Source organism: Sinohyriopsis cumingii, chromosome 9, assembly GCF_028554795.1.
Source record: "Sinohyriopsis cumingii isolate HCF-2022 chromosome 9, ASM2855479v2, whole genome shotgun sequence".
In the NCBI taxonomy this organism is placed as follows: Eukaryota; Metazoa; Mollusca; class Bivalvia; order Unionida; family Unionidae; genus Sinohyriopsis; species Sinohyriopsis cumingii.
This window is the reverse complement of record NC_142969.1, coordinates 49,578,714-49,639,761: the sequence shown is the minus strand read 5'-3', so window position 1 is coordinate 49,639,761 and position 61,048 is coordinate 49,578,714. Positions and strand designations below refer to the sequence as shown.

The following is a 61,048-nucleotide window of genomic DNA, read 5'->3' as shown; positions in this document are numbered from 1 at the left end:
ACAGTTAATTCAAATTAGGCCATATAGGGTTATGCAAGCTGTGTTTTGGCAACAAACAGTTTATACCACGTTAAACGGAGAAGAAAAAGAGGAAATCTCTTTCACTTGCCGTCTTTGTATAGTATTGTCTTTGATTCCAGCGTAATTACACATTTCAGTGTATTTCTACTCTCATCTTCAAAACTCTTTTATGAAAGAATACCCTCTCAACATCGTAGAAATTACGCAAATCGATTTTAGAGAATAAAAATATAATCATCCTTGCAATCGTCTAGTTCCCAAGTGGCATAATATTGACAAAGTTAAAAGAAAACATGTTTGTTTATGTATCTTTCCTTATGAAACCATAAAACGATTAACGCTGCCAGTTGCTCTTTGCAAATCCTGCATGCGATAGTTTCATTTTATATGCCTTTATTGAGAAAAAACAGAGCCTTCCATTTCTATATTTAAAACCGCGTCCATGGTACAGCATGTTTCTCAAGCAATAGTAAAGTAGATTCTGCCCTCAGAGCAAGTTTGATAATATTTATTGATTTAGGTCGGGATTGAAGACTTATAATTTTGATCGCAATGTTTTAAAGCATTTTCAAAACGACGAAAATACGCATATAGATCACAACCACAGTTGCTGCCATTCTAAAAGTTGTTGAAGCGTGACTCAAATTTAAGCACTATGATAGCTTATTGACCAGTTTGTTCCTAATTTTAACACGAGAAATTCTTGTGAATTACGATATAAGAGGGTGAAAGAGAGATGAGGTTGAGGAACTGAGTCATTGATTAGCCTCTTTTTCTATTAAGGACTCCAATATGTACGAACCTGTAAAAGTAGGCCCATATTTTCACGATCTTTATTGAAGTTTAATATAGTCCTGGAATAGTCATATACACGATGTAACAGCAAAATGTGTATGTATGTATGTATGTGTGTATGTATGTATGTATGTATGTATGTATGTATGTATGTATGTATGTATGTATGTATGTATGTATGTATGTATGTATGTATGTATGTACTTTCTCAGTGCACTGAGTAATATTCAAATTCAAGTTCTATGTACCCGACCTTTAATACAGCTCACCGCTTTCGCAGGATGTACTGTAATTGAGACAACAATAAATGATAATATTTGTTAAATTTACACGTAATCAGCCCAGTCAATCAAATAACATGTACTTGTTGTACGTGTTTAATTCATCTTGTTTTATCGCGTGCATAAGCGATGGGCATAGATGTGTAAATTTTTAATGTGCAGAGATTTTCATAGAAAAATGTTTCTAATGTTTTCACTGGCAGACATATCCAAATTTAATGACATACGAAACCCATAAACCCAGATTCGTTCTCAAGTGATTCTAATGAAATTTGTGTTGATATCAAAATCTGTTATGATTCAGATTAGAAGTTGATATTGAATAATGTTTAAACGTGATTCATATTTCACAATTTCATTGTTAGCAGTTTGTGCATTACTTTTACAGAATCAGCATTTTTCGGGAGTTGAAGTTCATATGAGTTATAATTTCTCTCTGATTCGAGTACAGTCCCTATCCAGGGATAAAAACTGGTCAACATTGAACAGCTTCGACCCATATCTGCAGTCGAATTTGGCTGGAGACACCTTACTTCTTAATGCAAATCTTTCATCTCTTAATATGGAGGTTTGGCTGTGGCCATAGAGCTCATTACTTTACAAAAGCTTCCAGAGTACACAGATCACTCCGGCATGATGTGTCCGATAATATAGAAACGTGCAAATAGTACGTGTCACCATGAAACTTCAAAGCTATGTTCTTCACCTTTTTGCAGACAAATTATCGATTGGTATACGCCAGTAGGATTGGAAAGTTTCGTACGGTATGTGAAATCAGCCCTTACGACTTCTTTTTGAGACAAAGTCCAAAGAATTAATTGGAGGACATGATAATGGAATATTGAGATAAAACACAACACATACACTTTGCTTTCCGTTATTGTACAATTGTATGTCGTTATGGGCCATAACTCTGAACTTCCACAACTACAGTCGATTGGCAGGGTCCACCATGCAACAACATATCTATGCCTACGCTCTTGGTAGTCCCGCAGAGAGAATAGTAATCAATATGTCGTACGGATATTTACTTATATTACTTGTTTAGTGGTTCAATTATCTGTGTGTGTGTGTGTGTGTGTGTGTGCAAAAACCTGACTGCATAGTTTCCACAATTAAAACTAGTACATATTTTTCATTCCCCGTTCCTGAAAGCAACAATTGTAAACAATATTATTGACACCAAAATCGGTTAAAGGATTATGAATATCTGGCATAAACAAAATACATCCTTTACTGCTGCAAGGGTATTAAACACAGTCATGCAATATCCATTTGTGAATTGCTATTTATTCAGTATGTCAAGCTGTTGCACTGATATGTGGTTAATGTTTCTACATACAAATACATTTACACGAGATGATAACGATGATCTGAATAGCGTCATAATCCATAATACGTTAAGTAAGCCATTTTTGTCCACAACAGGTGTGGCAAGTCGGATGACTTTTAGTAAAGGTTTTATTTTAAGTGTATCTTACACAGCACCATCACCCACTATGTGAGCGCCTCTGCAGGCTAAAAGTCTAACCAAATAGTTCCATACAGAAGAGTCATTTACTATATCTGCTGTGATGACTTGCTCTTTTAATTCTGTTTTATGCCTTTATTGCAATTTGAACTAAGGAAACGTCATTGTAAATATGTTTTAACATAAACTTTGCACACAATTAAATTGAAAATGCTTATTGGAACACTTCTGTTGATAAACCTTCAGTTCCCGAGGTAAGTAATCCCTACACGACGTCCGCAAACATATTATGTCGTTTTGAAAACGGCGAATATTGCAGATGTTCTCCAATGTGAATGCACTTGTGTGCAATCTTGACCTAAAAAACATGCGTCGCTGCATACAACGTTGTACCCATACCTACCCTGTGTGTGTGTGTGTGTGTGTACGTTGTGTTACAAAATGTTTGCCTTTTAGGACAAAGTTCGGCTGCAATGCAAAAGGCATAAATGGCCTTTGTATATAGGTGACCTCTGAAGGAAGTCATTGCTCTCAAGTTTCCATTATGACAAAATTAGGGATTATGAACCGAACAGCATTATCGTTAGCATTATCATTGGTAGTATTATCATCATGATTATTTCACATGTATTATTATTATTATTATTATTATTATTATTGTTATTATTTTGTAGTAGAAGTAGTACTTGACAACCAAGTTACATGATTTAGTCCAGCTATTTAGCAAAAGGAAAAATAAAAAAATTGAATAAAATAAGTTCCACAAAAGGATACTGTATTCTCACTCCTTTTGCTTTTTACTTGCCAATGACAAGAGGTATTATCAAATTTTCTGTAGAGAAATAACAGTGTGTTAATTTACTTGCATATGACTCTGCAAATTTAAATATATAACAATTACATTAACGACACCGTATTACATATATATATATATATATATATATATATATATATATATATATATATATATATATATATATATATATATATATATATATATATTTGGTGGTTTAATTCGCAAAACCGTAAGTTCTTTTTACATTTTTCAACTGTATTCTAAGGAACTAAATTATTTGTTAATTTTACACAGAGAATTTTTTATTATTATGTATGTTAGGTGATTTTAATGTGTCCCCGACTGAAAATAATCTGCAAACCATCTTGACAACACTCACATACCCAACAGAGGAATGAACCAAGTCGGGGATATAATATACACACACACAGACGCACTCCATAATAAAATAATATAATGCCAGTCTTTCTCAGATAGTTTTATTGAGAAGATCTGAATATTTTGTACACATAAGTAGTAGGCAGATAATGTTTCTTAGGATTTTTAAAGTTACGGATATATTCAGAATCAGATATTATCGTATTGACATTCCAATATCGACCCGGTTGAAGCTCTCGTAAAGATTTGTGTTCTCTGTGTCCAAAACAATCGTGCTGTCTCTTTCATTATTATGCATCGACATGTATTTTTGAGGGTCAAGAGTTTCTCTAGCGGGAAACAAGCTTTTCTCATTTTTTGCTGGACTTTGCTTCATTGCAAAGAGCGGCATGCTTTGCCAATAGCTCGTGTCCTTGGATATGAAAGCGTGTTGTGGAATTGTTAGTGTTAATGGGATTTTCGTACAACCCAAGTTGCGGATCGATATAATCGTAACGCTCGTTACAAAGAGGGGCATGCTTTCTCAATAGTGCGTGTCCTTGAATATGACAGCGAGATGTAGAATTGTTAGCGGCAATAGGATTCTCATACAACCCAAGTTGCGGATCGAAATTATCGTAACGGTCGTCATCACTGACGTCTCTTGGATTATTCCCTTGACCTTCTGTGCTGTCCTCGATCTTGTAGCCGTTACAAGGCGTCGATTTGCTCTCTGATTCATTATTCCACCGCAGAAAATGGTCTCGGGGTAGCGTTTCTCGATCTTGTTTTCGCCTGAAAGAGTGAACAGAGAAATGAATTTGCTGCTCCAAAATATTGCAATTTTTGAAAAGATCTTAAAAGATAACTACGGCGAAACGTTTCAGTGGTGTATTTTCCATATATCATGTAATGTTATGAATGTACATTAAGCCAAGCCTAGGTTCTAGGCTTCATAACTTTTCGATCCTTTCTAAATTTCTAAAACCAAACTTTAAAATGTGATTTCTGGGAAATCATAAATTATCTAATTACTTAGTATTTCTTTTCTACATTACCGTAAGCGTAATCTTTGCTGTCAAAAGTCATTTGCAAAAATATACAACTTTTATAACATTTTGGTTCTTATAGTACCAGGAACATATAGTTGAACACTTAAATATAAAAACGGCAAGGTAGTCCAAACTACATATAACAGGACACGACAACCGCTCTGGTGGCCTAGTGGTTAGAGCTTCCGCCTTGGATGCGGGAGGTCGTGGGTTTGATCCCCGGCCGAATCATACCAAAGACTTACAAAATTATTACTAACAGCTCGCTTGGCGCTCAGCATTAAGAGGTTAGTGTTAGGACTGGTAGGCCTGGTTTCAGGATGATGTGACTGGGTGGGACATCATGCTACATGTCTGCGGCATGATGCCCCAGAGCTAGACATCATTAGAAACTGCTACACTGCAGACATCGTAGCTATATGACCGAGACATTGTTAAGCTACGTTAAAAATCCAAATCACACACACACACACACACACACACACACACACACACCTATAACAGGACAATAACTTTTTACTACTTCATCCTTTATTGGGTACGTTCATCACATTGGAAATCTATAAAAATGTAAACCCTACTTTGTTGATGGATGTTTGTTATTGCCTCGAGTTAATATTTTACGAATTGCGTATGCAGTCGAATTAGATGCTAGCGCTATTATTATATGCACATGGTACCACTAGGGGTATTTGAAGAGGTCTTAATATTATTGATAGCATTTTGTTTCTTTAAATCCAACACCAATCATTAAGAAAAAATGATGCTCTAAATAATTATATAAAGCGATATGTGAAGCACATTTGATATCTGCTGATCTAATAATTATATAAAGCGATATGTGAAGCACACTTGATATCTGCTGATGTATGCTTGTGACAATGAGAGACTATAAGGAATTTTAATCTTTACTAAACGCATAACCTGTTCACTCTGTCAATCGAGGTAAGCATGATCATGCAATTGAACTGTGGATTGAGTTGTAAATTGCAACATGAGATACTGTGAATAATGCAAAAATTTAGTCATTATAACTTTGAAAATAACCCTACCTTCATTTCTCACTTTCTTTAGCAATATGATCAAATTGGTAATCACGCTGCATGAAGGACTTTATACATTTATATGTTTGTTCTCTCTACCTTAATTTGCAACAAGCATATAAGGTAAACGTAAAAATGACTTGCATAGTTGTCGCGAAATAGTCTGCACTCTCTTTCAGGTAATCTTTACACCAATATAATACATCAAGAATACAAATTCCCGAAACATAATAATTTAGAAAATTAAAATCTTTAAAAGAATTAAAATCATTTAACAAGATTTATAATGATTTGTGTAATGCCACGTCATTTGTACTGTATGTGACTGAATTACAAAACATGAAGGTATGAACCATAATGATTTAAATGGAGATAGCATTATTCCTTGTGTTTCGATTGACATATATGAGACAGAACAGCGATAGTGAAAGCATATTGTTTAAAAAAATGCAAAACTGCCAGCGAAAACCCAAGTAACATAAAACAGGAAAGAGGTGGCATTGTTTGAAATTGTCAATGTTATTACCCAGGAGATTGTGTAAAATAACACAGGAAAGAGCTGGGGTCATTCGAAACTGCCATCATTATTGTTCTTTTGTGTAACATTCATTATCATATAGTCCACTTCTTTTCTTTCTCTTAATGACCTAAATATTAACAATCAAACACTCCAGTTAAACTGCATTTGTTGTAATTAATTGTTTTAAGTAAGAAAACAATCGATTACAAAACATACATGACGATTGTATGTGTTCTTTTTAGCAGGTGATTCAATAAAATGTTTCTTTTTAAGTCTCATCAACCAGGCACTTAGTGCGATATAGGCAATGTTAACTTCCATTAGAAAAGCTACCAATAAGGTGTGAAAAACCTTTAAAGGTTATGTGATATTCTTGTATCACTATCTAAAATTTATTCATATTATCAACTGATATAAATTTACGTTATAATTTCTTTTTAATTCTAAGATAATGACATGGGAAAGAGATTGTTGTTGATACTGCACTGGGGCATTGTTATAGGTTTTCTTGATTTGGTAGCATACTTTTTTGTTAACATTTGAACAGTTATTTTTATGCTCAATTGGTTATAGTAGAATTTTTATTTCTAGTGATATTGTAAAATTCAATTGGGAGATGAGGTTTCTGTTGTCATTCCTTTCCTTTTAGACGTTACGAACTTATTCTTGTTCATGTAAATAGTGAGAGAAACATTGTATTGCAAAGCAAAAGGCAAATGCGAATATTAAAGGAGCATTCCAAATAAAGGTGGAAGTAGCTTAATTAATGTATTACCCTGTACATACTATGGGAGTAAATTCATACATCCAAATGATAAAATCTGGGCATATATTCATAGCACCCTTTTCAACCTACCCTTGCACAAAGATAGCCAATAGTAATTCCTTCTGACATAGTGATGCAAGCAATTAATACAAAGCAATCATGTGTTCAAGAACTACAAGAAACAGGGACATTAGTATATGATTTCAACGAACAGATTCAAGGTGAAAATATTTCATCTGCGGCGCAAAGCTTGTTCAGTTATGGGAAAGAAGAAGAATTAAGAGGCTTTGTGTAAGATTTAATGGTTGTTTAGTCAAACATATGAAACGCCGAAACCTATGACAGCAGAAGGTAGTGGAAACAACTTTATATGGAGTATATTTACAGTCGTAACTTGCAACTGTAATTTAGATAGCATAAACTGTTGGAAAGTGTAGAAAGTTTAGGAGATTGCATAGTTGAAGATTTAGCAGATCCAGAGCATAGCTTTACAACGTGATGCAAGTGACGTAATGAGTAAGAGATAACTTACGATTATGTAAGAGTTTAAATGGTTGTTTAAATAGAGAGGTGCAAAAATTATGACAGTTATTACAGTTATCTGCATGATTCCGAAAACTCACGAACTATTGCTCTGTCTGTGACAAATTTAGCATAAGGTAGTTTTTCCTAAATCTAATCCCGTTCCTCTGTCTTTTGCACATACACTTGCTTCACGTGTTTCTATTCCTGCTACATTTGCTTCATGCTAATCTTTTTTAAACATTAAAAACGATTTAAAATATTACTAATCATTTGTGCTTCGAGCAGTCAAACAAAAACTCAGCATTCTCTGGAATTCATGACATCGTTACATCCTCATCTTTGAAAGGCGATGGACAGCTTGATTTGTTTATAAATCGACACTTTTTTTCACAGTTGGTCATGCCATTTTACTTGAATGATTAGTTGAGTTGTTGTTTGCAGATTTTATTAAAAATTTGGAAATTTGAAAAATAAACATAATGCATAAAATTGTAATTTATAAAATATTTTAAAATTTGAAATGTTTATTTTTAAATCTGCTTTTGTGGATAATAGCATGAATAAAACATTTTCCGTTCGAGATCTTTGTCTTTAACATGATGTTCAGCTGCATTTGCCATGGTGTTGTTGTCCACACAGTTTTACCCAAGTCGTCGTCTTGTGTATGTCTTTGACGACTTCTTACAGGCAGTGTATAATTTGTTGGAATTATATTTTGTTTCCAACGTCCTTTGTTTATAGCAGTGTTAAATCATAGTTTGAAACAATCCCTTGATTTATGAAATTAATTTTTACAGAACAATACTACTCATTTTTATAACTATTTCACAAGGCAGCAATGAAAATGTATCATCATCGTTTGGTCTAACTTCTGAATCAGAAATATTTTGCTGAAATCTTGTGGTGACATTTTAATCTAAATCATAACGTTGCTTACCTAACTAAAGTTTTGGAGTAACATTTGGATCAACTTTTAACATTTTACAAGAGACTGTTTTATTGATGTTCTAAATTTGTAATTAGGAATATGTTGCTAAAGTCTTCTCGTGATGTTTTCATCCGAATCAATACGTTACTTACCTAAACTATAACATTTTGAACAATTTTGGACAATTTTGAATAATTACGAGAGACTGTGTTACTGATGTTTTTTGTGTTTGATGACTTCATACAAAAACATGTTTGGGTGGTTAAATTTAACATTGTATTCCAATGCGAATTGCAGAAGAAAGAAACCCCAATGTATTGCTTCGAATGTTAATTCGCTACAATATATTTCTAAAAATTTGTAATTTTCCGTCATTTTACTAAAACAGGTCCTTAATCGCCAATTTACGTAATTTGTTTCCTCATTAGCCGCATCTGATGCTAATTTGCAATGATTATTATTAAAAATATCTGTTTTATTTGTTACGTTTATGCATCTCCAATTATGAGGAGGAGAAATACTATTACTAATTATGTTAAAATATGTATATCTGTTATCTAACCATTCGAAGTAATTGCTTGTTCAGCGTGATTAGGTCTTTACCATACATATCAGAGCGTGTGTGGTGCTTATTATAAGCATGTGTATTCTTTCATTGTCACTGTAATAAATGAACCGACATGTCATTCACATATATGCGTATTTTTACCTCTTAATCATTTCCATTCGTAACCACAATGACGTCAGTTAGATACCAAATGCACGAGAGAGATATGTGGGGTTGTGGTTTACTATTTTACCGTACTGATTTTGAATGTTATATTATGACGAGGCATGTAAAACAGATATAGTCACAAGTTCAATCCATTAACAGCTGTGCCTGTGAAGCACTTAAGAGAGAGAGAGAGAGAGAGAGAGAGAGAGAGAGAGAGAGAATAAGACAGACAGACGGACAGAGAGACGGTGACAGAAAGACATACTTTGCATCAAAACGACGTGACTTGTATATACTATTTTTCGCAATGCTTTTAGTCAAACGTTTTTTCCGGTACTGCACGATGGCGACGATCGATAGGGCAAAGGGTAAGACCCATAAGGTCGAGTATAATACGATGAATATCAAACCTGAAATGCAGAAATAGAAGTTTGCAAACATTTAGTACATGTAACATATAATACAAAATATCAGATCTCACAGACCTTACTTTACTTGCAGATGTACTTGACTCCAATCATGCGGTTATGTTCATATAACTTCGATCATGTACATGTAACATACATTTATATAACATTCATATAATCATTTGCAAACGTGTTAGCTGTTGTTCTTCAGCATTTTTGCAGGACACATCCAGTTTAGCTCGTTTCAGAATTTGAAAACCTGCAAATCTCAATATCTCAGCCTTTGCGACAACGGAAAACCTCCTTCAAAGTATTACTATGGATTAATATATTATCAATTTGTCCATTTGCCGAAGTTTCCTTCGCCAATAATAACTGAAACATCTCTATCGTTTCTCCCCGACAACTTGATATATATGCCGTCTGTAGATGCATCGCATTCATGTGTAAGTTATATGATTCAAATAGCTTCAATATGACGATACATGAATTATATTCAATTTGAGTTTATTTTCCACTGGCTGAATGACGTGAAATGTTGCTAGCGAAAGACACATGTGTGGCCAACTTAAGTTCAAAAGAGCATGTCCCGTGACGTATGCCTGCTGGATCTCCACGTAACACAGACGTATGACTGTAATCATCTTCAATAATCTTAACAATGTAGTGTATTTTATGCATATCGCACAATCTCTTTATGTACGCATATCTGCAGGTGACGATTCAGGCTATTGTCCTTTGAGCAAAAAAAAAAAAGCAACACGTTTATTGAGTAAATTGTTATAGCACGGTAAATGTATTTTAGAACTCTCATTTATATTTCGACAGTTAAATGATGTATATTTATGAAATAATGTAAAATAGCAGTGTTTTCTCTTATACATATGCCCTTTCTTCAGAACAGTAAACGTGAGCCAAGTGAGTCGAGAATGTACATGAACTAAATGGATTTGTAATAGTTGTTGTTTTCGTTCACAAGAACTTGTAAAATCTAAGGTGAAATAAATTCACGGACATGATGTAAACGGAATATTTTATGTTGTACGAATTTTAACTGCCCATTGAAGTGTCATTTACGTACGATCAGCTTGCGGCTGGTTAGAAGCCTTCAAATCAGCGAGCCGATGCATCATTTCATCTCTGGTTGTTAATGCAAATGCAGTATGGAGGCCACCTGCAAGGGAAGAAAATATAACCGTTTTAGGCTAAAGTGAGTTAACCTATTTTCCTTTTCGCTTTTCCTGCAAGAATCCAACTCGTATTTAGTAGTATTTATGTCTATACCTATGAAAAATGAAAAAACTACGTTAGGTGTTTGCAATATTACATCATCCATGTTAGATATGTGTGTGTCTGTGTTTTGTTTCTCTCCTTAAAACGTCAAGGAAAAACGTGGTTAGAAGCTATTCCAGACTTCGAGTCACCAAGTCTCGGCACCATTTCACCTCTGGTTGCCAATGTTAATGAGGTATTGATACCGGCTGCAAAGGTGGAAAATATATCTTGTGTTTAACACAAATGTGTTAATGTTTTTTTTTATTTTAAATTTGATGTAAGAAACCAACTCATATTAGGTGGTATGGATGTCTGTGCCATGTTTCATCATCCAAGGTTCCAAAGTTGTATGTGTATATGTGTCTGTGTGTATGTGTGTATGTGTGTGCGTGCGTGTTTATCTTCAGATTGAAACCCCAAGAATATTGACCAGTCTCTGAAGGGAGTATTAGATAAAACACAATAGATGTTATTGGTTACTGCCGGATACATACCTTTGTTGGGAATTTCGGCTTTTTCCTGGCATGCTCACAAGAAGGTAATGAATGTAAATTGTCACTTGTCAAGAAAGTATTACATACGTAGTGGCAAACTCTATCTAGCAATTCATCTTTGAAGAGAATACTATAGTATCATGTCTTGAATGTGCGCCTTTGTGATTTATGTTTTGACTTATTCATTTTGGTTTCCAGTAATCGCTGTGTCACTAGTATTCAGTATTTCCACGGTACTCCCTTATAATTCCTAAATCAAACAATATTTTGAAAACATTAAATCTTATTTAAAATATTAAACTTACTCTTATCACATATAACTGTATGATTTTCATCACATGACGTGGTACCGAATTCAAAACTGTCATGGTCCATCTTCACTATACCGATACAAATCTGTGTCACCGTCTGTCCATGACCTGCACAAGATACGGCAAAAATGTTTGTAGAATATCTGAGATGACTTTCTAGGTCCTAAGACACTTAATATCATCTATGCGACAGAGAAATATTTTTTTTATTCTTCTTTATTTTTATATACCGTATGCTGGCATTCTCAGTAATGTGTAATATGAATTCGTCTATTGAAATAAACGCGAGGACCTAATTGTGTATTTAGTCAACGCATCGGAACTCTGCATACAATGAGATAACTTAAACACATGTTCATCTTGTTATACATGACTTATTATAAATGACTTATTATACATGATTCAACTGACACTGATAATAGTTGTATGAGCCACGTTATGCAGTGGATACTGGCTACAGCTGAATGAATCACATAAATCAGTGGATACTGGATACAGCTCAATGAATCACGTTATTCATTGGACACTTGATATAACTGCATGAATCACGTTATTCATTTGATGCTGGAAATAACTGTATGAAGCACGTTATTCATTGGACACTGGCTATAATTGTATTGATAATGCACCTTATCGTCTACAAAAATCACCCAAGAGTGAATATTTAAAACATAAAATATTACTCATAAAATTAATATTGATCTGAGACAGATAAGGTGTTATGGAAGTAATACTACCATATGAAGACTGAATATCTATCTATCTATCTATCTATCTATCTATCTATCTCTCTCTCTCTATGTATAAATGTGTATATATATATATATATATATATATATATATATATATATATATATATATATATATATATATATTCACGCGGATGAAATTTGTATATGTCATTTGGACTAAAAGCCTACTCAAACTGTTGATGATACTGGTATCATTGAAATCCTTGATCCAGTGTGTCCTGTTTACTGGAATTATCATTGGTATTATAAAGGTTGCCACTCCCTGCATGGACGCACTGGACTTGAGACATTCATTTTCGGCATCAGCGTACGGTAGCGTATCCTCATTGTTCTCGAACTGTCCATCTGGTCGAAATTAATAAAATGTTGATACATTTCCGACGATAAAAACAGGATCCAGATCATAATTTTACCATTTATGTCATCCCCAATATTAGCCAATCAGTTGCTTCTATTCGTTCATTCGACTTTGTGATTGACTCGGTATTTGCTCTTGCACATCATATTACTTTGAGAGTATATGCAACCATTAAATTACTCTGTCATTGGTTTGGAAACATTAATCATTTCATAGTGCAAAAGGATCGTTCCTAAATGTTTCGTATATTTATTTCAAATCAAATGTAAATTACTAGAATTTAGGATCGTGGCGATGAACGCCTGAAAAGATTTAACATACCTAATGTTTTCACCGACACAAACCGGATGTGATCCATATTAAAGGTTCCGGATCAAGTATTTTTCTTCTTATTTGTAGTTATATTGTTACATAAAGTTACAAGGTTAACAATTCAAAGAATCAGAAAGATTTTTTTCTTCAAATCATTTGTTAACTTTTGTGATGACAAATGCACTCATGATTCACGAAAAAGTGCATAATAATGAGTTATTCATGTATCATTTTACTGTAGTTCATAATCAGTTAGGTTTTAATCGACAATACAAGAAAGAAAAACAAGTATTATTATTGCTGAATTCAAGGTTGTTACCTTTGTTGCAAATGTAAGTAAGGTTTTCGTTTGTGTCCTCTCTCCTCACTGTGACATATCTGCATATTTTTTTCGTCTCGTTAGCGTCTGTTTTGTATTAAAAAAATACAAAATGAGGCAGCCAGAACTGCGACTGGTGCAACATTCTAGAAAGAAGTACAATTCACTTTAATTCTACGTTTGTTTTGCTCTGTTTCATTTATTTATTTATTTTTGTACCTTCCCTGTCTGTACTCCCAAAATATTCTAATCTAGAGCTACACAATTATGAAATAAAATATGTTTAAACTAAAATCTATCAGAAACAAACACATTATTAGCAAACAAGTTGTGTTAAGAAAACTTGGTTTAGAACGTTCTGTCTTTAAAACTTTTAATCCCTCTTAAATATACGCACATCATAAAGAAATGATTCTGGAAAATTACATGCAATCAATATGGTGGATTTGCCAAGATTTCCATAATTTACAATATTACCCTTCTTTTTAAAAAAGGCATCAAAGTCGTAATGACAGAAAAACGTATGTCCGGAAATCTGGTACGACAATGAAATATATTGCTAATCACTTTGCGTAGAAAATTTAAATTTTTAATTTAAAACACTTATATTGCTATTGAAAATGAATATTTCAGACGTGACAGTATTTGCACTTGTAATCCTCCAAGGTCGGTACGATACCGTGATGCTAAATTATTTATCTGTTAGATTTTCATCATAAAAAAATATTCAGTGCAAACATGTTTTTGGGGTAGGTAAACGGAAATAATATGAATAATTGCTTTATTTGTTTATTGTTCTTTTATTTTAACCATTTTCGGTATTTCAGGTGGTTGGCCTACAAATACAAAGTGCGAAAATGTTGTGTACTTTTTACTTCTTGAAACAAAACGTTTTACGAGATCTGTGATTTGTTTATTTGCACCAGAATCAAGTTTTCCCAGTTTTGTTTTGTGAAAAAGACAGTATCATCTATAATCCCCCTAAGCCAAAAAAAAAATTATGAAAATATGGACAGTGAAAAACTTTTCGTAGTAGACGGAACCTCTAAGTCACTAATCTGATACGTGTGCACATTCCGAATGATTGTTTAATTTGTCTATGAAAAAGATTCAGTCTGGTGAACTTGAAGTTTGTATGACATTAAAAACTGCGGATGAAAAACAATAGATTGCAAAAGGAGACAAAGGCTTTATTCTTGGGTGATTTTATGTAAAACAAGCTTATGGCGTTACGCTACAGACATCTAATGTGACATATTTGCAGACTGTTTCCATGTCGACATGAATACATTGACAAAGGAAAAATGTTTCTTGAAAATGTCAATAATACGCTGTTAATTGTTCAGTTTAAAAATAAAACAATAAAATTTTTATGAATAATTATGCAGAAATAAATAAAAATATAATGTCAACATACACACTACAGACATGCCACAGTTCAGTCTTATAATACATTACATGACATACGGATGATGCAAGGGCTTTCAATATGGTAGATAATTATTTTAACACAATTCTGAATTGCATACAAATGTTTTATACACCTTTCCAGTTTAGTTCTAAATTATGTATATGGTGGATATTTTAAAAATAAAGTAAAATTCATTTTGAGTAAATTAAAAATATCACGAACGCATAATCTACCAAATCTCTTTTTCCACAATTTCATCCTATAGTTAATGTACTCCTCAGACATGTCGTTTATGATAGAGTAACTTTATATATAAAGAACATATTGGATACCAAATATATTTCAAAAATTAAATCTCTTTTGAAACTTTTGTTAGAGCCAGCAATTTTTTAAATTCATTTTTCAGTGCTAAGTTGTAAAAGCTATGCGGTGTTTACAGGGTGTAAAAACCATGTGATCACCTACACCTTGATGTAACTAGACATCATAACATCCCAGTCTGACATCACATACTCGCTGATGTACAAGACCTTACCGATTCCTAGTCTGAGTAGATGATTATTTATATGATTTGGCAAAGCCAGCCTACCCATATTCACCAGGTGCTGTCAGCAGTTGATATAATGCATTTGGCTTTAAAGGACCATCAATGTTTACAACCAAAATTTGTTATGTGTATGTGTGTGATTTGGATTTTTAAAGTAGCTTTAACAATTTTTCAGTCATATCACTACGATGTCTGCAGTTTGACAGTTTATAGTGATGACTAGCACTGGGGCATCATGCCGCAGACATGTAGCATGATGCCCCACCCGGTCGCATTATCCTGACACCAGGCCGACCAGTCCTAACACAAACCTCTTAATGCTGAGAGCCAAGCGAGGTAGCTGTTAGTACTATTTTTGTAAGTCTTTGGTATGACTCGGCCGGGGATCGAACCCACGACCTCCCGCATCCGAGGCGTACGCTCTAACCACTAGGCCACCGGAGCGGAAAAACTTGGTATAAATGATTGTATAAAACATGGTATACGTGGTATACGTGATCGTATGAAACACGGTATACACGATCATATAAAACATGGTATACGTGATCGTATAATTCACTGACGAAAGAGAGGAACGTTTGAAAAATGTTTGTTTAAAAGCTATATTTATACAATAAAATATTTGTATACAATTTAAAGTTTTAATGTAATGAATATACTCACATCCATTATTTCAAATGTATTTAAATAATGCTGATTTACAAAAGTACGATTAAAAACAAACAGCAATATTTTAAAATCAGAACATTTACATATTGCCTGCACATGCTTCAGCAGTGCAGTTTTATTTCCTTTCCTAGGTTAGATAAAATTAATTTCTATTTTAATGTGGTTGAAAATAATAACTACATATTAAAATAAATTCAGCAATGTCCTTACTGTAGCATAACATTTCATCGTTTTTTATGTGCTCCGTTGTCTTAAACTATTATTTATGCTTGAGTCAGATTTCCTTTTATTCCGCAATTTTAGTTTTCATGAAATTTAATTATTTTGTTCAGAGGTTATTTTACTGTCAGCAGTTCTGAGAAATGTCATCGGCATACGTTATAACAAATATGTGGATTGTGTTTGGCTTAATTTGTATGCCTTACAACTATTAATTTTGAACAAATATAAATGTGAAGGTACAAAGAGATTACAAATATATTGATTTAACATACAACCTTATCGAGTACTAAGAGAGCACTGTATGTATTCTGCCACATTATTCTCCTTTAGCTTCAGTAACTACAATTTTGCGACGTTTAGCTTGATCCATGAATAGATGTTGAATGATCTAGGATCTATACCTTGGGAATACAGTGTGACGGACAGACGAGGAAACAAACGGAACAAGTGTATACAAATCCCACCAATTTTTGCTAGGTAGGGTATGACAAAAATACAAAAACAATGTTTAGCTTACTTTTTTCATAGCAGAAAGTGTATTCCTTTCCATCAATCCAGGCGAATTCTCCAACACGCATCTTTCCAAGAGTGCGTGCAGCTCGCATGCCGGGAAGAATGGCGTATGACATGTTGGTACAAGTTTCTCGTGCTGTTATCCATGACAGTTGGTCAGATAATCGGGTGAACAATGTTTCGTTTCCTTCGTGAAAGAGGTACATTAAGATCCAATCAGAAGTTAAAAATCGTATGTCATAATACAGAATAAAATCCGTTAGATTTGATAAGACATTCGAAAGTTCATATCACGTTGTTTACTCATGCGAGAATTCGTATGTACCGTCTGATGCACGTGAAGTGCACACACAGGAAAGGTAATCCGTATTAATGTTACAGACTTTTCTGATTTGGCTTAAAAAAAGGTAAAAAGTTCAATGGTCTGTTAATTTGTATAACCAATGGTTTGTGGATTTGGATTTTTAACGTAGCTTTAACAATTTGTAAGTCACATCGCTACGATGTCTGCAGTATGACAGTTTATAGTGATGTCTAGCACTGGGGTATCATGCCGCAGACATGTAGCATGATGTCCCACCCAGTCACATAATCTTCACACCAGGCCGACCAATCCTAACACTAACCTCTTACTGCTGAGCGCCAAGCGAGGCAGCTGTTAAAACCAGCCAGTTTCGTGCCACCAATGTGGTCGGTAACTAACGGTATACTAATATATGCATTGCATTAAGGTTATTTTAGTACTGCGCAGTTTGCACTTATTTGAAATATTTAAAAGAGAGTTTGTAACTCTCTTATTTAAAGTCAATATGAAACACAAATAATACCATGGTATATGAATTTTTACTGCGATTATTTATATTCTTCCTTTCTAAAACACTATCCACCCCCACCCCACTCATATCACGCTGGTATTATATTGTTAAAAATTGGACTATGTAGGAAATGCCAATGAAACAAGTTTCTTTTAAAGGTGGTATTTTGTGAATAAACCGAAGATTTAACTTTTATTTTATAATACATAATTATGTAAATAACATACATACATACATACATACATACATACATACATACATACATACATACATACGTACGTACATACATACATACATACATACATACATACATACATACATACATACATACATACATACATAGAGATCTTGCTTACCAGTTGTTGTTTCGGAATACACACTAGCCAGTTGAAACTGAAGGAAAACTGTGAATACTGCAATCAACATTGTAGCTTCAACAGCATATCAAACTCCCAGACATATAAAGTGGATATATTACCTAAGAAACCTTACAATACCTTCCAGCATTTGCTTAAAGCAAATAACATGATAAGATGACATGACAGATATGACAATGCACGAAACAAATGTCATGATATCCTTTCAACCTGAAACCTGTCTACATTTGCCCATTAAATGATTGTGATGTGGTCGGTAGGTTGTATTAATGTTCTCTATCGCTTGGAGTGTTTGTTACATATTCAGCATTATGAAACACAAATAATACCATGGTATATGAATTTTTACTGCGATTATTTGTATTCTTCCTTTCTAAAACACTATCCACCCCCACCCCACTCATATCACGCTGGTATTATATTGTTAAAAATTGGACTATGTAGGAAATGCCAATGAAACAAGGTTCTTTTAATAGTGATATTTTGTGAATAAACCGAAGATTCAACTTTTATTTTATAATACATAATTATGTAAATAACATACATACATACATACATACATACATACATACATACATACATACATACATACATACAGATCTTGCTTACCAGTTGTTGTTTCGGAATGCACGCTAGCCAGTTGAAACTGAAGGAAAACTGTGAGTACTGAAATCAACATTGTAGCTTCAACAACTACAAACTCAAACTCCCAGACATATAAAGTGGATATATTACATAAGAAATCTGATAATACCTTCCAGCATATGCTTAAAGCAAATAAGATGATAAGATGACACGACAGATATGACAATGCAAGAAACAAATGTCATGATATCCTTTCAACCCGAAACCTTTCTACATTTGCCGATTAAATAATCGTGCTGTGGTCGGTAGACTGTATTAATGTTCTCTATCACTGTGAATGTTTGATACATATTCAGCACAACTCATTATGGATCAAATACGGACAGCTGTAGGTTGATAGGAAATTATATTGTAAATGATGAAATCTTGAAATTATGTACTTCTAAAAGTGGAATCTAATAGTAATAATGCTCGCTGCTCTGTCGACAACTTAATTATTTTCCTTTATCACTTCTAAACCTCTTGTACTAGGCAACAAACTCAGTAAAAAAAAGTCTATAAGCTGTGTAACACCTTTAGAGCAAGGTTTCTTTTAGAAAACAACCTTTCTGAGTGAGATTACAATTGGTTGTTTGTAAGCTGTGATTTCCCCATAGGGTTCCTCTGCAAACGTACATAAAAGATCAATAACAGTTATCACGAGGGCACTTAGGAAATGGGAATTGTAATACACCACTACAGAACAAATTTGATTTCATTTTATGATCCATTATACATTCGGTGTAAAAATTAGGCCTGGCGGGCTGACCAGAATTTGCGCGTAGGTGCAACAAAGGCCCCTTCATTGGCTGTAGCACAAATTTCTCATTTCAATAATAAAGGAGGTCACACAGGCGCCCCCCATTACATCTATATATATATATATATATACATATATATATATATATATATATATATATATATATATATATATATATATATATATATATATATATATATATATATATATATATATATATATATATATATATATATTCTTAAATTTTCGACATAGACTTGTTTGCTGTTACTTTCATTCTTTGGAATTATGTTTCGCCGAGAGTGATTTAGTCAGCAGAGTCTTAGACTAAGCTGCAATTTTCTTTTCTGCTATTCTAATATTTTGAATTCATGAAATATAATTCATATAGAGGCGTAATGTTCATCAGTGTTGTCATGTACTTGTTCTTATCACCATGCCAACAGGAAACCGAATCACATATTTATTATGCATGCAAGAAGGAAATCCAAGTTATTTAGTATCGCCGAGATATATTTCTTCAAAGCCTACATATGTTTATCAATTTCATTATTGTTGCTGTAAGGATGCCCCTCTCCCATTTCAGTCATCGCATTATTTATTTTGTTTTTTATGCTCGTTCAATTGAAGTAAAAAACGTATTATATATTTAATACCTATTTATGCAATTATTATTATTATTATTATTATTATTATTATTATTATTATTATTATTATTGTCATTAGTAGTAGTAGTAGTAGTAGCTGTTGTTGTTGTTGTTGTAATAGAAAATATGCATAGGCTTCTGCTGCTAAATATTAAAACAGATTTATTTTGGCAAAGACGCCAAAGTCATTATTAATCGTTATACCTATCCTATGGAAAAATGGTAACATCTTGGTCTTCCTCCATTTCCTAAGGTTAGACACTGTAATCTTCACGGCCATTTCTTGAGGTTGGACATTGTAATCCTCACGGCCGTTTCTTGAGGTTGGACATTGTAATCCTCACGGCCACATTGTAATCCTCATGGCCATTTCTTTAGGTTAGACACTGTAATCCTCACGGTCATTTCGTGAGGTTGGACATTGTAATCCTCACGGCCATTTCTTGAGGTTAGACACTGTAATCCTGAAGGCCATTTCTTGAGGTTAGACACTGCAATCCTCACGGCTATTTCTTGAGGTTAGACACTAATCCTCACGGCCCTTGGTCTGTTTAGTGCTACGGCCCATGTTGGACCACATTCATTTCACCTCAAAAATCAAACTAACTGCTCAACATGTCTTTCTGTATGTCTTGCTGATAAGGATAGCATCAAGATACAATGCTAAACGCACAAAGACATCTCCGGTAGCCCAGGTGGTTAAAGCGTCCGCCTCGGATGCAAGAGGTCGCGGGTTCGAATCCCCGCCGAGTCATACCAAAGACTTATTAAAAAATGGTATTAGTAGCTCCCTCGATTGGCGCTCAGCATTAAGAGGTTAGTGTTAAGACTGGTCGGCCAGGTGTCAGTATATATTATGACTGTGTGGGACATGATGCCAGACGTCTGCGGCAGGATTCCTCAGTGCTGGACAGCACTATCAACTGCCACACTGCAGACATCGTAGTGATATGACTGAGAAATTGTTAAAGGTACATTACAAGTCAAAATCACACACACACCATACATACATTATGGGATGCTGACAAGAGGTTCTGTTAATATCAGGGTGAACCAATGAACTGCTGGCAATGAACTAACTTGCTTTAGAACTGTCCATCGATCCAGATTCTATGCAAAATTCTCATGCATGTAATGAAGCAACAACTGCAGCCACTTTTGTAATAATGACGCCTAAGACGGAGTAACTGTTGCTGAAAGTCCACGCAGAGAGAGAGAGAGAGAGAGAGAGAGAGAGAACACAATTTATACTGAACAAGATCGAGAAAGTTGTACTCGTTGGAATTAATCAAAAGCAACAGGTGATTTGAAACTTAGTAAATGCGGCGTAGTAAAGTCTTTATTCGTCATAAATATAGAATAACGATGCCCAATGAAGCAGAATTACGGCCTTGTATTTCTTATAAGATATGGGTGTTGTTAGCTTTCAAATAAATACCTTCTATAGCACAAACGGAAAAAAGCCACAACGACGAATAATCATTCAGTTCTCCTCATTTAAACATTTGTTCCACATGTAGTTTTATCAAGAAATATATATCTGAGAGAAACACTTCATAATGAATTAAAGGCAACTCCCAAATCTATAATCTATTCATGTGGAACAGTAGATGGCTATTGTTCAAACATTTAAAAGCTTCATAGAATGCTTTATTTACTCTACATTCAGAACGTCTGTCATTCCATAAACTATTAAAAAATATGTAATCTAATACATATCGTTTGGCAAGTGTCTACCTGTGACATAGTATCTTAGAGAAATTAATACTTGCATATCGAAATGGAGAATTGTGACAATATTTCTTGGATGCTTCGGCGTGAAAGGTGAAACAATATGTGTGCGCGTTTGCATATGTATATATATGTTTGCATGTATACGTGTGTATATAAAATTTTCTTTATGGTATGTGAACTGGAACTAAACACATATTCTGTAAATCAGCTAGCTTTGGAAAGCGTCACCAAGAGGTTAAGGGGTTGCTCTGACGGAGAACATAGAGAAGGAGTTACAGTGAGGAGAGTTTTAATAAAACTACAACTCTTCGAAAGAAGATTCCTTAAGAAATATAAAACCACGAAAACCAAAAAAACGTCTTACTCCCCTCCCCACCTAAACCCCAATTTACAACAGATCACCCCAAAGCACTGGCAATATATCGAATCCTCCGAACATCTGAAGAGATATATCAAGAAGTTCCTATGGTTGCGTACGGTGGACTTAAAGCTCTGAAGGACCATCTGGTGCGTGCCAAAGTAGCATCCAACAAAAGCACAGATTCAGACACAAACCGCTGCAAAATCAAGTCTTCCTAATGTGCACAAAAACTCAGAAACTAAATCGTTCAGAAATTCGACGACAGGGGTTAGCATCATGATCAATCAGAAACTAGCGAGTCAAACTAGAAGGGAAATCAGTCTTCTAGCAAGTAAAATCTTTGCAACTCTTCATGTTTGGGAAACTGTTGATTCAAAAAAGCAAATGAATAACCACTAGAACGTCATTCGCAACAAAATCTATGCGAAACTCATCCACCGCGACAACTCGAGTATGGATTCATTCGAGTCCATCGAGAAACTACTAATTAAATCTAAGCTCAGGTGGACGGATATAGAACGCATACGAAAGAGGCAATATTGGACGCCACAAGGGAACAAGGGAAAACTGACAGTTAGCTCGGCTTAAATAAAAAGTCTAACTGGCATCAGTTTTATCAAATGGTACACATTTTTTTAATAATATTTCCTCAAATAACTGCTTAGATTTATTATTATTATTATTATTATTATTATTATTATTGCTATTATTATTATTATTATCATTATTATTATTATTATTAGTGGTAGTAGTAGTAGTATATCTCGCAGCACCATTCTCTTAAATCATTTACTTTAGTACCTCCATGCATAATTTTACCAGAATATAATTTCTGTTGTAAATTTTATACATGGCGATGATTATTCGGCACGCATGGTTTCTGTCCTTTATCCCCAAGCTGAAATTAGCTCCTAACACTTAGCTTAACTGTGAGATAAGCACGGTAATCCTTTCTTTGATTTCTGTTATGCAACTTTGTTGGGATGACGACAGTCTAAAATAGACATTTAGATTACCCATTTAAAGACCGCTTTTCTTCCTTCCATCTGTTTATATCATGTTGGAAGATTTCCTCCTTGTCATCCAAACATGTGAGAGACAAAAATATCCCTTTACTTTTGTGCTTTATGTTTGTTTTGTGGATGTAAACTGTTTATTCCCCTTACAAAGAGCTTCATTAGCTTAAAATGTTGACACACACACACACACACACACACACACACACACACATATATATATATATATATATATATATATATATATATATATATATATATATATATATATATATATATATATATATATATATATGCACGCAAATAATACTGTCATACAGCTCTATCTCTCTCTCTCTCTCTGTCTCCTTAGCTTATTTTCTTTCAGCTGACAGTGACACAACCTAATTGTTTTTACAGAATTCACACATTTAATTTGTCTTTTCAAACACGTTTAAAAATTGTAATAAAAGTTAAACTAACCTGAAGTCAATAAACATACTAAAAACAACCGAACTAATTGTTCTCCGTGATACGAATGGTACTTTATGCTCTGTTTTGGAATATCTTTATGCTGATTGTCTTCAAATTTCACGAGTACGTATCTACGGATATACCCCTCTGCCTGTTCCAACCCCATTAACCCAAACCATCAAGCTCCATTAAAATTTTGCGAGAAAAACTACTCATTTAATAGAGTATTTTCTTTTATTGAAATAGTTAAAATGATACGTTTGAAACGCTCAATATACAGGTGCATCTTGGGGCTTTGCAATCAAGGGCCCCATGCCAAGGGTTCCTACTCCGCAGATTTCTGATCCACCTCTTACTGACAAACCCACCTACTCCCCGAAAAAAAATGTGGATCTGAGTCTGGTCTGAACTTCTATCTTCTGTAATATAAAGTGCCTATTATACCCAAGATATTGGACTATTCGATCATATACATTCAGCTTCCTTACTCATTGTCTGATTCACATATGGATTTATGAGTTTTTCTATATAATTCGTCATTTTCTTCTGAGCATGGCACAAATTACAACAAAAGGGTTTTTGAGTCACATTTTGCTATTGGAACATTGTCAACTTTTGTTTAGTTTCGTCTCTATATTTGTTTAATTTCTTTACTGCTCTCTCTATTACGCAACAAAATACGAAGATACGAAAAACGGACATTACTGACGTCATTCTCATCATGTACGTCACGTTTTGACGGATGATGTATGACATTGCTGAAGAGTTTAAAGACAAATCACATTGTATCTGCGCATCCTAACATACTGGTTTCATGGCAGTCTTTTTAATCTTTGCCATAGCCTTGATTATTTTTCAGTGTTTGTATAACTACCTATTTGTCAATATTTTTTACCCTAATTGCATTAAATAAAGGATCTGCTTGAATAAAATAAATATTCTAAGCTGCTAGGAGAGAGATAGGTACTGACGGACATGTAGACGGACAAATGTACAAATTTGAGACTGGAAGATGAATGCATAAAATTTGGAGCTTATAATGCTTGTTATATTACTGAAAACGTTTCTTTCAATACACAATTTATGTGAGTAACGTAACAATATCTTGCCTGTTCACTTGAAAGGACACTACTACTACTACTACTGCTACTACCACTACTGATACAAGTGAGTTGTGGAGTCAAATTAAAATAAAATTTCTACTTTGTATTATAGGCTCAGATAAATTATCAATGACATGATTCAATGTAAGCGTTATGGAATAGAAACAAATAATATTCACTTCCAAAGGCTTTTGGTCTGTACTGAAAACAATACAGATATAGAATTGTCAAATATTCCCGACAATACATGTAAAAATGAACAAATCAAAACAAAAGATTCGTGATTTACGGAAATCCGTGAGTTGGTGATTCGCGTATTTAAAAAGGAACAAACTTAAAAAGAAAACAAATCACGGAAATAATTTGAAAATTTAATAATTATGATTCGATCTAATGGGAGATATTCGTTTGCGTCACAAATGACGGTCGATTTCCTTGTTTTTCTGCGATGTTTCTCTTAAAACATGCAAAGGTTCTTATTCATTTTAATCAATTTTATTTGCATGTCACTATACCGTGCTTTTCAGAAAACTTCCAAGAAAATGTATCGCATTTACTGTGTGTCCGTCTCATAGTCAAAAATCTTCAGAAGGTAATCTGGATTGGTCGTGTAGACATTATACAACAATCCATTTTTTTGCGCTGAAACAAACGTGGTTAGAAACGCTTTAAATTGGGAAAAGAAAACGTAAAAAAGGGAAGCAAAGACTAGCCTTGGCGAATCGTGTTCTGTGCTTGTCGTGGTTAAACTGTTAGCTGCCGAATGACAGCTAAAACAGCTGATTCAAATTAGGCCAGATAGGGTTATGCAAACTGTGTCATTTGGCAAGAAACCGTTTATACCACGTTAAACGGAGAAGAAAAAGAGGAAATCTCTTTCACTTGCCGTCTTTGTATAGTGTTGCCTTTGATTCCAGTGTAATTACACATTTCAGTGTATTTCTACTCTCGTCTTCAAAACCCTCTATGAAAGAATACCCTCTCAGCATCCTAGAAATTACGCAAATCGATTTTAGAGAATAAAAATATAATCATCCTTGCAATCGTCTAGTTCCCAAGTGCTGTAATATTGACAAAGTTAAAAGAAAACATGTTTGTTTATGTATCTTTCCTTATGAAACCATAAAACGATTAACGCTGCCAGTTGCTCTTTGCAAATTTTGCATGCGATAGTTTCTTTTTGTATGCCTTTATTGACAAAAACAGAGCCTTCCATTTCTATATTTAAAACCGCGTCCATGGTACAGCATGTTTCTCAAGCAATAGTAAAGTAGATTCTGCCCTCAGAGAAAGTTTGATAACATTTAATGATTTAGGTCGAGATTGCAGACTTATGATTTTGATCGTAATGTTTTAAAGTATTTTCAAAACGACGACAATACGCGTTTAGATCACAACCACAGTTGCTGCCGTTCTACAAGTTGTTAAAGCGTGACTCAAATTTAAGCACCATGATAGTTATTGAACAGTTCGTTCCTAATTTTAACACGACAAATGCTTGTAAATTACGATATAAGAGAGTGAAAGAGAGAGGGGGTTGGGGAACTGAGTCTTTGCTTAGCCTCTATTCTATTAAGGACTCCAATATGTACGAAACTGTAAAAGTAGGCCCATACTGTCACAATCTTTATTGAAGTTTAATATAGTCCTGGAATAGTCATATACATGATGTAACAGCAAAATATGTATGTATGTATGTATGTATGTACTTTCTCAGTGCACTTAGTAATATTCAAATTGAAGTTCTATGTACCTGACCTTTAATACAGATCATCGCTTTCGCAGGATGTACTGTAATTGAGACAACAATAAATGATAATATTTGTTAAATTTACACGTAATCAGCCCAGTCAATCAAGTAACATGCACTTGTTGTACGTGTTTATTTCATCTTGTTTGAACGCGTGCACAAGCGATGGGCATAGATGTGTAAATTTTTAATGTGCAGAGATTTTCATAGGAAAATGTTTCAAATGTTTTCACTGGCAGACATATCCAAATGCAATGACATACGAAACCCATAAACCCAGATTTGTACTCAAGTGATTCTAATGAAATTTGTGTTGATATCAACATCTGTTATGATTCATATTAGAAGTTGATATTGAATAAGGTTTAAATGTGATTCATATGTCACAAATTCATTTCCAGCAGTTTGTTTTTTACCTTTACAGAATCAGCATTTTTCGGGAGTTGAAGTTCATATCAGTTATAATTTCTCTCTGATTCGAGGACAGTCCCTATCCAACGATAGAAACTAGTCGGCATTGAGCAGCTTCGGCCCATATCTGCAGTCGAATTTGGCTGCAGACACCATACTTCTTAATGCAAATCTTTCATCTCGTAAATGGAGGTTTGGCTGTGGCCATAGAGCTCATTACAAAAGCTTTCAGAGTACACAGATCGCTCAGGCATGCAGTGTCCGATAATATAGAAACGTGCAAATAGTACGTGTCCCCAAGAAACTTCAAAGCTATGTTCTTCACCTTTTCGCAGACAAATTATCGATTGGTATACGCCAGTAGGATTGGAAAGTTTCGTATGGTATGTGAAATCAGCCCTTACGACTTCTTTTTGAGACAAAGTCCAAAGAATTAATAGGAGGATATGATAATGAAATATTGAGATAAAACGCAACACATACACTTTGCTTTCCGTTATTGTACAATTGTATGTCGTTATGGGTCATAACTCTGAACTTCCACAACTACAGTCGATCTGCATGGTCCACCATGGAACAACATATATATGCCTACGCTCTTGCTAGTCCCGCATGGAGCATATTAATCACACTATCGCACAGATCCTTCACCTATATTGCTTGTTTAGTGGTTCAATTATATGTGTGTGTGTGCAAAACCTGATTGTATAGTTTCCACAGTTAAAACTAGTACATGTTTTTCATCCCCGTTCCTGAAAGCAACAATTGTAAACAATATTATTGACACCAAAATCGGTTAAAGGATTATGACCATCTGGCATAAACAAAATACATCCATTACTGCTGCAAGGGTATTAAACACAGTCATGCAATATCCATTTGTGAATTGCTATTTATTCAGTATGTCAAGCTGTTGCACTGATATGTGGTTAAGGTTAAGATTTCTACATACAAATACATTTACACGAGATGATAACGATGATCTGAATAGCGTCATAATCCATAATACGTTAAGTAATCCATTTGTGTCCACAATAAGTGTGGCAAGTGGGATGACTTTTAGGAAAGGTTTTATTTTAAGTGTATCTTACACAGCACCATCACCCGCTATGTGAGCGCCTCTGCAGCCTAAAAGTCTAGCCAAATAGTTCCGTAGAGAAGAGTCATTTACTATATCTGCTGTGATGACTTGTTCTTTTAATTCTGTTTTATGCCTTAATTGCAATTTTTAACTAAGGAAACGTCATTGTAAAAATGTTTTAGCATAAACTTTGCACACCATTAAATTGAAAATGCTCATTGGAACACTTCTGTTGATAAACCTTCAGTTCCCGAGGTAGGTAATTCCTACACGACATCCGCAAACATATTATGTCGTTTTGAAAACGGCGAATATTGCAGATGTTCTCCAATGTGAATGCACTTGTCTGCAATCTTGACCTAAAAAACATGCGTCATTGCATACAACATTGCACCAATACCTACTCTGTGTGTGTGTGTGTGTGTGTGTGTGCGTGGTGTTACAAAATGTTTGCCTTTTAGGACAAAGTTGGGCTGCAATGCAAAAGCCATAAGTAGCCTTTGTATACAGGTAACCTCTGAAGGAAGTAATAGCTCTCAAATTTCCATTATGACAAAATTAGGGATTATGAACCGAACAGCATTATCATTAGCATTATCATTAGTAGCATTATCATCATGATTATTTCACATGTATCATTATCATTAGTAGTAGTAATACTAGTAGCACTAGTAGTAATAGTCCAGCTATTTAGCAAAAGGTAAAATATTGTTTTTGCATAAAATAAGTTCCACAAAAGGATACTGTATTCTCACTCCTTTTGCTTTTTACTTAGCAATGACAAGAGGTATTATCAAATTTTCTGTAGAGAAATAACAGTATGTGAATTTATTTGTATCCGACTCTGCTAATTTCAATATATAACGATTACAATAACGACACCATATATATATATATATATATATATATATATATATATATATATATATATATATATATATATATATATATATATATATATATATATATATATATATATATATATATATATATATGACTATTTTGGGGTTTAATTCGCAAAACCGTAAGTTCTCTTTACATTTTTCAACTGTATTCTATGGAACTAAATTATTTGTTAATTTTACAAATTTTGTTGCTTCTCACTCTTTTCCATTACTTATTTTAAGATATATACAAAGTGAGAAAATATATGGGAAGAGAGAATTTTTTATTATTATGTATGTTAGATGATTTTAATTTGTCCCCGAGTGAAAATAATCTACAAACCATCTTGACAATACGCACATACCCAACAGAGGAATGAACCAAGTCGGGGATATAATATAGACACATACAGACGCACACCATGATCAAATAATATAATGCCAGTCTTTCCCGGATAGTTTTAATCAAAAGATCTGAATATTTTGTACACATAATTAGTAGGGCAGATAATGTTTCTTAGGATTTTTATAGCTGCGGATATACTCAGAATCAGATATTATCGTATTGGCATTCCAATGGCATATCGACCCGATTGAAGTTCTCGTAAAGATTCGTGTTCTCTGTGTCCAAAACTATCGTGCTGTCTCTTTCATTATTATGCATTGACATGTATTTTTGAGGGTCAAGAGTTTCTCTAGCGGGAAACAAGCCTTTCTCAATTTTGCTGGACTTTGTTTCTTTGCAAAGAGCGGCATGCTTTGCCAATAGCTCGTGTCCTTGGACATGAAAGCGTGATGTGGAATTGTTAGTGTTAATGGGATTTTCTTACAAGCCAAGTTGCGGATCGATATAATCGTAACGCTCGTTACAAAGAGGGGCATGCTTTCTCAATAGTGCGTGTCCTTGAATGTGATAGCGAGATGTAGGATTGTTAGCGGTAATGGGATTCTCATACAACCCAAGTTGCGGATCGAAATTATCGTAACCTTCGTCATCACTGACTTCTCTTGGATTATTTCCTTGACCTTCTGTGCTGTCCTCGATCTTGTAGCCGTTACAAGGCGTCGATTTGCTCTCTGATTCATTATTCCACCGCATAAAATGGTCTCGGGGTAACTTTTCTCGATCTTGTTTTGTCCTGAAAGAGTGAACAGAGAAATGTATTTGCTGCTCCAAAATATTGCAATATTTGAAAAGATCTTAAAAGATAACTACGGCGAAACGTTTCATTGATTTATTCTCCATATATCATGTAATGTTATGAATGTACATTAAGCACAGCCTAGGTTCTAGGCTTTATAACTTTTCGATCCTTTCTAAATTTCTAAAACCAAACTTTAAAAAGCGATTTCTGGGAAATCATTAATTACCTATTTACTTAGTATTTCTATTCTATATTGCTGCCAGCGTAATCTTTGCTGTCAAAGTCATTTGCAAAAATATGCAACCTGTAAACCAGGAACATATATTTGAACACGCAAATATATAAACGGCAAGGTAGTCCAAACTACACATAATAGAACACGACAACCGCTTCGGTGACCTAGTGGGTAGAGCTTCCGCCTCGGATGCGGGAGGTCTTGGGTTCGATCCACGGCCGAGTCATACCAAAGACTTACGAAAATGGTACTAACAGCTGCCTCGCTTGGCGCTCAGCATTATGAGGTTAGTGTTAGGACTGGTCGGCCTGGTGTCAGGATAATGAGACTGGGTGGGACATCATGCTACATGTCTGCGGCATGATGCCCCAGTGATAGACATCACTTTAAACTGCCACATTGCAGACATCGTAGTGATATGACTGAAAACTTGTTAAAGCTACGTTAAAAATCCGAATCACACACACACACACACAGAGACATATATATATATATATATATATATATATATATATATATATATATATATATATATATATATATATATATATATATATATATATATATATATATATACATATACATATATATATATATATATAACAGGACAATAAATATTTACTTCTTCATTGTTTATTGGGTACATTCATCATATTGGAAGTCTACAAAAATGTAAATCCCTACTTTGTTGATGGATGCTTGTTATTGACTTGAATTAATATTTTACGAATTGCGTATGAATTCGAATTAGATGCTAGCGCTAATATTATATGCACATGGTACCACTGGGGGTATTTGAAAAGGTCTTAATATTATTGATAACATTTTGTTTCTTTAAAATGTCAATAAATGTAACACCAATCAATAAGAAAAAATGATTCTCTAGATAATTACATAAAGGGATATGTGAAACACACTTGACATCTGCTGATGTAATAATTATATAAAGTGATATGTGAAGCACACTTGATATCTGCTGATGTAATAATTATATAAAGTGATATGTGAAGCACACTTGATATCTGCTGATGTATGCTTGTGACAATGACAGACCCAAATGAATTTTAATCTTTGCTAAACGCATAACCTGTTCACTCAGTCAATTGAGGTAAGCACGATCATGCAATTGAACTGCGTACTGAGTTGTAAATTCCGAGTATAACATCGAACGGAAATTGTGAAACTTTCAGTTCACCATAATTCTCAGACTGGTATATTTACTAATACTAAAAAGTCACTTAATTCCAACGTTCCTTGCTCTTCTGTTCCATTTGGTGCGCTACGGTAAGTAAAATAAAAACCAGACAACCAATTGAAAACAGTTGTAACGAAAAAAAAAAAACCAACAATTTTATTAAAATGATTTTATGAGTATTAATTTTCTCTGTATTTGTAAAACAGATGTACACCATAAACATTGAGATGTACTACAAATATTAAAATAAGAGATAAATGAGGATAATAAATGACGATGATTTGACCATAGTAAGTACGGAAAATGTGAAACAAATCAAATTACCAAAGATAATTAGGATGGAATTATAATGTTAGCGTTCACGAATTATACTAGAATAAGATATTATTGTTAAGCATTCGATTTGAAACGAGAAGACTTTATATAGACATAAAATAGTGCAGTCCACTCCATGACATTAGAAATATTACATTTACAACATACCATGTGTAAGCTAGGAAGTTGTTGAATGACTGAAAGATGAAATGATATCCAACAATTTTGTTTTCTTAGAATAAATGTTTCCAGGAAATGTGTCATCAAGAATATATTTAAGAGTGTGAAGTTGTTTTTCTGAGTTTAAACTGATTATAAACTAGCAGATGCCAAGTCAAACAGCACATAACGCCCCCCACCGTTTTTATTTCGTTTAAAAGGCATGCAGTGTGTATGCCTTCCAAGTTAGTGTTTACGTTAGTTACTTTCCACGTGACTCCATTTATAGAAGTTAGTATAAAGTAGTTCTCCGTACAGTTTATACATAAATAAATGCAATTGGGTCTGATCACATGATTATGTTCGACCAATGGAAATATTCCTTTCATTTATCAACTGGTGCAACTGCAATTATTTAAAAGTTGATAATACAACGATTGCTTGTATAATCAAAATATAACTTTGCCAGAAAATAAATATATTTAGATCCCACCACCATGACGTATATACCATAGCTCTGCTTCTTTGTCTTTGTGGGGCAACATGAGATACTGTGAATAATGCAAACATTTAGCCATTATAACTTTGAAAATAACCCTACCTTCATTTCTCACTTTCTTTAGCAATATGATCAAATGGGTAATAGAGGCTGCATGATGGACTTTGTACATTTATATTGTTGTAGTTGCAATCACACCAGTTGCAAAAACTCAGCCAATTACAAATTTACAACAGTTTTGGAATTGGTTTCGCACATTAGCCGATTTAATTGATTGTCCTTAGGAGATTTTATTAGGTATAGCATGTTTAAAAATATACCAATATTTGTGATTCAATACCAGACCTAAAGCAACAATGAAACCAGCGGTCAAGTAATAAAACCATTAGTTTCAACAAACATTTTTAGGTCTTCAATTGTTGAATTTTCGTCTTCTGTATTTCTTCTCTCTACCTTAATTTGCAACAAGCATATAAGGTTAACGTAAAAATGACTTGAATAATCTCCACTCTCTTTCAGGTAATCTTTACACCAATATAATACATGAAGAATACAAATTCCCGAAAAGTAATAATTTAGAAAATTAAGATCTTAAGAAAAATTAAAATCATTTAACAAGATTTATAATGATTTGTGTAATGCCACGTCATTTGTACTGTCTGTGACTGCATTACAAAACATGAAGGTATGAACCATAATGATTTAAATGGAGATCGCAGTATTCCTTGTATTTCGATTGACATATATGAGACAGAACAGGATAGAAATATTTTCCCTGCAATAATACACTATGCTTGAGCGATAGTGAAAGCATATTGTTTAAAAAATGCAAAACTGACAGCGAAAACCCAAGTAAAATAAAACAGGAAAGAGGTGGCGTTGTTTGAAATTGTCAAAGTTATTACCAAGGAGATTGTGTAAAATAACACAGGAAAGAGCTGGGACCATTCGAAACTGCCATCATTATTGTTCTTTTGTGTAACTTTCATTATCATATAGTCCACTTCTTTTCTTTCTCTTAATGACCTAAATATTAACAATCAAACACTCCAGTTAAACTGCATTTGTTGTAATTAATTGTTATAAGTAAGAAAAAATCGATTACAAAACTTACATGACCATAGTATGTGTTCTTTTCAGGAGGTAATTAAATGAGATGTTTCTGTTTAAGTCTCATCAACTGGGCACTTAGTGCGATATAAGCAATGTTAACTTGCATTAGAAAGCTACCAATAAGGTGTGAAAAACCTTTAAAGGTTAGGTGATATCATCAACTGATAGAAATTTACTTATTAATTTCTTTTTAATTCTAAGATCATGGCATGGGACAAAAGATTGTTGTTGATACTGTACTGGGGCACTGTTATAGGTTGTCTTGATTTGGTAGCATCCGTATATTTCCAACTACTTGTTAGTTAACGTTTGAACAGTTATTTTTATTCTCAATTGGTTATAGTATAATTTTTATTTCTAGTCATATTCTAAAATTCAATTGGGAGATGAGGTTTCTGTTATCATTCTTGTCCTTTTAGACGTTATGAAATTATTCTTGTTCATGTAAGTATTGAGAGAAACATTGCATTGCAAAGCAAAAGGCAAATGCGAATATTAAAGGAGCATTCCAAATAAAGGTGGAAGTAGCTTAATTAAAGTATTGTGCTGTACAAACTATGGGAGTAAATTCCTACATCCAAATGATAAAAATCTGGGCATATATTCATAGCACCCTTTTCAACCTACCGTTGCACAAAGATAGCCAATAGTAACTCCTTCTGACATAGTGATGAAAGCAATTAATACAAAGCAATCATGTGTTCAAGAACTACAAGAAACAGGGACATTAGTATATGATTTCAACGAACAGATTCAAGGTGAAAATATTTCATCTGCGGCGCAAAGCTTGTTGAGTTATGGGAAAAAAGGAGAATTAAGAGGCTTTGTGTAAGATTTAATGGTTGTTTAGTCAAACATATGAAACGCCGAAACTTATGACAGCAGAAGGTAGTGGAAACAACTGTATATGGAGTATATTTACAGTCGTAACTTGCAACTGTAATTTAGATCGCATAAACTGTTGGAAAGTGTAGAAAGTTTAGGAGATTGCATAGTTGAAGATTTAGCAGATCCAGACAGTAGCTTTACAACGTGATGCAAGTGACGTAATGAGTAAGAGATAACTTACGATTATGTAAGAGTTTAAATGGTTGTTTAAATAGAGAGATGCAAAAATTATGACAGTTATTACAGTTATCTGCATGATTCCGAAAACTCAAGAACTATTGATCTGTCTGTGACAAATTTAGTATAAAGTAGTTTTTCCTAAATCTAATCCCGTTCCTCTGTCTTTTGCTCATACACTTGCTTCACGTGTTTCTATTCCTGCTACATTTGCTTTAGGCTAATCTTTTTTTTTAAGATTAAAAACGATTAAAAATATTACTAATCATTTGTGCTTCGAGCAGTCAAACAAAAAGTCAGCATTATCTGGAATTCATGGCAGGGTTACATCCTCATCTTTGAAAGCCGATGGATAGCTTGATTTATTTATAAATCGACAGGTTTTTTCTTCACAGTTGGTCATGCCATTTTACTTGAATGATTAGTTGAGTTGTTGTTTGCAGTAGTTATTAAAAATGTGGAAATTTGAAAAATAAACATAATCCATAAAATTGTAATTTATAAAATATTTTAAAATTTGAAATGTTTATTTTTAAATCTGCTTTTGTGGGTATTAGCATGAATAAAACATTTTCCGTTCGAGGTCATTGTCTTTAAAATGATGTTCAGTTGCACTTGCCATGGTGTTGTTGTCCACACAGTTTTTCCCAAATCATCGTCTCGTGCATGTCTTTGACGACTTCTTCCAGGGAGTGTATAATTTGTTGGAATTATATTTTGTTTCCAACGTCCTTTGTTTATAGCAGTATTAAATCATAGTTTAAAACAATCCGTTGATTTATAAAATTATTTTTACCGAACAATACTACTTATTTTTATAACTATTTCACAAGGCAGCAATAAAAATGTATCATAATACTACTTATTTTTATAACTATTTCACAAGGCAGCAATAAAAATGTATCATCATCGTTTAGTCTAACTTTGGAATCAGAAATATTTTGCTGAAATCTTTTCGTGATATTTTAATCTAAATCATAACGTTTCTTACCTAACTAAAGTTTTGGAGTAACATTTGGATCAACTTTTAATAGTTACAAGAGACTGTTTTATTGATGTTCTAAATTTGTAATTAGGAATATGTTGCTAAAGTCTTCTCGTAATGTTTTCATCCGAATCAATACGTTGCTCACTTGAACTATTATTTTCGAATAACATGTTGAATAATTTTGAATAATTACGAGAGACTGTGTTACTGGTGTTTTTTTGTGTTTGATGACTTCATATAAAAATATGATTGGATGGTTAAATTTAACATTGTATTCCAATGTGAATTGCAGAAGAAAGAAATCCCAATGTATTGCTTTGAATGTTAATTCGCTATAATATATTTCTAAAAATTTTTAATTTTCCGTAATTTTACTAAAACAGGTCGTTAATCACCAATTTACATAATTTGTTTCTTCATTAGCCGGATCTTATGCTAATTTGCAATAATAAATATAATTAGGAATATCTGTTTTATTTGTTAAGTTTATGCATCTCCAATTATGATGAGGAGAAATACTATTACAAATTATGTTAAAATATGTATATCTATTATCTAACAATTCGAAGTTATTGCCTGTTCAGCGTGTTTAGGTCTTTACCATATATGTCCGAGCGTGAGTGATGCTTATTATAAGCATATGTAATCTTTCATTGTCACTGTAATAAACGAACCGACATGTTATTGACATATATGCGTATTTTTACCTCTTAATCATTTCCATTCGTAACCACAATGACGTCAGTTAGATACCAAATGGATGAGAGAGATATGTGGGGTTGTGGTTTACTATTTTACCGTACTGATTTTGAAGGTTATGTCATGACGAGGCATGTAAAACAAATATAGTCACAAGTTCAATACATTAACACCTGAGCCTCCGCAGCACTTAAGAGGGAGCGAGAGAGAGAGAGAGAGAGAGAATAAGACAGACAGACGGACAGAGAGACAGTGACAGAAAGACCTACTTTGCATCAGAACGACGCGACTTGTATATACTATTCTTCGCAATGCTTTTAGTCAAACGTTTTTTCCGGTACTGCACGATGGCGACAATCGATAGAGCGAAGGGTAAGACCCATAAGGTCGAGTATAATACGATGAATATCAAATCTGAAATGCAGAAATAGAAGTTTACAAACATTTAGTGCATGTAACAGATAATACAAAATATCAGATCTCACAGACCTTACTTTACTTGCAGATGTACTTGATTCCAATCATGCGGTTATGTTCATATAACTTCGATCATGTACATGTAACATACATTTATATAACACTCATACAATCATTTGTATGCGTGTTAGCTGTTATTCTTCAGTATTATTGAAGCACACATCCAGATAAACTCGTTTCAGAATTTGAAAAGCTGCAAATCTCGATATCTCAGCCTTTCTGACAACGGAAAACCCCCTTCAAAGTATTATTATGCATTAATATATTATCAATTTGTCCATTTGCCGAAACTCAGTTTGTCCATTTGCCGAAGTTTCCTTCGTCAATAATTACTGAAACATATCTAGCGTTTCTCCCCAACACCTTGAAATATATGCCGTCTGTAGATGCATCGCATCCATGTGTAAGTGATATGATTCAAATAGCTTCAATATGACGATACATGAATTATATTCGATTTGAGTTTATTTTCCAGTGGGTGAATGACGTGAAATGTTGCTAGCGAAAGACACATGTGTGGGGAACTTAAGTTCAAAAGAGCATGTCCCGTGACGTATGCCTGCTAAATCTCCACGTAGCACAGAGGTATGACTGTAATCATCTTCAATAATCTACTTAACAACGGAGTGTATTTTATGCATATCACACAATCTCTTTATGTACGCATATCTGCATGTGACGATTTAGGCTATTGTCCTTTGAGCAAAAAAAAAAAAAACACGTATATTTAGTGAATTGTTATAGCATGGTAAATGTATTTTAGAAGTCTTGATTTATATTTCGACAGTTAAATGATGTATATTTATGAAATAATGGAAAATACCAGCTTTCTCTTATATATATGCTTTTCTTCAGAACAGTAAACGTGAGCCAAGTGAGTCAAGTGAGCCAAGTGAGCCAAGTGAGTCAAGAAGGTACATGAACTAAATGGATTTGTAATAGTTGTTGTTTTCTTTCACCAGAACTTGTAAATTCTAAGGTTAAATAAATTCACGGACATGATGTAAAGGAACATTTTATGTTGTACGAATTTTAACTGCCCATTGAAGTGTTATTATATGTACCATCAGGTTGCGGCTGGCTATAAGCCTTTAAATCAGCGAGCCGATGCATCCGTTCATGTCTGGTTGTTAATGTTAATGCGGTAGGGACGCCACCTGCAAGGGAAGAAAATATAACCGTTTTAGGCTAAAGTGAATTAACCTATTTTCCTTTTCTCTTTTCCTGCAAGAACCCAACTCATATTTGGTAGTATTTATGTCTGTACCTATGAAAAATGAAAAACGGCGATAGGTGTTTGCAATATTACATCATCCATCCAAAATGTGTGTGTGTCTGTGTTCTGTTTCTCCTTAAAACGTCATGGAAAATAATCGTCTCTTGAACAGTATTAAACAGGCCCGAAACTTATATTTATTAGTTTCTACTGATTATATGCTCTTATTAGGTAATTTGGCACTCTGTTTTGACGCTGATAAAATGTCCAGGAATATAAATCAAATTACAGACGAAATGCAATCATAAATCACAGCAAGAAAACACTACATATGCATTGTTAAACATATGGTTGCAATTTAATTTTGAAGAGAAACCTTGAACGCGCCCCCTTTTGATTCACAATTTCTCATTTATTTTGATTTCAAATGAGCGCTGTGTAACATTTTCTTCGCTAGTGTTTGGGAATTTGTGACGTTTATTCAGACGAGGTTCTATGCGGTACTTTTTGCTACCTTATACTCCCCATTGCTTGTATCAAATGAAGACGATATGCCTTAATTAAAAGACAGTCTTACTCGCATCACATATAACGGGATGAGTCTCATCACATGAGGTTGTACCAAACTCAAATGTGTTGTTGTCCAGCTTCACTATACCGATGCATAACTCTGTCACCGTTTGCGCTGGAACTGTAAAATATTGGACAAGGAATTATTTCATAGAAGACATAGTAAGACTTTTTGCATGTTAAATTAATTAATAACCTATTTGCGACCCTAAAATATTATTATATATTGTCTTGTTTTCCATGTTTTACTTTTGGATGCTGACATCATCAATAATTTATAATATGAGTTTGTCTGTTTCATATCTATCCGAAAAGCAAATGTTCTTCCTATTTAGCTCGGAACTTTGAATACGTTAATTTAGAAATTACTTATTCTAAGAAATAAATTAATGTTATATACATTATTCAACGAACGCTAATTACACTGGACAACAAATTTTTACAAAAGTCATGTTACTGAAATAAAATTAGTCAATTCTTATCAATTTTTATGTGCTGAACACGAATATGACAGTCAAATTGCAAAATTGGCTCTAGTTTTTTTGTAATCTGCAAGAAATTAATGTTTACATAACGAAATGCATTCCAATAGTAAAAGGTCAACTGTAATAGCCTACCTATAAAAAATCAAGTCATTGACTACATCTTAGATTTCTTCGCCTGTCTCTTGTACAGCTGTTCGGGAGCATCTCTGAGGAGTGTCCAGCAGTAGTCAGCCAGCATTGTAGTGGACCATTTTCCCTGGTATCTTTGTTCCATTGTTGCGATATCTTGATGAAAACGTTCGCCGTGTTCATCACTAACAATACCACAGTTGCTAGGAAAGAAATCCAAATGGGAATGAAGGAAGTGAATCTTTAGAGACATATTGCAGCCAAGTTTCTTATACTTCATCAACATGTCTTCTACTAGTTCCTTATAGTTTTCTGCCCTAACATTTCCGAGGAAGTTTGTAGAAACTAGGCGAAAAGCATTCCATGCTTGTTTCGCGTCACCTTCCAGCAAGTTGTTGAACCGGTCATCTTTGAAAAGCTCTCGAATCTGAGGACCCACAAAAACTCCCTCTTTAATCTTTGCTTCGCTGAGTCGAGGGAATTTTTCATGCAGGTATCGGAATGCTGGCAAAGTCCGGTCAATGGCTTTCACGAAGTTCTTCATCAAACCTAGTTTGATGTGAAGGGGTGGTAGCAAGATTTTCTGAGCCTCAACCAGAGCTGGGTGTTGGATATTCTTCTCTCCAATGGCTACATTCTGCCTGTGAGTCCATTCCTTCCTCATGTAGTGCATTTCCCTTGCTCGGCTATCCCACTCGCATAAGAAACACATGTATTTTGTATATCCTTGCTGCAGTCCCATTAAAAGGGCAACCACCACAGAGGTGCCAGCTGTACTTGTTATACTCAATGGAATTCAGTAGCTGCCTTAAGTTATCGTATGTCTCTTTCATGTGGACAGCATACGCTACTGGAATAGATGGAAGAATGTTTCCATTGTGCAAAAGCACAGCCTTGAGACTCAGTTTAGAAGAGTCCACAAATAGTCTCCATTCTTGTGGGTCATGAGTGATTTTTAAAGCATTCATGAGGCCCTCAATATCGGAACAGAATATCAGATTACTTTCCTTTCTGAAGAAAGGCTCCAATTGCTGGTGGCGCTTTCGATATGCAGTAATTGTGACATCTTCTTCTAGAAGATTCCATTGTTGGAGTCTTGATCCTAGCAATTCTGCCTTGTTCTTTGATAAGTCCAAATCACGAATCAGGTCATTTAGTTCTTCCTGTGTTATTCTGTGTGGGGTTGATGATGCACCACAGTGAAAATCTGGATCACTGCATGCTGATGGACCAGGAGAAGAACAGGTCGACTCACCTTTGTCTTCGTCAGATGAATCAAGAGAATATTCTGCTGGAGGTTCTGGAATAGGAAGTCCCTCACCATGTGGAACTGGTCTCAATGCAGACGGAATGTTTGGGTAGACTATTCTCGACTTCTTTCGCTTCGTTATTCCGCCGGAAAGAGGAGGAACCAAGCAGAAGTAACAGTCATTTAGGTGGTTGCTTGGCTCTCTCCACACCATTGGGACTGCAAACGGCATTGATGACCTTTTGCAATTCAACCACTGTGAAAGCTGTGTTGTACATGTAGCACAGCATATATGCGGAGCCCAAGGCTTGTCTTGGTCACCAACCTTGCATCCGAAGTAAAGATGATATGCCTTCTTCACTTGAGAATTGATACTTTTCTTCTGGTTGGCAAATGTCACTTCCCCACAAATATAGCAAAAATTGTCCGCGGTATTAACACACTTTCGAGGCATTACTGTTCTTTATTGTACGTAAATGGATAAAATAATAAGTTTTATGTAACAGTAGCTTGAACTGTCTCGCACAACGTCTAAAATATTTTAAATGCTGAACCTATCTGATTGGGCTTTATATAGTACACTGCTTACGTCAGCTTCAGCAGCCGCCTGGCATTAGTATAATAGGCCTACACATGTATAGTACACTGCTGACGTCAACTTACTTCAGCAGCCGCATGGCATTAGTATTGCATTGCATCAGAAAATGATGCAATCAACTGTGGATGATGTGAGCATGATGGTATTATGCAATGTTACATCATTATTCCGGATGTTGCTGCAGTCCTACTGGAGAAATTTACACAGTGAAACATAGAAAATGAGGTATATGAATATCTTCAAAACGAGAGCCAATACAAATTTTTCACGGTTATATTCGTGTTCGGCACACCAAAATACTACAGATTAGGGCCTTTTCAAGTCAGTAATGATTTCACTGTTGACCAGTGTTATTATTGTCTGACTCATTAGAGGACAAAATTGAACACTGGATATATAACGTATAAAATAATTTAATTTTACTGTCCAAAATATTGATTACTATCAAAATAACTTTACCATATGCAGACAGGATGATGACCATATAAACAATTGAGGAAACAAGATACCGATTACATCCAATTCTACAGAAGACATGCAATACATATTCAAGAGGTTCCAATGTTATACAAAGTGATTCTGACTAAATGCCTACTCAATCCGTTGATGATACTGGTAGCATTGTAATCCTTGATCCAGTATGTCCTGTTCACTGGAACAACCATTGGTAAGGCAAAGTTGTCCACCACCTGCAGGGATGTACTTGACTTTAGGCATTTTGTGACGGCATCAGTGTACGAAAGAATCTCCTCATTCATCTCAAATTTTCCGTCTGTTTGAAATTAGTACAAGTTTGATACATTTACGAAGACCAAACCTGAATGCAGACTCCATATTTTTATCGCTCACATTATCCAGAATATTAACCAATCAAAAAGCTAATACTCGTTCCTTCGATTAGGTGACTGGCGCAATATTTCTTGTTGTACACTCCAATAATTTGAACGTATATACTATCACTGAGTTAAAATAGTATTATTTGTTAAGACATGTTAATCATTTTATATTATAACTAGAAGTGCTAAAGTTGTAGAATAATTTCTTTCAAAACAAAATGCAAATTACTAGTATTAACCGTTCTGGAATTGAAACGAGGATAAGGTCTAACAAACCGAACTTTCTCGCCTATATGAAACAGATGTTTTGACCAGGATTATAAAGGTTCTGATCAACTGACATGAATATACCAATATCGCTAACATTGCTAAAGCCTACTTTGTTGCTAGTCATATGTTTCTTTTCACTAGTAATTAAATTGATACATACAGGTACAAGATTAGTAATTTAACAAAAAACAGGAAAGTTAATAATAAGAGTAGTATAGCATTCCTTCTTTAACTTTAACTTAAAAATCCATGAAGTTGCATATCGATAGTACAATAAAGAGTGTTTAAAATATCGCTGTATGCACAGTTTTTACCTTTGTTGTAAATGCAAGCAAGATTATTTCTTGTGTCCTCTTTCCTTACTGCCACATATCTGCATTTCCTGTTTGTCTCATTGACATCTGTTTTGTATTAAAAAGAGTGATGAACAGTCTATACATATATTGCTAAAAGTAATCATGCATAGAGAAATTGTATAAACTCTGCTATAAACCAAAAGGTATTAGCGCACATAAAGTTTCCTCTGCTTTTAAGAAATTAGGTTAGTAAAGTTATGTCTTGAGACTAATAATGGTTTTTAAAATATTAGAAAAGTATCAAAGTCGTGACGACACGGAATATACAAATTTTCGGAACTCTGGCACTATATTCATACTTATTTTTAATGATTTCACACGGAGGATATGAATATTTAACTTGCATATATATACATATATATATATATATATATATATATATATATATATATATATATATATATATATATATATATATATATATATATATATATATATATATATATATATATATATATATATATATATATATATATATATATATATATATATATATATATATTTATCGAAACCAATTTCAATCCCAACTTTCAATTTAACGCTGAACACAACTCCCCCTTCTTAAACTGGAACTCACTTCTCACTTTGGCGCTGAAACAAATTAAATACGGTTAGCAAGTACTGTTTGGGGCTTATAGAAATGTGTGTGTGTGTGTGTGTGTTTGCCACATTCGCATTATATTGCCAAAATTTGAATATATGCTTCATTTTAGTAAGAACAATATTCTGATCTACACACTGACATAATTTCCTCGAATCGCTTGAACACAGTTTTATTCATTTTCATAGCTACCATCAAAATTAAAGTGGAAAAAATAATTTTAGTCCCTTGAAATTTAACAAAATGAAACAAAAAGGTAAATAATATCTTTGCTATAATACAAATAGTATGGTTTTCGTTTGTCATCCATCGTTTGAAAACATTGCTTTTGTATCAGACAGTTCCCCTTTTATTACACAGTTTTTGGATAAGGTTGTTTGCACAGTTTTCATTAATATCGTCAGCATAAGCTATAACACGTATCTGAGTAAACGTTGGGCCACATGTTTATGCCTATACAACCATTAATTAACAAGAAATATATATATATTTGAATTCAGAGAGAGTAACAATATGTCGGGTAGAACTAATCATATATCCATTTATAGTTTGCTTCAAGGAACTAGCAGTCGGACATTTGTAGTAGATTTTATCAACGTGTGTTAAATGATATTTGTGGGTTATAATCCAGAAACAAAAATGTGACGGACAGTTGGGGAAACAAACGGATCCTATATCTGTATGTCCCTAAGAAGGGTATGACAAAAACAAGGAAACTCTCCTTAGTTTACCCTGTGTATAGCAGAAATTGTATTCCTTTCCATCGATCCAGGCGAATTCTCCAACATGAAGCAATCCAAAAGCACTTTTGACTCGCATTCCAGAAAGTATGGCGTATGACATATTATCACAAGCTTCTCGTGCCCTTATCCAGGACAACTGGTCAGATCCTCGAGTAAACTGTGTCTCGTTTCCTTCGTAAAAGATATAATATGTTATCAAAACAGAAGGTTACAACTTTTTATGTCACACTGCAGAATGAAATCCTTTGAGTCAGTCGCAAACTTGCATGCTCATGTACACCCACAGTGAGAAGGTAACTACGAGAGTTCATGTATGGTTCCGCTCTACAGTGTTATACTTTGAGTACGGTTTGATTTATAATGAAAATAATTTCCTAGGATTTGCTCATTAATTATCATTCAAGGTATTGTTAAACAAATTGTACTTTACTTTTGGTGTATGAGCAAATGGCGTAATCTGGGTTTTAGTGTGTAATATAGTACACATATATATATATATATATATATATATATATATATATATATATATATATATATATATATATATATATATATATATATATATATATATATATATATATATATATATATATATATAGTGTGTGCGCGTGTGTGTATTATATAACTTTAATGTAGTGTGTCCCTTACTTCCGATGTAATCTCACGAACTCCTCCAATTGCTGTTTCGCAGTATCTGGACTTTAAATGTAATTTCTAAGAAACGAGCAGATAACTTTTTTCATTTTAAATAGTTAATCATACATTTGTTGCACTTTCCGAGGCTGGCATTGTCTACGCTGTTTATTTTCCTTATTTTAATAACTGCTAAATTTAGTTGTCTTTTGGATTACCCCAGGTTGATTTTTCATGCATATTGTAGGAGCTATTTTGACAGTTGTCTGTTTAAGTGCATGGCTTCCATAATTACCACATGCAGCTAATTAAGTCGCAGGACCTGCAATTAGCATTCAGTTATGAATACATAATCTCTATAATGCATGCTGCCACTGTAAACAAATTACCCTTCTAACTGTTGGGCGGAATCTATACCGACGTATGTCGGTGAGGTGACCACAGAGAAAGGTAACTCGTATTGTAATGATCAATTACAAGTACATTGCATGTTACCTTGTGACTATGTATACCATGAATAATTTCCTGCAAGTCATTTCTTCACTTTATAACTTTTAGAGTACATGTATTTTCTTTTTGTCAGAATAAATATTCGCTTGAAAAATATGTTTTCTTAGACATTTAAAAAGAGCACAAACTAAAATATCCTTGTTTTCGTTCAATAGTCAGGATTGTATGCTTTATGTAATGAGTTTCAAACATATTCAGATTTGAAAAAGAAGAAAGGTTCTGCAGAGTGACAAATTCAACATATAAATCAACATGCGGGTGATATGAGTGGTTACACATACCGAGAATTCTCCGAGGCTCAGAGTATACCAAAGACACTGCAGGTGATATGTATCCATATCAACTGCCCCTGTACTTGTATAACAAATAATAAACTAAACTAATATATGCAGTACGTTGAGCCTTAGCACCGCACGTATTCTACTTCATTCAAACATTTAAGATTCAGTTTACAGCAATGCCATTTAAAAATGATATTATACATAAAACTGCAATATTCGGGTAGATGAATTCCTACTGAAATTATTATTTTTCCGTTACGAAACCAAATGCTGAAAGCAACATACACACACTCACATCCCATTCATCGATCACAGTGGTATTATATTGCCATGCGATTAGATAACAATTGGTGTATGTAGGAAGAAACTTTGACACATCCGTTAGTTTATAAGTGATGTTTGGTGAATAAACCGATGATTTCATTTTCCTAATATAAATTCACATGTATCTATCAATTTATCTGTGCATACATCCATCCATATTTTCCTAATATAAATTCACATGTATCTATCAATTTATCTGTGCATACATCCATCCATCCATCCACCCATGCAGAGGAAGAGACAAACATGTGGTCATATATACATATGTACAATCCGATGGAAACTCATCCATGCAAAAGAACTGACGGACATACAGAAAGAAAGCCAGTGAATCTCGCTTACCAGTTATTGTTTCGAAAATCATGCTTGCCCGTTGAAACTGAAAGAAGACTGTGAACATTGCAAGCAACATTGTAGTATCGACAATGTCTAAAACGTAAACTTTGGCAGACTTAAATGATGTATTGATAGCAAATCGTACAATACTTTCGAATACAGAATGCAACAATGGGAAAAGTGAAAGTAAGGATATCCTTGTAACCGGAAAACGTTATGCGTTTATACAGTTATGAAAATATACCGGTACATATTATTATGTTACTTGTTTAGCCTCGAATAAACAGTGGCACAAGAAAGAGCGAAAACAACAAACTTTGAAAAAGTACGGTAAAATTTAAAAAAAACATAAGAACTTACGGTTTTAAGAATCAAATCCAAAAATAATCCAAGAATAATCCATGAATAAAATTTTAGAAGTCCTAATAATAAAATGTTCTAATGAATTCAAGTTCGATTCTCGACGAAGAATCCAAGATGGAAGGCGATGACGTATGCTGTATCTTGTATAGTGTGGTTTTCTACATTTCCTTGTAGAAACTCAAGAAATGATCATCCGGTTTTGGCAATCCGAATAATTTTTGTGAAGAAATGTCTTTGTTAAAGAATTTAGCATGAGCACACATATGTTTCCAGGAAACAAGAATTAATCCTTTAGAATCCAACTAATCTGACGAAAAATTAACATATAACTCGAAAACTGGCTTCAACAGAAGGAAACTACTTAACATCAAGCGTTTTCAAACCCACACTGTGATTATTTCCCTAAAACAATGGTTATACAGTAATTTTTGAGACGCAGAATGCGTACCCGTACGATGGTCACGTGATCATGTTTACATCACGTACTCTCAGCTTGACCCTGACAAAAATCAATCATTTTACTCTAAGAATAAAATTTTAAAAAAGTTGTTTACTTCACTAAAATCTATTTACGAGCCTAGGGTCACGCATTCAATACAGCCTCGATCTCACTCTTATTACTCCCACAATAAAATAAATTAAAACAAAGAACTTGTTAACGTGACTGTTACTAAATTCGAAATAGGTTTTGGAACCAGGTCGGCCTTATGTATTTACAGAAATGTTCAGTCAAGGTCAAGCTATTTTCTGGAAAAAGTACGAGTTGCGAGTAAACAGAACTACGGTACTTTCACATATAAAGAAATTAAAAAAATAGAAAGATTTTAAAACTTGCAAAGAATTAAATGAGATATAAAAAAAATCAAATATACATAACAATATAAATAAATGTATTGTTCCACTTTTAGAATTCGAGAAAAATTTTCTACATTTCCGCTATGACGATAAAATGCAAACATCATAACATTGCTTAAACGATCAAGCATTTGTAGTTAGGTACATTCACTTAGAGAACTTACAATAACAAAATAGGGTCGCAGAGACATGCGTTGCCAAATATTATAAGTTCTTGATACAGCAGATAAAATTCATAAGTGTGGTTCACTTGACTGTTCCATCTTTTTAGTTTCTTAATCTTCTAAATAAACTTATTAGCTTTTTATTTTTATTCGTTGTATTTACGGTTCTTCGAGAAGGATTTACTTCAGTGGAATGATATACTAAATTGTGAAGAAAACATTTCTTCCATCATAAATTTTAAATTCAGGAAATATAATTTTCCTAAACGTTATTTAGATACTTACGCATAAGAATGAAATCTCTGTTATTTATGATAACACATATTTGTTGTCTTCAGCCCCCTTGATGATTATTCTTTTATTAATATTGTTATCATAATGCTTCTTGTAAATTCATTTTCTTCATCTCATTTTTCTCTCTTGTCTTTATTCTAGATGAATGAATGAATACATTATTTTATACTGAATATATTTGCATACATGTTTATAGTATTATCTGCTACTTACAAAAGCAACTTCAAACAAGAATATATACCAGGATCATGTTGCTACAAACCACAAGCCTTGAATAATTTGCAAACACATGCCCGAGATATAATCGTTCAGACATTGGACTTCACTATCAATACAAATTGTAATATCTCTTATAGCATGCAAGATCAGTGCTGGCGAAACCGTTGGTGATATAAAATGAAAGAACAACGGTAAGAGCTACATTCGGACTAAACCAACCCAGGAGAAACTAGCCTTACTGGCGCTTAAATGGGCGCTCAGTGTAGGACGAATGTGTAATGAACGATTCTTAGTGACGGCGAAAGATTCGAGGCACCTGGGTACAATATTCTCTAGTGGCGACCCTACTTTGCCTCCGAGAACCGATGTTAAGTCAGTTGCCAATCTCCATTCTCTCCTTTCTAAATAAACTTTTGTGCATAATTGTCCCAATTACAATATGGTAAGGTGGAATATTATGAAAGTTTCAGTTTTCAATTCAGGGGGCAACTGTCTCTCCCGACCGCCCTCGTGCCTCTACTGCGTTTATTACATTTGCAAGCACATATGGAGTTAAGTCTAAATAAAAGAGTCTGCTCTCCAATTCAGCCAATCAAAACAACATTTAGCCATCAGTTTATCAGAGATACCAAATTTTGTGTAATAATGATTGCCTAAAAGAATATTCATTATCATATGTATGTATGTATGTATGTATGTATGTATGTATGTATGTATGTATGTATGTATGTATGTATGTATGTATGTGTGTTGACAAATTGACACATTTCCCTTCGTACCTCCATGCATAACGTTAATAGGCTATATTTTATATTGTACATTTTTTAGATGGCTTCAAATGTTTGTACTCTTTGTGTTTCTTCCCCTGCCAAAACCTTCAACCTTGAGAAAGTTTAGTATTTGCGGCGTTAGCAATTCTTTTTGTCGGTATATATATATATATATATATATATATATATATATATATATATATATATATATATATATATATATATATATATATATATATATATATCTGTGTGTGTGTGTGTACAATTTATTATATGCGTTAAAAATAAGGTTTTCGAAAGGTTTCAAACCCGCAAAGAGAACATGATGAAGGCAAATTATGATCAGTCTTATCTATTCATTTTACTTATGTAGTTCAACTGTTAGTTGCCGAATCAAAGAGGTAAAATAAGACTTGTCTTTTCATTTTCAAACATCAGAGTGATACACACATTAGGAAAGATGGGTCTGTTTCTTAAGTTTGTTAACTCTTTAACATCAGAAGCTCCCTTTGCTCTCTGTCTGTCAGTTTTTCTATCTGTCTCACACACACACATGTCATGAAGAAATATTCATGAATAATAATTTTGGCCAAGTCTCACTGAGAAACGGTTAATTCTGAAGCATTCGTTCTCCGCCTTCCTCCTTCCCTCCCTTCTGTCTCTTCTATTTAGTGAACAACACAGAAACTAACATGGTGCACCTGTTTTCAATATATCATTCTAACCAGAAAAAGACCAAATAAGAACATCCGATATGAATATTCTACAAAAACGAACACAACACATCATGATTATCAAGCTATAACAAGGTAGAATGTATCTTGACCATCCCTTCGAGTCACGTTTTATATTATAGTTTTACTTAGGTCGCAATTGCAGAGATAGATGTTTTATTAATTGTCAAAAATCATGTACATACTGACAAATAAATGCATTTGGATCCCATGTAAGTCGCTACAGTTTTGAAAATGTTTGTCAAGCGAAAATGCAGTAGGCACTAGACTAATTTATTGAGCAGTTTGTTCCGATATATTATCAGCTAATCGTGGTTATATGGACCCCCCCCCCCCCATGAAATATCCATTCTGATTACAATTACGTCATTTCTGGTATGTTGCTTCTGACAGTTGCGACAAAGGTACCTGTATACATCTTTACTGATAAAATCGCAAACGGTTTCCCTACTATCTCACAATCAGAACAAAGTGACTAACTTTCCCCTGTTGAATGTGTACTCCCCTGGGCCTTCGAAAATATGGAGGTTCTTTTTTATTGCATTATATGCTTCTCTTAGAGCAAGGACAATTACACATTCTGAACTATTTCATGATTTATTAGTTAGATTAATATATATTGATTTACCCGTCACGTCTTTTAAAAGCTCACCATTTCACATTAATGCTGAATAAAGGGTGGTCCGCTTCCGGTTTTAAACACATATAAATGTTGTATTTAATACTGGTTGGTAGTCATTGTTTACTTTGAACTGGAATATATTGTTATCAAAACATCCAACCAATTGGAATTAATTGTTGCTTTTCACTGTCAGACCGGAACCGGAACTGGTGCGATCAAAATCTCATTAGAGCAAGTTAGCCATACTGTGTTGATTTGCAAGTGGAATGAGCTGTTTGCAATTTAAACAGATCCTTCTGGACAGCCACAACATAACTGTGGAATATGATGCAAGAGAGAGAGAGAGAGAGAGAGAGAGAGAGAGAGAGATATTATAATTGATTAGCCTCATTTTTCTTTACTAAATCCGATATATATATATCAAACTTTCAATATACGGCAATATTGTCTTAATCTTTATTGAAGTTTAATATCGTCTAAGGGTGTGAATAGTACCAGATGAAACAACAACGTATGAAGAATCTGAAAATGATGGGTGCCTGTCATTATGTATGTATGCATATAATACAACAAAGGAACATAATATATCAAAGCATTTATTCAACTTAATTTAGGCAAACTATGTCATGGCAACGTCGATAAATCCAAGAAATGCATTTTCAAATTATTTTCCATATCTTTCAGCTCAGACATCTCGATAGCGTGTGCTAATATTAGTACCCCGGCCATCTTGGTCGAGGTGGTATTTCTGACATTTCCGCCCCAGGTACGAATGTAGATTGATTGATACATTGTGAATACTTAAAGGTAATACGTACCTGAAAATCACCCGCCAAAGCTATACTTGCAAAACGTGCCGCTATGTCAGGTGGCCATTATGTTTAAGTATGTATTCATTTATTGATGTTCAAATTGAACAGATGTACACCTGGCTTTAAAAAGAAGTGTCTGAGTTGTAGAGGTGACCACTCATTGAAGCCTGTAGTGCAACAAGAACTACAACAAACAATACTATTTGTTAAATGCACATACAATAAGACCAGGAAATCAAACTAGAAGTATTTGTTGATATAAATAAGGAAAGTTTATTTTATTAATAAATCCTGTTTTGACGCTGGCATAAATACAGGCCATGGACATCAAAAATATGAACCTGCATAGATTTCCAAACGTGATTTTTAAAATGTTTACTCAGGCAGAAATTAAATTCTATGATATATGAAGTCTATGAACACCGATTCGGACTGCAAATGCGTCCAAATTACTGTGGTTTAATTTTGGCTATATAACTGGAAAGTGGAAACAGCGTCAGGTTCAAACACAGCGAACACTAAAAAGAGAATCACATGTATAGAGAGCATATTAACTGTCAGCAAACGTATCAGTCAAAACAAAATTCCACGAATAATAAGGAAGGAAGGAAAATCAGAAAAAGACAAACATGAACGAAACTAAACTCCTAAAGATTTTGCTAAAGATATGCAAGTGTAACGAACTTTTATATTTGCCAAAGATCATTGTCGTGAAAACTTGTGTCTATTTCACTGCTCTTTAAGCTAAGAAGCACTTGGAGCAAACGATTCCACGAAAACAAAAACAAGCGATGTAAACCACACACATATAGAAATAAAGAAACGGAGTGGCATGTAGAATATTTACCCCATCACCTAACATCAAGGATGGAATAAAATATTGCTCCAACAAATGGTAAACCAACTGGAGGAACCTACGTGAAGACTATTGTCAGAAGAGTTATTCTATTTGGAAATATCCGCAACACGCTATTTTTTTTAACGAAGACGACCTTATTTAATATTTGAAGCTATGATGCTTATGCACTGTCTTCGACAAAAAATAATTCACATTAAGAGGACTAAGCCCTGGTCCAACATAATTTTGTGGTGGTAAAAGGCTCAGAGTTAAGACACATTACCAATTTATCACTTACACAAGTAGTGACAAGAATAAACTACAAAGATATTAGCAATAAACAAAGCTGTGAGAGCGGCTTCATAGCAGCGATGGAAAGTGATTTATATTTCACACATCCATTTTCAACCATTTGTTCTTAGCTAATACAGACTCAGCAGTATTCGGAAGCAGCTGTGTATATAAGTTTAAGTATGTCTCTGATTTGAGTACTGTCCCTACGTTTGAATGAAATGTGCCGAACAGTGAACAGCCTAGGCCCAGATCTGCAGTAGAATTTAGCTGAACACCTTGGTGCTTATTCAAAATCTATCATTTCTTAACTTGGAGGTTCGGCCTTATTCCTATTGTCCATCATGTTATAAACTCATACAGAATTCCCAGATATGTAAACAATGAAGTTTCCGATAATATAAGAAACGTGTAAACAGTACGTATGGTCTAGAAACTTCACACCTTTATTTTTCAACGTGTCGCAGACAAATTATATATTTCTATATTCCGGACAGATTCGGAAGTATAGTACGTTAAGTACACTTAACGCCATGACTTCTTTTTGAGACAATAAGCAAAGCAATAATTAGAGAACAATTGAGTTTCTTGGTAGTACCTAATATATACAACGTTCTCCTTTCGGAAATCGATGGATCAGGGAATACTGTTAAATTGTATGCCCTCTTGGACTATTGCGCTAAAGTTAAACAACGTGACATGATGTCAAAGAATGCGGTGTATATTTGGTTAAAATGAATTCGGACAGAATCATGGAGTAGAAATAACAGATTTGACCCCGGATCTGCGATTGCAGCATGCAACAGCTTATCCGTGCCTACGCTGATCGTAGTCGGAGAGACCTTCCTTGGTAATCAAAATAATACATCATGGGTCATTCAATTAAAGAGCGCATATTCTGATTCAACATATACATATGTGTTCAATGTATTAATGTACACAATCTTGATTGCATTATTTCCACATATACGACTAGTACATGTAATTTGCGTCCAATCGATCCATTCAGTAGTCTCGAAAGCATAACTGTAGATCAGTGTTTCTCAAACTTTTTTGTCTTGCGGCGCATCAGAAAGATTTAACAACTTTTACGGTGAAGAACTTATTTATGTTTACTTATATATTTAATTTTAAATTTAATGTGATTGCTTTCTAGAGAAATTCAGATTGAAGCGAGGTTCCAAAGTCGACAAACAAGCGCGCATTTCATCGTTGATTTTAAGAAGTCTCTCTCTCTCTTTCGATTTGATTTCAGTCAATGCTGAAAATCCAAACTCACAAAAGCACGAAGACACAAATGGCAGAATTACTTTGATTGCTTTTGAACTGATTGCAGGATATGACTTCTTGATTGAGATCCAAAACTCATCCAGGCTCTTTTCGGGAAATGTTGACTGAAAAAATGTATCGTTTTTTAAATCAATGAGCTGTTCTTCTTCGGTTGTAAGATTTGTAGTTTCGTTGTTTCCGAATGGATTGATCACCCATTCATATTCATCACTTGCTTGTGATGGGAAGTAATACTGCTGTGCCGATCGTAGGTCTCTCAGTGTGTCCAGAATTTCGGGGATGAGATCTCCCACAAGTCTCGCGTTGCGAAAGGAACCAATGAATGACAGACTGACAGAGATTGCGTTTTTAGATGTTACTTTTTTAACTTTCCCGACATTGATTTACCATTTAATTTTTCGAGACGTTCAAGGTTTCAAAACGCTAGCAATTTTAAATATTTTTCAAAACTCCCACGGCACACCTGCAAATATCTCGCGGAACACTAGTGTGCCGCAGCACACAGATTGAGAATCACTGTTGTAGATTAACACGATATATATATATATATATATATATATATATATATATATATATATATATATATATATATATATATATATATATATATATATATATATATATATATATATATATATATATATTACATTATGTAATTGGGTCTACTTATAATTTCTCAGTAATTTAACTGGTAACTTTGATATGCGGTTACAGTTTAGATATATGTCCGGAAATAAACTTGCATGATAAGATAATACGGTTTGAAGATCTTGATGGAATCATAATCGATACTGTATTTACGAATCCATTTCTCTCTCAAATGCAATAATTGCATTAGTGGCACGCATTTAGAAAAGTGTATTTATTTTAGGTATCTCATTGCCACTAAGCTAGCTGGCGGATACATAATACTAAATAAATAATTGCACACACTACAGCCCTTTACCATGTTGTGATGATCTGATAAAGCCATTCTATTATATATCTTGAATGTAATTTGCACTAAGTAAATTCTATCGTCAATACGCGCTGACATACGTTTTCTAAAACGCAAGAATGAATATGCTCATGGGAAAGCTCTGGTAAAAATATGTTTATGGCCTTAATAAGGCATGCATTTTTCTTTGGATTTTTAAACAAGCGGTATTATATCGGAATCTATTTTCTTCATCCTCATATTCCAATGGCACTTCGACCTTACTGTAGCTCATAATATTTACTCTCGTCGTCCGGGCACATGTTAGTTTTTCTCCCTTTCTCCTCCCCACACACGGACTGGTGTTTGTAGGAGTCATGACTCTCGAAAATATGAAACGAGTAACCCTTATCACCATTTACGTCACTTGGGTTTGAGCGTAAGTACTTCTTGCACGTAGTCCCGAATCCCTTAGTGGCTAAATGAAATTGATCACTTTTAGAAACAGCTTAAGACTTGCTTACATCATAAATACATCTCGTAGAAATGTTTTTTCATCTTGTCTCCGCCTGTGCAATGGAAGAAAAAAATGAAGATAATCTGCTATTGAAAAAGATTGATTGATTTCAAAAGATCTCGAGTTGTAACTACAGAGGAACGCTTCAATGTGTTAGTTTCCATATATCATGTGTTTATATAAATGTGCGAATTTACCCATTACGATTCGATTTCTGCACAGACCTGCATTTATTGGACCAGATCGCAGGAGTAGGTTTTCAGACTTCACAAGAATTTGATAATATAAGGAAATTGTTTGCATATAAGCTAATCATCTCTATATATGGGGCATTTGATAGTTCATTTGCTTATTACAGCGATGGTCGTAGCATGTTTGTTTTCTTTCACGACTATGTACACTTTTAATACCTTAAAAGTCATCCTAATATCGCCATTGCTTTTTTACACTCTGGAATAATACAATAAAGCGACCAGTAGCGTTTACGGTCATCTAATATTATTTATAACTGCCTTAAATTTATCTAAATCATTAGCTGTTAGCTGTTAGCAATTTACTCCTTGAAGTTCATATTTGCCAGACTAACGACATCGGATAAGTGGTATTAGTTGATATTGCATTGGAAAGAGTTAATATGACCTCCTGATTTGTTTTTTTCCGTTGTTTCCATCTACTTTCTGGTAAAGATTTACCACCTATTTTCTTTTGACCATTAAGATACTTTCAAAAATAGTTTATATCCTTCAACTGTATGAAGGAATGATGCTATTGTAATCGTTCTCTTCAATAAAATATAATTCATTACCTAATTGCTTTTCTCACAGTTAATTATGTAAAAGACATACCGTTGAGAGAAGATTTTAATCAAATGTTTTGAAAAGAGGCTGTAGAAAAGATTTTGGTCATACGTTTTGAAAAGTCCTGATGAAGTTAAAGCTGTTAATAAAACTATTGATTAAATAATTGAACAGAAAACTGATGATTCAATAATTGAGGATTATATTAGGGATAATACATTCTCTGATGAAAGAGTTTTAATTCTTCAACAAATTCATGTATCTACAACAGTGGCGGATAATGAAAACATTTTCATGCACACGATTTACCATAAATGAGACACATTATCAGTTAATTATGGCGCATTTAAATATTTAGAGAAAAACATATTTCCGAGAAAAAGGATAAGACAAATACTCATTTGTAGCGACGAATTCCAAATAAAATATTTAAAATGGCTCAATTCAACTATTATTATGGAAAAAAGGAAATAAATGGATACATTTAAATGACAAAAGGTAAAGAAATAAATGGATAAATCGAGATCATACTAATTTAGGCAGATATTTATAGCATCCTTTACAACCTGTAAAGCTGTTTCTGAGGAAACACAGATGCAAAACATTAATACAAATCAATCATGCGAGTAGCAAATAAGAAAAGCAAAGACCTTAGTTGATGATTGCAGCGAAAGAAGTCAAGGTGAAATATTCCAGTCGCAGAGCTAAGATTATTGAACTATTACAGAAGAAGGGGAAGTAAGAGGTTACGTAAATTCGTTAACAAACATATAAAATTAGACATTCGAAAGTATAAAAAGCCGTGTAATCGAGACAAGGTTAGGAGCATATCAGATATCAGATGTCGTAATCTGCAACCATAAAATAAATTTCAACAACTTTTGTAAAGTTTTCAAAGCTAAAGACATCAAATATGTGAACAGGTAACATATCTAGTTGCAATCTATATAAACAAAAATAAATTCAACGGTTAAATAAGAGTTCCTATGAGGTAAGAAAAAGAAAAATCTAGCGATTATCACAGTTATGCTCTGTCATGAAAAATTTCGTATAATGTAGTTTTTCCTACTCTCCCCTGTCCCACTGACACGTGTTCCTACATTTGCTCTACGTGCCTCTGCCCCGGCTCCATTAGCTTGAAGTGAAGAATGTATTCACATATTATAAATGTCTTAACTATTCCTACTTTTGTTTTGAATTAGTCAAACAAGATGTAGATCAACCTAATATAAGTGCCAGTATAAGATGATTGTTTTTTTAAAACAACTGGACAGGTTGATTTGTTAATATCTGGATAGATTAATTAGTTTATAACTGGATATGTTGATTTGTTACTATCTGGATAGATTAATTAGTTCATAACTGGACATATTGATTTGGCTGGTCATGCCATTTTACCTGTATCTTCAGCTGAAATGTTGCTTTTATATTAGATGTAAATGTAGACACGGCAACATGAAGAGTTAGGAATTTATAACATATTCGTAAATGTAAATTAAGTCGGTTCCTCTTGAAATTATTACCAATACCAATTATAGTTTTATTTGTTTGATGATCTTTGTCTTTTGGACGATGTGGAAATATAATTATAATGTTGTTGTTGTTTCCAAGGCTTTGCCCACGTGTTCCTTTGTTTATCGTCAGTCTTTTTTCGACATTATATAAGTTGGTTATCAGATGCTTCGATTATAGCCGCATTCAAGCCTAGCTTGAAACTATTAGTTGATTTGTAAATGTTATATTTGTATCCGACTATAATACTCCTCTTTGTAACCATGTCACAAGGTGAGTATCATCTCCACCAACATCATAGTCTAGTCTAACCTCCAAATTTGAAATACTTTGCTGAGATTGCATCGTGATGTTATAACCCGAGTCATAACATTCCTCGCCTAAACATAATTATTCGAATAACGTCTCTGATAAATGTTTAACAACCAGAACAGAAAGCGTTATAGACGTTGTGATCTTACAAATATAAGAAGGTTCTTTAAGTGAATGCTGACTCACAATATTATCTTTCTGAAATGTGCAAGTTTCCTTAAGATTGCCATATAAAAAGACTTCAATTACGAATTTACATACTTTGTTTCTTCATATATTTCATCTTATGTCAGTTTCTCACGATAATAAGTATTATGAATTGCTATTTGATTTATTCCATTCATGTATTTCCAATTATGAAGAGGAAAGCTATTACAAGTTACGTTAATTGTTTTAAATATACTTTATTATTATTCGAATTACATGCTTGTTTACTGTAACAATGGAATAAATTTACACATGCAGAAAATAATTTTGTATTTAGCCGTATACATGACATTTATAAACAGATTTCACAATCTTTCTTATACTTTGATCTTTCAAATGCCATTAAGATTTTCCCCTGCGAGCTGGTGCCACCAAACTGATCATTTACGTATATTCTGTCCCAGTCTCGCTCCACAGTGTGATATGTTTACATAATCATTAATTTTCAACTGATCTTCTAAATACAGGTCTAATCATTTGCATGTTAAACAATATTTGTGACTGTAATACATTTTTATTTCTTTAAATATTTGTGGAACGTCTTGGATAACTGTTGCTGAACTGTGTTACTGAAGAAGAATAAGGCACACGTCTGGTTAATTATTTAGACAAGAAGTCTGCTATCAATTGCAACAAATGCTTAAACATCATTTAAATCAGAATGCTTTACATTTTAATTGTTTTTCTGCAAATATCTTAATAGAGTCTAGAAGCCTAAATAGGTCGTATGTTCGTTATGTGTGTAAAACTTAAATCTATTTCTTATCAACTATGTATTCGTCATTTTAACCGATTAGTTTAGATTGCAAACTTATTATGGCGGCAGCCAAAGAAAAATATTAATTTTGTACTTTTATTTTATACTGGCTTAATAATATATAACTCAATTTATGCTTTAAAACCTCAAAAGTCAGCATAAATTACTTTGCTTCGAAGCTTAAAATCATAATAGATTTGCTATGTTGTTAACATAATTTTCTTTAACTTGCAGCTGTGAAAAAACAATCCTACCTATTACTAGCATTTATGCGTATATTTACTTATTAATCCGTACCGTTATTGCCGATGACGACATCAATTAGATAACGAAAGCATGAGCAGAAAAGGTTGCTGGTATGGTCTCGGTTTCTATTTTACCGTACCATGGCACTTTGAAGGTTAAATTGTACCGTGGACTCAAGAGTAAATATTATTGTCCAAATAACTGTCCAAACATACAGTAACTGATTTCGTATGATCCGATGGTGATACTCAAACCGGTACCCTTCAAATCGTAAATGTGATGCCTAAACTCCTGAACCTTCGAGGTTCTTCAGAGAGAGAGAGAGAGAGAGAGAGAGAGAGAGAGAGAGAGGGAGAATCTGAAAATGCAACTACTGAATATTTTAAACATTTGCTACATTTAATTCTAATGAAAATCTTGATCTCACAGAACTTACCTTTAGGTCACATGTGATAGGCTTTAATCAGAAGCTTATGTTCCAACAACCTAGTCCATTTCCATGAACCACACATTCTAGGAGCAATCAAATTGTCTATTTCAGACAGATTTAGGTGTTGTTAATCAGGAAGCATCCATATTTACTTCTTCTCAAGGCTGCTAACAACTAAAGCCTTTTCGCCAATGGAAACCCTTCCTTTAAAGTAATACGAATGATTAGTATTATCAAAACTTGTCCGTTTAGAGAAAATCCACCATTTACTCATGTAATAATATTCGTACAATCTCGTGCATTTCTCGACACCAATATGACGAGTATGTCATATGTAAATATGATGCAGTCATGTTTAAGTAGTGTGATTTAAGAAGCTGCAATATGGTGATAAAAGAGTTAGATTCCTATGAAAATGAGCGACGAATGTAAATGAGCTCAAAGGAACTGTAATTGTTTATTTTTTCCTTAGCAGAACCAAATAAATTCCAGATGAACCAAGTCATTAGAATTGATGCAATCGGACCACGTAACTACCCACTGAAGTGTCACCGTTCTTACCACGAGGTTGCTGCTGATCAGAAGTTATTCTAGCCTTCAAATCGCCATGCGTCGACATCATTTCATCTCTGGTTGTTAATGTTAATGCGGTACGAATGACAGCTGGAAAAATCGAAAATATAAGCTCTAGTTTGTAAAGTTAATGTGTTGTTATCACTTTTCCTGTAAGAATCAAACTGATATTACTGGGTACTTATGTGTGTGTGCACTAAAATTTAAGTAAGACCCAATTGATTGTTTTCAGAGGATCAAAGTTGTGTGTGTGTGTGTTGTGAGTGTTTATCTTTTGTTTAAAGGCTCATGACAATCATCCAGTCTCTGATGGAAATATTCAACAAATTCAATCTACGTTATTAGATTATGTTGCCTGCATACCTTTGTTTGATAAAGTTTGTCATTTGTTCACATGAAGACAGGTAGTTCATGAATATAAATCAAATTACACACGAAAAGTACTTTGAGTATTATCATTTCTTAACGTATACAAATTTGCTACATACGTAGTTGAAGACATAAGGTAGCAATTCACGTTTGAGGGCAATGCTATAACATAAGACATAAGGTAGCAATTCACGTTTGGGGGCAATGCTATAACATAAGACATAAGGTAGCAATTCACGTTTGGGGGCAATGCTATAACATAAGACATAAGGTAGCAATTCACGTTTGAGGGCAATGCTATAACATAAGACATAAGGTAGCAATTCACGTTTGAGGGCAATGCTATAACATCCTCATGAGCATGCTTAGTTTTACTTATTTTTAATTTCAAAATAAGATAGGGATACATGTATCCTTGCTTCTTTAAGAAACTTGTGACTGTTATATAGACGAAGTATGACACTACTTCTTGCTATATTATAATCCCTTGTGCATGGATTGAATGATATAATGAAGTCATTCAACCTTAATTAAAAGGCAACCTTACTCACAGCACAGTGAACGGTATGATTCTCATCACAGACTGTGGTGACAAAAAAATCAGAGGATGTTGTCACCAACTCAAAATTGTCACGGTCTAGCATCACTATACCGACGCATATCTGTGTCACCTTTAGACCAGGACCTGAAAAAGATTGGAGAAAAAAAGATTTTCATTAAAGACTTGACCGTACGTTTTAAGTGCTAAAATAATTAATATCCCATGCGGCAGTGAAATGTTATTGCTATTTTATTATTCCTGCAAATTTATCGGTATGGTGGCATTCACGATAATTTCTAATATAAATTCTTGAGTTTAAAATGTATATATAAAATTAAATAAAATACTTGGTATCCTGAACTTAGATCTAGGACATTAATTTACAAATACTTCCAATAAAAATATTTCATCTTATATACATTGTTCAAAGGACGCTGACACGAGTTGTTTGAATCACTGTTTTTCTGGACACTGGGCACGCTATATCGTGGACATTTACTATAACATATGAATCAAGCTATTTTGGGAACACTGACTATAAAGTTATCAATCGATTTACACACACAAACACACACGCACGCACGCACATACATACATGCACACACAAACATACATACATGCATACATACATACTACATACATACATACATACATACATACATACATACATACATACATACGTACATACATACATATATATGGAAGAGCAATTGGTA

General features: G+C 33.9%; 2 protein-coding genes across 2 annotated transcripts; both read right to left on the bottom strand.

Annotated features, from left to right (window-relative positions):
- Positions 1–3,829: 3,829 nt before the first annotated feature.
- LOC149791790 (uncharacterized) lies at positions 3,830–18,769 on the bottom strand. Its single transcript, XM_089969267.1, has 8 exons — positions 18,662–18,769; positions 16,865–17,047; positions 13,499–13,585; positions 12,678–12,854; positions 11,752–11,865; positions 10,759–10,851; positions 9,536–9,680; positions 3,830–4,516 (listed from the first exon to the last, which is right to left on the bottom strand). Exons 1-8 carry the CDS (start codon positions 18,729–18,731, stop codon positions 4,093–4,095), a joined length of 1,293 nt encoding a protein of 430 aa, XP_089825393.1. The 5' UTR covers positions 18,732–18,769; the 3' UTR covers positions 3,830–4,092.
- Positions 18,770–29,200: 10,431 nt separating this feature from the next.
- On the bottom strand, positions 29,201–46,031 carry LOC149791789 (uncharacterized). The gene is made up of 8 exons (XM_089969266.1): positions 45,910–46,031; positions 43,808–43,990; positions 42,434–42,520; positions 41,609–41,785; positions 38,560–38,673; positions 37,831–37,923; positions 36,559–36,703; positions 29,201–30,015 (listed from the first exon to the last, which is right to left on the bottom strand). The coding sequence occupies exons 1-8, from the start codon at positions 45,977–45,979 to the stop codon at positions 29,703–29,705; spliced, it is 1,182 nt and encodes a 393-aa protein (XP_089825392.1). The 5' UTR covers positions 45,980–46,031; the 3' UTR covers positions 29,201–29,702.
- Positions 46,032–61,048: the final 15,017 nt, after the last annotated feature.

Bases quoted from the DNA above. Each gene is read 5' to 3' on its own strand.
- LOC149791790 (XM_089969267.1), bottom strand. From the start codon at position 18,731: ATGTTGATTTCAGTACTCACAGTTTTCCTTCAGTTTCAACTGGCTAGC. The intron at 11,866-12,677 runs GTAGGCTTTTAG...TATCTTGTGCAG, and splicing joins CAGTATCATCAACAGTTTGA to GTCATGGACAGACGGTGACA. The intron at 10,852-11,751 runs GTAAGTTTAATA...CTTCCCTTGCAG, and splicing joins TACAGTTATATGTGATAAGA to GTGGCCTCCATACTGCATTT.
- LOC149791789 (XM_089969266.1), bottom strand. From the start codon at position 45,979: ATGTTGCTTGCAATGTTCACAGTCTTCTTTCAGTTTCAACGGGCAAGC. The intron at 42,521-43,807 runs GTAAACTAAGGA...AATACAAAACAG, and splicing joins CAATTTCTGCTATACACAGG to ATGTCAATGAGACAAACAGG. The intron at 36,704-37,830 runs GTACATATAATA...TCTGCATTTCAG, and splicing joins TAGCCAGCCGCAACCTGATG to ATTTGATATTCATCGTATTA.